At 35.7% G+C, this 62,396-nt stretch overlaps 4 protein-coding genes across 6 annotated transcripts; 3 read left to right on the top strand and 1 right to left on the bottom strand.

Annotated features, from left to right (window-relative positions):
• Window positions 1-1,950: 1,950 nt before the first annotated feature.
• LOC123530116 (actin-related protein 2/3 complex subunit 4) lies at window positions 1,951-20,036 on the bottom strand. 2 transcript variants are annotated; one of them, XM_045310823.2, is made up of 6 exons: window positions 20,014-20,036; window positions 11,478-11,596; window positions 10,931-11,042; window positions 10,083-10,178; window positions 6,883-7,067; window positions 1,951-5,486 (listed from the first exon to the last, which is right to left on the bottom strand). In XM_045310823.2, the coding sequence occupies exons 1-5, from the start codon at window positions 20,014-20,016 to the stop codon at window positions 6,891-6,893; spliced, it is 507 nt and encodes a 168-aa protein (XP_045166758.1). In that variant the 5' UTR covers window positions 20,017-20,036; the 3' UTR covers window positions 1,951-5,486; window positions 6,883-6,890. The 2 variants fall into 2 exon arrangements, with proteins under 2 accessions (XP_045166758.1, XP_045166756.1); XM_045310821.2 differs by having other exon boundaries at window positions 19,915-20,017.
• A 154-nt stretch (window positions 20,037-20,190) lies between these two features.
• On the top strand, window positions 20,191-27,427 carry LOC123528455 (uncharacterized). Of its 2 annotated transcripts, XM_053521047.1 has the most exons (6): window positions 20,191-20,445; window positions 21,776-22,000; window positions 22,833-23,020; window positions 23,304-23,378; window positions 24,082-24,150; window positions 24,873-27,427. In XM_053521047.1, the coding sequence occupies exons 2-6, from the start codon at window positions 21,783-21,785 to the stop codon at window positions 24,881-24,883; spliced, it is 561 nt and encodes a 186-aa protein (XP_053377022.1). In that variant the 5' UTR covers window positions 20,191-20,445; window positions 21,776-21,782; the 3' UTR covers window positions 24,884-27,427. The 2 variants fall into 2 exon arrangements, with proteins under 2 accessions (XP_053377022.1, XP_053377021.1); XM_053521046.1 differs by having other exon boundaries at window positions 24,082-27,427.
• LOC123530114 (uncharacterized) lies at window positions 24,884-40,568 on the top strand. Its single transcript, XM_045310820.2, has 15 exons — window positions 24,884-24,902; window positions 27,506-27,667; window positions 27,837-28,001; window positions 28,429-28,643; window positions 29,175-29,333; window positions 30,242-30,518; window positions 31,908-32,145; window positions 32,507-32,817; window positions 33,132-33,356; window positions 33,858-34,076; window positions 34,304-34,591; window positions 35,042-35,136; window positions 35,529-35,776; window positions 36,465-36,713; window positions 37,673-40,568. Exons 4-15 carry the CDS (start codon window positions 28,479-28,481, stop codon window positions 38,274-38,276), a joined length of 3,078 nt encoding a protein of 1,025 aa, XP_045166755.2. The 5' UTR covers window positions 24,884-24,902; window positions 27,506-27,667; window positions 27,837-28,001; window positions 28,429-28,478; the 3' UTR covers window positions 38,277-40,568.
• A 107-nt stretch (window positions 40,569-40,675) lies between these two features.
• Window positions 40,676-42,341, top strand: LOC128547652 (uncharacterized). The gene is made up of 2 exons (XM_053520698.1): window positions 40,676-40,781; window positions 41,759-42,341. Exons 1-2 carry the CDS (start codon window positions 40,726-40,728, stop codon window positions 42,339-42,341), a joined length of 639 nt encoding a protein of 212 aa, XP_053376673.1. The 5' UTR covers window positions 40,676-40,725.
• The last annotated feature ends 20,055 nt before the right edge of the window (window positions 42,342-62,396 follow it).

The following is a 62,396-nucleotide window of genomic DNA, read 5'->3' as shown; positions in this document are numbered from 1 at the left end:
CTGGACAATTGGGTCCTAAAGGCCCCGTATCGCTCACCTGACCTAGCTCTTACCCCAGATAACCCAGTACCTAATTTGGCCTAGATTTCACAGAGACAAACATTTTGACCATGTTTTATGTAAATAAAGTAGATTAGTAACCAACTTTGACCTACTGGCATAGTTTTTGACCTTTGGTACCCCACCTCTGAACTTTATCTAAATTTCATAAAGACAACGATGATAAAGTTGAAAATGTCGCCTATAAAATGTTACAGTTATAAATTCATCCTAGGTTTTAAACAGACTCATGAAGATCAAGTAGAAAAGGTGGCCTCTAGAGTGTTAACAAGGTTTTTGTGCCCCCCCCCCATGAGTGGTGGGGGGCATGTAGATTTGGTCTTGTCCATGTGTGTGCGTCTGTCCTTACGTCCGAAGTTCATGATGCGCCTAGCTCAAAAAGTATTTGATATAAATTGATGAAACCTTGCATGAGTCTTTATCATGATATGAACTTGCGCACCTCCTATTTTTCGTCTGGCTCCGCCCCCTATTTTTAGAGTTATGGCCCCTGAAATAGTCAAAAATGCACATATTCACCTTGTTACACGCCTAGCTCAAAAAGTATTTGATATAGATTCATGAAACCTTGCAGGAGTCTTAATCATGATATAAACTTGAGCACCTCTTTTTTTTCATTTTGGTCTGCCCCCTATATTTAGTGTTATGGCCCCTGAAATAGGCAAAAATGCCCATTTTCACCTTGTGACGCACCTAGCTCAAAAGGTATTTCATATAAATTGATTAAACCTTGTAAGAGTCTTTGTCATTATATGAACCTGCGCATCTCCTATTTTTTGTCTGGCTCTGCCCCCTATTTTCAGAGTTATGGCCCCTAAAATAGTCAAAAATGCACATTTTCACCTTTTGACGCACCTAGCTCAAAAAGTATTTAATATAAATGGTTGAAAACTTGCATAAGTCTTTATCATGATGTAAACTTGCACACCTCATTTTTTGGCCGGCTCCGTCCCCTATTTTTACAGTTATGGCCCCTGAAATAGTAAAAAAATGCACATTTTCACCTAATTATATGCCTAGCTCAAAAAGTATTTAATGTAAATTCATGAAACCTTGCTCGAGTCTTTATCATGATGTGACCTTTCACACTTGGCATTCTTCTTGAGAATCTTTGCGCTTATTACAGAGTTATGGCCCTTGAAATAGCCAAAATAGTTTACTTTTTGTTTGTGATGCTCATAGCTCAAAAATATATGGCCTAGAATAATGAATCCTTTTCATAAAATGTTTGTTTAGGCTAAACCCCATTAACACTGCAAACATTTGAATTATTGCCCCTTATTTGTGACAAATATACCAATGGGGGGCACACCCTGTGTCCTATGGACACATTCTAGTTCTATATGAACTCGTGACCTAGTTTAACATCTCGGGTAACTCAGTTTTGAACATGACTAAGATTTCAAACAGACAAACATTTTGACAGGGTATTATAAGTAGTAAATGTTGTCTCTAGCCTCTGAGCAATGTTTTTCTTTGATTTGACCTGGTAACCCAGTTTAAGACCTTGGACAACTAAGTTTTGACAATGTTTTATAAAGGTGAGGTAGAAAAGTTTGCAAGATTTCCTATTAATTGAGTCAATAAAAAGGAAATCTTTGACCTAGTTTTTCACCCCAGATGACCCAGTAAAGAACTTGTCCAAGATTTCATTGAAAGTAATATTCTGACCAAGTTTCATTAAGATTGGGCTAAGGTTGTGACCTCTAGAGTGTTAACAATCTAATTGCTGACAATGCACGACGACGAATACAACAGATGACAGACACAGGGTGATCACAATAGCTCCCCTCAGATGAGCTGAAAAAAGTTCAGGTGAGCTAAAAACGTAGAATCTCTACCCTAAAACATTTAACAGTCTCTAACAAAAATAAAGGAAATGAAGACAAATCACTTTTTAAAAACAATATATTTATTATTATCATATGCATAGCAATTATTGTTCATGTATAAATATTACATGTATTTTCAACTAGCACAATTTTTACAATTAGAAGTATCATACAACAGAACTTGATAACATGATTACACATAGAGTAACAAAGAAAATAGGAGGCATGTCAAAGGATTAAAGTCTCAAGGTCTGACGTCCAACTGCTTATGCTGTGCTTTAACAGACGACGGCAGAATGACTGAAAAATGGCAGCAAATTTAGTGTTTAGAGTTCAATTCATATACATGTAATTTATTATTGACCCTGTCTGGTGCTTAGATGTGAAACATGAAAATCTCCATGGTGTCTCTTTTCTATGTCATGCCATTCGCTCCCTTAAATCCCTGCATATGCATCTAAACATCTTACCTCCCTGCTTAATCCTTCAAAATGATTTTCACAATTTATATTTTGTCATGTACTCAGCTAAACCATCAAGAGATATAAAACTTCTATCTAAAAACTGACTACTGTGAATTATTTTACGTCTTAAACTAAAAAATTTGAAGGGAGAGGAACAGATTCTACTTGTGCATTTAAGTACTGATGAATGCTAAATTCAAAATTGTATTGTAAACTATCTACTGAAATTATCATCTACTAGACATTTCTGGAATGACTTGCTGGTCAATAGGGGAAACTATTTACGCTTGTCCTTCAAAACTCGGACAATAGTTTTGACTATCAAATGGCCAAGCTATTCAGTAAATGTATAAAAAAATTCACTGGTAGAATTCACCACAATTTCGGTAAGTCAACATTCTTCATATCTTTCATGAAAGTAATATTTGCAACACCTTATAATACAGGAAAAGCAATGTTTCATTCAATCATTCAAAATCTTGTTCAGGGATATACAAATGCCATGTCTGGAGTCAAAATTGGTTCTGGTAACTTTCTTAGGCTAGCTCGGTTTTCAAAGTCTACAAGAATGGAAATTAGTGATCTACATGTAGTTTTGAATGAAATGTCCGACGTCAGACCAATGAATTTCAGATATTGCATATTTATAAAATATTATCAGTAACATAAAACTCATTATATTTCACAATGCACCAAATGTTACACAAGTTCAAATATGCCCAGGCATTTAAAACGGGATATAGATGTATAGGTATTTAAGCCTATTTTCTAAGGTTCCTATAGGTACAAATTATACTAAGTTAAGAGCAAATCTCGGTTAAAAAAAGCTCTTATATAGTGTATAATGATAAATAAGTTGGAATGTTAAAAGCCTCTATTCTGTATAGATGAAATGCAAGGCTTCTATCACACGAGAATCTACTAATGAATTATTGTGCATTTTGTCACATAGACAAATGTAATGGGTGACCTTTTTCTTCAAATGAGTCTTAAGTAAGAAAGTAACCTTACCCATTTGGCTCATCGGGATGACTTATTTTATGATCTGGTATTTTATAGCTGTCATACCTCACTGCGACAGTTAAAAGTTATCACACTGTCCCGAAACGTCCTATTATTTGGTCTAGACCAAGTAAGATAGTAAAGAAACAGGAAGGAACTGTTAGTGTGAACATCAATATAAAGATATATGTAACCTTTTATAACCTAAAAATAATAAGTAACTGAACAAAATATACTTTACACAGAGCAGTGCTCAATCTTTCACCAAAATTGTTTCTTCAAAGTTTCTAAAAGAACATCCTGTTTTACAGAAGTGTGGTTACATGCCAGCAATACAATAATTATGTAGTGTAAATTTTTAAAAATTTCAACTTGCATTGAGCCATGTAATCATAGATCTGTAACAATACATTAACAAATGCAATCTTATGTACTGAGCCCACATTCATCAACATAGAAACATAGACTTCAAAATGTAAAATTTTCTTTTTCCCTGTAATACTTCAAATAGCACATATAGCTATGAAACTTTGCATAAATGTGCATTCTGTAGATATAGATAGCTCTGCAAATTTTGTAAGCATGCATGTTACAAAGATATGGAATGTTGAATATTTGTTGCTTTTATGTAAAGGTTCAGACCTGCTGATAAATTGGGACCCAGTATAACATGCAGGCTTTGTCTAACAATCAGCATTCACAAAATAACATTTTTTTTTTAATGACAGCGTCTTTCCCCAAATGTTCTTGTATACTTGAGTCAATACTATGCAACTTGGAAGAAAGGATTTTTCTAAGCAAGTATACATTCTGCCAATCCTATTCACATTTGTAACTGTTATATAAAGATTATATTTAACTTTTAAAATGCACTTTTAGCTCTTCAATAAATTACTGTATAACTGTTTACATTATAAACTGTGTCTATGGACTGCCATGAAGATTGTAAGAAACTAATCAAAATATTACACAATCATAATCAACATATCCAAAATGTATATGCGAAAACCTTTGACCTTTATGATTTACAATTTGTATATCAACAGGTAAATGCCTCCATTAAATATGTTTAGCTACAAGCACATAATATAAGATTTCAGGCACATATCCTATAAGTTCAGGTTTTCCTGGAACAGAACAAAGGAGTACATTGCACTTCTATTGCTGATTTGTTCAATAACATACTTCATCTGATAAAATGCCCTCCCTCAAAATAACACACAGACACCCCACCAACATTCAGACAAACTAACATAGGCAATTTTTACAGTTAGGTATGCACTTAAAACCCTTAACCTGCTAAATATCTGTAATAACCTTTCAATTTGGACAGTATCATTAACTGCTTAAAGGGGTGCATACCAAAAGGATGCCGACTGAATGATGAACAGTGCAGATCAAGATCTGCACTGTTTGCAAAGGCAGACTCAGTTGTGTTCAGCATGATAAGGGTTAAAACTTTAATGCTTGAAATCATTTGCATTTACAAAAAATAAAATTTTACACATTTCAGCTCTAATATTTCACTTAAAGAAGGCTAATTTTAAATACTGCAAACAAGAATGTATTTTTGTGTATTTAACAAATAATACCTTGGAATCACTGTTAACAGCATTTAAAACATTTGGATACACTCACAGAAATACACAGTGTATTTTCTAAATAGTGAAATGTGGGCGACTATATTTTCAAATACAAATAATAGAATTTCAACCTTCACAAGTTTCAACAGCACATTAAATTTTATTATTTTTCCCAAAAGAAATGATTTTATACATTTGCTAGACATCCAATAACCCAAAAAAAATTTCATAAAATATTTCTGATGAATTATAAACAGGTTAAAAGGTAAGAAAACTGCAATAGAGGACCAGTTTCAAAACTGTAGCATCTGATTGGTTGTTTCTGTGCACAAATTTGAAACTGACCAATGGCATCAAGGCACTCTGAGACTGGTCTTCAAACTGAGTTTTAAAACCATGGACCAGCACAGAACAACTGTATGGTAATGTTTTTCCATTTTAGAGCATTCAGCAACAACTGAGCATACATGACTGTAATGTATTGTATGAGCAGAACTTTTCAAAGTCTTTGATGGTACATGAAGTTCCCCTAAATACAATAATTTCTGAAATAGAAAAAGACAAAATATTTTTCAGATTATATCTTTTTAAAGAAAGAATATCATAAGGTGATCTATATAATATTAATGTAACAAATGTTTCATGAATGTTTCCAATGATTGTTCGTATTGTTGTTTCAGAAATTGTGCTCATTGTAAATTGAAACAAGTTTTAACACAACCCGATTCACTTTCCTGTTAAACAAAGAAGGCTGAAAACTGTGTGTTATTATACAACAATTCATTTTTCTGACGTCACAAATATTACGTCATAGTGTTAAACAGCATACTGACGCGCTGGAAAAGAAATCAACAGAAAACATGCCATGAAACATGCAAATATTTAATGAATGTCGTCAAGGATGTACTTCAGAATCCTTGGTAACCTGTTAGAATTTAAATAATATATATCATTTAGTGATTTGCTTTGCCCTTGTGAAATAATTCCTTCACATCCGAAATCCAAACAATGATTTTATTCAGCGACAAATTACTAAATGAGACATATTTTTCTTAACTAAAATTGCTGTCAAACATGGCTTAATACACCAATATAATAGATGTTTCATGTTTGTTCATAGGACACAGGTGCCCACTTTCCTGTCACTGCATAAGGTTTCATGACACTTGGTAAAATACAAATTATGTTTTAAGATATCTGCAACTAGAACTTTAAAGCACTTCCTGTGTATTTTTTAACTAAGTCAAGGACTATAACTCTGTTTTTGCTTAGAGAAATCACAAACAGAACACCCGTTGCACAAAACATCTCCAATGCTTCACAACTCTAGATCTTACACTTTTGAAATACATGCGACACAAACTATGCTTGCTTTAGTACAAGATTTAGCACACAAAAAGGAGGATGATTCGTTTTCGTTTTGGTTTTAACGCCGTTTTTCAACAGTATTTCAGTCATGTAACGGCGGGCAGTTAACCTAACCAGAGTTCCTGGATTCTGTACCAGTACAAACCTGTTGTCCGCAAGTAACTGCCAACTTCCCCACATGAATTATCAGAGGTGGAGGACTAATGATTTCAGACACAATGTCGTTTATCAAATAGTCACGGAGAACATACGCCCCGCCCGAGGATCGAACTCGCGACCCCGCGATCCGTAGACCAACGCTCTTACCTACTGAGCTAAGCGGGCGGGCTAAAAGGAGGATGAACGTTGTGCCACTGACACTGAAGACAATAGGCATCTTCCTCCAGAAATACCAAGTCACTGTGTAATGGATGAATGCCATAGCCATTATACTTTCTTAGTGACAAGAAACAAGATATATATCAGAAAGACACCTTTGCATACATTTTTTTAATGGGCATACAACTAGCCCTACACCGGGTTTCTTGCTTAAATTTAACTTTTCAACACAAGATAAAACACTTTTATACTTACAATATAGGTTAAAATCGTTTCAAGAACTCCTCTGCACTAAGACGAGCACGTGAATTTACTGCTAGTTTCATGTCATTGATTTCTTTGTCTATTTCTTCCATAAAATGAATGATGAAGTCAACTAGCTTGTGTTTGAACATTTGCTCTGTGTGGAAATTTGTGATCAGGAAACTAATATCATAACCCTGAAATAAATGAGACCATATTCAAATAAATGTTAACAACAAAAGCTGTCACTAATGGTGACAAATGCCCCCACAATGCCTTGACCTTTGACCTGGTGACCCTAAAGTCAATAGGGGTCGTGTACTCAATAAGTACTATCAGCATGTGAAGTCTGAAGGTCCTGGGTGCAGTGGTTCGCGAGTAAAGTGCCTTCATGCAAAAAGTCAACGTTGTGACGAACAAACAAACTAACGAACAAACTAACGAACGGACGGACAGTTGAAAACTAATATGCCTCCCTTTGGGGGTCATAAAAAAATCAAGAGAATCATCATGGTCGCTGGTATAGTCGTAAAAGTTTTACAGCATGGAATACAGGTTTGCTATTCAGTTATCCATGAATCATTTTCTGTCTAATTACTTTGGATGTATATCTGCAGTGTCAAAGCAGGATTCAGTGTTGATCTACATACACAACTTATATATTTATATATTTAGTAATGTTAAAATATATCTGAGGAGAATTTTCTACATTTGAAGTTACCAGTAAATATCTAAAGATGAAATATTTTAGTGAAAGATAGACACTGGATATCTGTAAATAAGATAGACACTGGATATCTGTAAATAAAAGACGTCAAAGTCTCAAACATTGTTTACTGAACGGTCTGGATATCTGTAAATAAAAGACGTCAAAGTCTCAAACATTGTTTACTGAACGGTCTGGATATCTGTAAATAAAAGACGTCAAAGTCTCAAACATTGTTTACTGAACGGTCTGGATATCTGTAAATAAAAGACATCAAAGTCTCAAACATTGTTTACTGAACGGTCTGAATTCAGAAAATGTCACACTCTTAACATTTTAAACGAATGGTTCTACATTACAATATTAAATATATATTTCAGCTTATTACAAGACTAAATTTCATGAAATAGTTTCATTATTGTGTACAATTTTCTACTGCAGTTAAAAAGAGACCTTTTATGTGGATTCAGATGAAACCAGAAGATGCTTTTGCAGAAAATGACAGGTCTCCCTGCAAATCATAGTCATTGGCAAGAAGTCAATAGGGGACAGAAGCCAAAGTCAAAGTGGTCACCCTAATGGTTGGCTAAACGATTGAAATGCAATAGCTATATGGACTGGTTTTCACTGTTCAGGTTCCATGGTGGGAGGGGGTTGTTGGTCAAAGGTCAAGCTCACAGGGCCCTGAGGTATGAAATCTGTTTCTGATTATACCTTGAGAGCCATGTGACCTAGAACTTTGTCACTTCCTAGGATGATTGGTCTTATTGAGTAGTACAAAAAGGGTCATAATTCTGACAAGATGCTTATCAGAGTTAAGGTTCTTGGCCTACTTAGTCATCTAATGATCATAAACAAGTATGCAAAGTTTCAAGGCTGTGGCCCTTACAGTTTTTGAGAAAAGGTGGACCTAAACAAAAAATTGAGCTAATGCTGACACCGATGATCTATTGAAAACAATACCGCATAGATTTTCTTCAAAAATCAGATGAGCTAAAAACATTTTATGATCCTACAGCCCACATAAATGATCCAATTTAGTTAATACTCTCACAAATTAAACTTTGTAGCAAGACCTACAAACTGACCTAATGTAGATGATCTTTACATTCATTATAACCATCACCTGCAAACTTAAACCCAAAGCCAATAAAGATTCATTACTAGTGTCAAACTGGAAACCTGTTAGTTTGTTACATGTTGACTTCAAAATATTAACTGAAGTAACTACTAACAGAATAAAATTATCGTAAATACTTTAGTTGATAATAGGCAAGTGGGTTTTATCAAAGAAAGAAACATAGATGAAATACAAAACTTGTATATAATGTAATGGAGTATGCAGAAAAAAAGATAAGCATGGATTTTAAATATTTGTTGACTTTGAAAAAGCTTTTGCTATATCAAATCATAATTTTATTGAAACAACACTGAATCTTTTTAATTTTGGTTCAAATTTGAAAAAAAAATTGGTAAATTTTCTCTGTAAAAAAACATTATATACTGTATAATGGTTCTTGTCTAATTCCTTTAATATCAAACAAGGAGTTTGGCAAGGCTGGCTGTCCTTTGTCTTCTTATAAATTATTTCAGCTTTTGTTTGGGGACTAATTTTATCAAACTTTGTGCTTCCAACTGGTTTAAGTGGTTATTTTCGAAGAAGTAGTTAAAAGAATCAATGACATCTTGTCTATGTCGTTCCAAATTATTTTGTAAAACTCAACACCTATACTATCTGATTCTGGACTTCAATATTTTTAACGTCTTTAATCACTCTGTTTTGATACTTAGGTTTCTTCATAACAGTTATATGTTGAGCTACTTTTATGTCGTTTTGTTTAAAATACGTTACTGACTTACTGTTGTTATGAAAAAAGCAAGAAAAATAAATCTACTTGTCTGTCTATGTAAGATAGTGTTTTCCAAACTTTAGGGGACATTACTGATAACAATCCTCACTGTCCATTGGGTTGGCAAAATGCCTTCTTACACAGGTAGACATACAAGATCCTTACAATCTTCTTTGTACATCTTGTAAATTAATATCATGAATCTATGACCCTCTTATCTGTAAATCTTGTAATTCATTATGAATCTACTGAACATCTTACCTGTAAACATTGTCAATCTACTGACCATCTTACCTGTAAACGTTGTCAATCTACTGACCATCTTACCTGTAAACGTTGTCAATCTACTGACCATCTTACCTGTAAACATTGTCAATCTACTGACCATCATACCTGTAAACATTGTCAATCTACTGACCATCTTACCTGTAAACATTGTCAATCTACTGACCATCTTACCTGTAAACATTGTCAATATACTGACCATCTTACCTGTAAACACTGTCAATCTACTGACCATCTTACTGTAAACATTGTCAATCTACTGACCATCTTACCTGTAAACATTGTCAATCTACTGACCATCTTACCTGTAAACATTGTTAATCTACTGACCATCTTACCTGTAAACATTGTAAATCTACTGATTATCTTACCTCTACTGGTTTTCTCCTTAGCACTACAAAGTTTTCAGCCCTCATCATCATAAACCGCATAAACTTGTGACATAATATCTTTTCTATTTCATCACTCTGAAACATTACAGTATAAAGACTGTAGATTTACATGTATGTTAATGGTAAGCTTTAATAAGTGTGATATGGATGGTACATGTAGACAATAGAAGAGGAACATTCTTTGAGTTCTGATGAAAAATTAAGAATCAATCATAAACTGGTAGTTAAGATTCTGATTCAGTTAGTTGTCCAGGGTAGACAGTGTACAAAAATATTATTTTTGTCGAAAACTAATGATAAAAGATTACTTTAAAGTTCAATTTACCTGTAAACAACAATCCTGACACATTTAGTAAATAATAAAAGTAGGATAAACAAGTGTTTCTATTGATTTCCAGCAATGCCCTTGACCCGACCCATACCTGTACTACCATACATTTGGAAATATTCGTGTTTTATTTTTCACAATCACTGCAACACATAACTTAAAAACCTTCTGCTTACGATCATTATCACAAACAGCATATATTATACAGCTATGAAGTGCAAATTCTTAATAAAGCAAAAAGCATTGAACATTTCTCTCGAGTCGAGAAATAGATATTACCCAGTTTATTGTACTAACCCTATATATTTTACTTAAAATATTAATATTATAAAAGTTAATCTCTTTTAAATAACATGTTTCTTAATGTACTGTAGGTAAAGCTATGTTTGCAACAAAATATATTTGACAGAATGCTGTGTCAATGATATGTCATATTGGACAGACTGTCAGGTCTATGAAAAGGTTTACCATGAAAATTTTACCTTCCCAGAATTCTCACCTGTTTTACACCTATGCTTATTCGTAATGAGTTGATTGAACCTTCTATTAAAACTCGTTCTTGCTTATTTCGGCTTATTACTACTGGGGTCAAAAGAAGTTCTTTACTGCTTCTGAAAATAAGTGATTCAAAGCATTCATTAAATAGTAAATCAAACTATACATAATACAAGCAAATTAACAGATGCTGGATTTTTCTTTTCACCCAATTATTATGCCTCAAATAACTGCAGTAAAACATGATAAGAGATACTTAATAAAGGTAAAAAAGACAAATCAATTCACTTTTGGAAACTTGAAAGTATCATTACATTTTTATATCACTTTATGATGACTTGAATATTTTTTAAATGTTAAACCTAAAAATCTTTATTCTGCTTTTTATTTCCTTGCTGTTGACATGTAAACTATACAATTTGTAACTTTACAAGTATTTCCTTGTTCGGTGAATACAAAACAAATAGATTATTTTCAAATAGGAAGTTATCTAATAATACAGCAGATAAGGCATTTTTGAAGATAAAATATGAAAAAAAAAGCTCACTTACTTTACTTCTACTTCTGGTTTATTATGTCGTTCTACGTTCTGTGAATTGAAATTTTGCAGACACATGGCTGCCTCCAGTGTGTGCCTAATGGCAGTTAGATAAGGTTTTAATGTGGCAGACTGAAAAAAAAAACAAGCATTTTTTTCACTTGAGTAATTGTCAGACATAAGTTTGAATCAAATCCATAATTTAGAAATAACTGAGATAGAGTGAAAGTGCATCAAAACTTTCAACCTAAAATTCTAAGTAAAAAGGGGGAATAATTCATAAAATATTGGTGCAAGAGTTATGGCCCTTGTGTCATATGATGCGAGTGATGATGAGGAATAACTATTTTAAGTCTGAAACAAATCCATCAAGTAACTAGAGACGCTTTTGAGAAAAACGAATGTCTCCCACAACTGCCCCTATGAAAAATGCAATGACGTAATCCGATCCAGGTGCGTAGCACAGTCGTAAAAAGTAGTTACCATTTTCTTTCTAACACTGTTGATACAAGTATGTCATGTTAGAATTGAAATAACAAGTTCCCAAGTGTAGTTTATGCTAGAATAACCCAAGCTTTTCGTGATATTCTTAAGCATAAGAACTCAATGGCTATTCATTCTTTGTGAAAATTTTTGATGTGTTTGTCCCACATGTTGTAACTTACACTTTTTGCATGTGATAACATTTTCAGACATGCAGTTAAGATTTTGATTAACATCGTAAGTTTTTAAATTCTGAGAGCTTGTAAACTGTGCAGATTCAGTGATATTAGCGCAATGAGTGTGTTGTGTTCTATTGCATACAAGAACACCACCATTTACATCCGAAGACATCAGACTACTGTTAACCAGGATATCACTAAGATTTGTAGGTCGCTTGTAGGCAATAATTGGTTTGCATTTGGCCAGGTCGCGTACACTGCTTTTCTCAGATATCCCCATATATTTATTAAGGATATGACCAATGTTTGGTAGGGATGGGTTGTATACACAAACAAAGGGGATAATATCATCTGTATTCTGCCTGTGATTGGTCATGGCTTCTTCGGCTGACAATACTGATGCCTTAGCTAAAGCATCATCAAGGATATGACTTGGATAATTACGATTTTGGAAATACATTCACAATTTCTCCAATTCATTTGTGAACAAATCATCATTAGAAGTGAGACGCCTGTACCGCTTAGCTTGGCTAAACAGGATCCCTTTCTTGCATGAAAGATGGTGACAGGATGAAAATTCAATGTACTGATGTGTATTGGTTGGTTTTTCATGAACAAAAAAATCAAAATTACTATCTACTGTTCTACCAATATTAACATCAAGAAATGTAGCTGTATCTTTAGAATAACTGTGGGTGAATTTTATTTTGGGAGGACATCATTTAAACTGTCAATAAATTTAAGTAGGTCTACTTCACTGTGACAGTGTTCCCATATAAAGACAAGAAGCTGCGTTCAATAAACGCTTGATGCCCCCAGTGGCAGCCTTGTTGATAGATTTTGCACCTAAGTCCAAAACGAGGTCAAGGTCAAACTGAGGTCAGGTGATGTTTGAAGATGAGGAATGGTCACAGGTTACATTTGCTTTAGTATCAAGTCATTCTAGTAAGAGGTATTATGCTAGACGAAACGGTCCCATTTGGTTAACCAAGAGATGGCCCATATAAAGCAACCCAAGTCCAAAATGAGGTCAAGGTCAAACTAAGGTCAGGTGATGTCTGAAGATGAGGAATGGTCACAGGTTACATCTGCATTAGTATCAAGTCATTCTAGTAAGGGGTATTATGCTAGACGAAACGGTCCCATTTGGTTAACCTCGTACGGACAGATGAACGAACAAACAAACAGATGGACAGGACAATCACTATATGCCTCCCGCATCAGTAGATGCTGGGGGCATAAAAATGTCATCAAGGAAGCGTAACCAGAGCAATGGCTTAACAGTAGTATTAGCTAGGAAACTGCTTTCCAGTTCACCCATAGAAAGAGAAGCATAAGTACTCTGATGAAGTCCAATGGAAGAAACATGTTGTTTTAAAGTAAAAAGTATGTATCTGGAGTTAGTCCTTCATTTTATCTATTAAGTAAAAGAGTACTAATTCATGAAAAATTTGTACCAGAGTTATGCACCTTGTGTCATATGATGTGGATGATTAGGTGGAACAACTATTTTAAGTTTGAATCAAATCCATTCAGTAATAACTGAGACTGCGTGAAAGTGAATCAAAACTTTAACCTGAAATTCTAAGAGAAAAGGGGAGATAATTCATGAAATATTGGTGCCAGAGTTATGGCTCTTGTGTCATATGATGTGAGTGATGATGTTGAACAACTATTTTAAGTTTGAATCAAATCCATTTAGTAATAAGGCCTAAAAAAAAAAATTCTTTGTTTCCGGTAACATGCTCTAAAAAATTAGGGTAGGTAGGTAGGAAAATATTTTTTTTTGATTTTTTTTTATTAAGGGAGACTTTTTTGAAATTATTTTTGTGTCAAAAAATGAATACAAATAGGGGGGGTTATGCCTTTAGAGCATCAATAAGTTGATTTCTAACATCACTTACCATGTTTAAAGCATGAAAAGTGCAGTTTTTCAACTTATTGTCAAAAATGTTGAAAAAATTATTCTCCAAGGCAATAAAAACATTTAGGGTTGGGCCAAAAATTTAGGGTAGGTCGGGATACCGGAAACAAACAATTTTTTTTTTACGCCTAACTAAGATAGAGTGAAAGTGCATCAAAACTTCAACCTGAAATTCTAAGTGAAAGTGGGGGATAAATCATTAAATATTGGTACCACAGTTATGGACCTTGTGTCATATGATGAAGGAGATGACGTGAAACAACTATTTTTAGTTTGAACCAAATTCATTTGGTAATACATTTTTGTAGTGAGATAGTGAAAGTCCATCAAAACTTTAACCTGAAATCCTAATTCAAAAAGGGCGATAATTCATGAAATATTTGTGTGCGAGTTATGGCCCTTGTGCCAGATGATATGGGTGATGATGAGGAACAATTATTTTAAGTTTAAAGCAAATCCATCAAGTAAATACAGAGAAAAGGAGAAACAAGAGGGCCATAAAGGCCCTGTATCGCTCACCTGACCTATTGACCTAAAGCTCATCAAGATTAACATTCTGACCAAGTTTTATTAAGATATGGTCATAAATGTGGCCTCTAAAGTGATAACTAGCTTTTCCTTTGATTTGACCCAGTGAATAAGTTTCTGAACCCAAATGACCCCGATTCGAACTTGGCCTAAAGATCAACAAGATTAACATTCTGACTAAGTTTCATGAAGATATAGTCGTAAATGTGGCCTCTAGAATGTTAACAAGCTTTTCCTTTGATTTGACCTAGTGACCTAGCTTTTGACCCCAGATGACACAATATCGAACTCATCCAAGATTTTATTGAGGGTAACATTCTGACCAAGTTTCATTAAGATTATGCCAAAGTTGTGACCTCTAGAGTGTTTCCAAGCTTTTCCTTTGATTTTACCTGGTGACCTAGGTTTTGACCCTAGTTGACCCAATATCAAAATTGTCCAAGATTTTATTGACGGTAACATCCTGACCAAGTTTCATCAAGATTGGGCCAAACTTGTGACCTCTAGAGTGTTAACAAGCTTTTCCTTTGATTTGACCTGGTGATCTAGTTTTTGACCCCAGATATCTAAATAACGAACTCGTCCAAGATTTTATTGAGAGTAACATTCTGAACAAGTTTCATTAAGATTGGACAAAATTGTGACCTTTAGAGTGTTAACAGTCAAATAGTTGTTGATGATGCCGACGACGGACGGACGATGGACACAGGGCAATCACAAAAGCTCACCTTTGAGCACTTCGTGCTCAGGTGAGCCAAAAAGAGAAAGTGTAAAAAAGACTTTAATCAAGGTGGGGACGCTGAAATACGTCAACACCGACATGAGTAGGATAGCTCCCCTGGTCCCATATACATCATATAATCGAGCAAAAAGCAATTAATATTTACTATAACCACTTTCTATACCACTAGTTGGAATTCCACCAAACTGCACTGGAGTGATAAGTGACAAGCTCATTTATTATAAGTATATTGTTGAAATGAAACTAACTTGAAAATGCCCTGTTGTATTTTGGTGAGAAAATCATCTGCACAGTTTTTGACTCAAACATATAAACCGGGTTTCTGCTTAACCACTACACTCCTCCTCAGTTTAATTCTGAAGGTTTAAACCTTACTGCCACAGAGTCAGGCATCAACTGTTCAGCTTCCAACAGAGTATAGCCTCTGCAAGTACCTCATGCTCTGTATAATCGGCCACTTAGTCTTCATTTATTGTGCAGTGTTCGCGTTTTCTGAAAATTTCACCGAGTCCTCCCAAAAATGTCCCAGCCAAATATGATCGAGTCTATGGTTTTGTGGCTACAATTTTGACAATTGTCCATGTTTTACAATAAATAAATCCTTATTTAAGGATAACATGGCGTAATAGCCATATTTCATATCTTGTAACTGGATGGTAATATTTAAATGAAATTTGGTCACTTTAAAGACATTAAAAACTTTTCACCGAGAGATTTTTTAAAATTTTATCATCTTTTGGGGAGATAATCGGTATTGAAGTTAACATTGATGCCTATGGGAAATATATAATTTCTTTGATTATGAGAATCTGAACTTGAGTTTCGAGAAAATTTTGCGGTAGAAAGCTGCATTATATGATTCTGATACAAATATCAAAAAGAAATCTAAAATTCCCCGTAGGGAAAAGGAGAAAATCAATTTTTTCTAGTTTTCAGGGAAGATAACTCATGAAAAAAACCAAAATAATCAGGGGAGGTAATCTAAAGGAAATTTTTGAGAACTTCTGTCACTGTATAACTTGTCAATATGCACCTTATTTCTATCGTTTGACATTTTCAAAACTTACATTATCAAGTTGTATGTATGCTTTTGGTGAATTTGAGGCCTATTACACCATGTTATCCTTAACTTCATATTAAAATGTCAAGTTATTGGTTTTATACAGCGTGTAAACACACGGTAAACGTTGATTGTGTACAGTACATACAAAGGTTCAAATCACCAGATAATTCGTAATTTTGGATATTATTTGAAATTTTTTACTTAAGTCAACATATCAATGAGGAATTGAATCCCCTTTTGATACATTTTTTGTACATGTAAGTTTTATTTGAATTTATGGCCAATTCGTGAACTAATTGGCATTTAAACCTATACAGGGTTTTTTTTCGGCCGTTTTTATAGCCGTTATTCGGCTATAATCCCAATGCCAAAAAGTATGTATTTTTGATTTTTTCCCAAAATGAGTGCAAAAATTCCCAATCTACATTCTGAAAAAAATTTCATCAAAATTGCACAAAAAATGACCAAATTATGGACAATTTTGTAATGGAAGTATGTTAATGAGGTTCTACAATGTGAAACAAGTGTATAAGAAAGTGCTTAAACACATCCTTACTATATCCTATGGGACTAAATATTTCCCAATTTGGAACATTTACGCGTCAAAATTCCCAATTTTAGGGGTATAGGCTATGTTCCCAAATTAGCCAGAAAAAACCCTGCTATAGCATGTAAAGCGTCGGCAGTGATGAAAATAGCATCGGAAATTGCTTCAACTATATATATATTTTGGTCTTTCAAGTGTTTGACGTGAGTGGGGATATTGCCCATATGAAAAAATTATTTCAGTATTTCTTTAGTCCAACTAATTTGACGCGATCCTAGGAAATATTGATCAGGTCGGCGTGACGTCACTTCCTAGCAACCGATAAATCCGAGATACAGCAAGGTGAAAGTATCACGTAGCAACCCGTAGCGATTAAACTAGCGGTACGGGTCGCGATGTTGTTTTCCAATAAAGTAGATCATAATACTTTTTTATTTCATAATTTTTATTATTCCCTGTCCATTTATAATATATTCCTGAAAGATTTTTCTAGTTTTACTGGAAATTATTGATTTATTAGCATGTCAATACCGGTCTGGTAGAAGTGACATCTGTTGTGTATTGTCAGTTTTTCGTCCATTCGGCGATGTTGTTTTTTAATAAAATTGATTACAATGCAGTTTTATTTGGGTTTTTTTTCATTCCCTGTCCATTTATAACATATTCATTTTAAGTTTTTTTTTCTAATTTTACTGGAAATTATCGATTTATTAGCGTGTCAAAAGTGACATGTTACGTACTGCCAGTTCTTCGGCCCGTGGACGGATGTCAAGATTCCATTTGAATACTGTGTACTGCCAATTTCAGAATAGCGCGCCGTTTCAGTGTTTGCATCATACACATTTAGTCACTGACTGATATCGATTTTCTTATCGTGAGTGGCTAATTTTGTAACCGTCATTTACATAAACTCCGCCCAAGACGCGAGCCAAGTTAAACTGAAAAGCCTGTGATAAATGTATTTATGGTTTTTAAAATGGATGATATTACAGTTTTTAGTCGTATCTCAGACTCGGTTTCAAAACAAACATTTTTGTACGTGCTCTCAAACGGATTACATTATGTCTGTAAAACTGAACTTAATTAACGTCGCATTCTCCCGATCATTTCACGTATACATTATAAGTATTTTTTTCCCGTCACCGATGTACATCGATTTCCTTGTGGCAAGTCGATAAAAAATAATGTGTATTTTTATCGCTTGGTCAGGGATCTAAGTTTACATTAGTAAATCATAGTCTGATGGGCATCACTTTTCACATTAAAAATTATATATTTAGTTTAAACATAAATACCCTGTTTACATACATGACTCAAGTTATAAAGGTAATAGCTCTAAGGATTTCTGTGTGTTTGGTTATCCAGCAACATGCGATTCTGACATGCTTGAATTAACTGGAATCTTTTTTTTTTCGTACATTGAACATGTATTTAGGTCCTACTTATCAACGATTAAACTTCCGATCATGTAGCCGTTGTACATGAAGTTAAAAACCTTAAGTGCTGGGCTTCTTCATTTCGCTTTAATAGCAAATTGAAACTTGATTCGGGATTCATGACTAAGTAAGTCTCCTTGCCAAGAAACTTGCTCACGACGGAAATTTATTTTCTTGGGTTTAACGCCAGATTTCAACAGTTCTTCTTTGATGTCGGGTGGTTAGTTTACTTAATTAAGCATCGCTCCTGGGAAGAACCAGTACTAGACTCTCGTCTCCATAAGAAACTGCAAACTTTCTCACATAAAGAAATATGGTCGGTAGGAAGGCTCGAACCCGTGCCCCCACCCCAGTCAGTGAGAGGTTACAGTGATTTCAAGACAACGACTAACCACTCGACTATGGGAGCAGTCAACCGATGGATGGGTACTACAATTCGGTTTCTAGAAATCACACGACAGATGACGGAATTCTATGAAATAATGTATATTTTTTCATATCGAAAACTTTTCCAATGAAATTCTAATCGATGTCGATCCTTTGCTTTGGTATTTTACAGATTATGTCGTAAATACAAAATAGATTCTATATAACTTACGTGTCTCAAAAGATTTTTTTATTTAAAACTGTGATAGTAAATATGCACCTCTATGTTCACAGCGTTTGTAAAAGGCGATCTTGCTTATACTTTGCCTGTCACAAATACTAGTTTTTAACGATCGTACCATCTGACCATGGCATTTAATCAGAATCACATGTGCTTTTGTTTGTTTAAAATCATAACTATAATTTTCCTATCGTAAGCTTGTCTGACTTCGACAATTCTCGGCGTCAAACTTGGAAAGATCGAAATAGACAGCATCAAGGCAACCTAAATTAACCCACTTGAAACCTGGAAGACTGGATGTGGAAATCAGACTCGGAGGTATAATTATAGTGAGCACATCACTTTATATTTTTTACCGACAATCGGTTTACATCGCATCGTAGGAAAGGAAATACTTATTAGCTTTTATTAAAAAATGGCTGCGTGTTTGTCTGCACCATTTACAGTCCAAAGGTTTCTCTCTCTCAAATGATCAAATATAAAACAATCTGAACGTCGAAATTATTTTGACTAAATATTCTTAGGATCCATCAAATTAGTTGGACTAACAAACAGCATGCTGTGCATAACCTAGATACAAGATACAAATTTTTATTTATAGTTGGGTTGCAAACATAATAACATTAGCTGGCCACTGTAAACCACATTTTCAAAATTTTGGTAAGAAAATGATATGCCCAGTGTAGGACTGGAACCTACAACCCCCTGCTTGCAAAGGACTAGAGTTAGAGAGCTTGGAGCCTCGAATCTACAATCGCTTCAATTATATAACAGCACAATACAGTGATTTATCATTAACATGACAAATTTCACACTCGCGGCTGACCCATGTAGTTTCGTACAGATCCGCGGAACTACTTCCGCATATGAAATCAACCAGTTCTGCAAATGTCAATGGGTTTGGTTTTAAATTATTAAAACAGAACTATGGAGAAACATACCAGAAACCTAAATATTTTGAATGGGAAGAAAATAAAATTATTAAACTCTGCAAAGCGCAAAAGAAAGTATGAAATATCCACAAAATGACAAACACCCACCATCTTTTCGTTCTATACAGGAAGTAATCATTAAAGCGCCACCTGTTGAGCGTGAAGAACCAATCACAGTAGCTTATAAATTAAATAATATTTTGAGCACTCAAAGTATCAGTTCCCGTGATAGCTCTCAACATAATGAATTAAACTGTATTTCATCATCCAATGAAACGCGTGAAATCATAGTTCTCAACTATGTTTCCAGACTATGATTTGACCAATGAAAAGCCTCCATTCTTTCATGCTGTGAATAGATTCAGAGGCTGAAGTATCCGCCATTTTGAAAGTGTCATTCGAAAGTTCAAAGATATTTTGCAGTTATTACTGAGATATCAGTGCTTATTTGTGTGTTTATCACTCTGTTATCCTGTGTTGTTACACATATTGACGATTTGTTGTGCATTTGTGAGATCAAACGAGTGTTATACCTTGAAGGTGAGTGTGTCATGTGTGTTTTGTTTACCTGGAAAACCTAAAGTTAGTGCATCGGTGACGGTGGTTATTTATTTTCAGGAATGTGTCATACAGTACTTTAGCCCAACGTGGCAGTTTATTATTAGGCCATTTATTTATCAGCTGTCTTATGTATCACTTTGACATCTAATTAACCACCTGTTATCATACAGGTATCATATATTATAACTATCAGATGTTCATTGTGTAGAATGAATAGGTGATGATTAGCCTCAGGATAGCTACTAATTTTTCTACATTTCCAGTAGTGTTTTTGATGTATAGTTTCGATTTCATTTTATAACGTACGTAAATAACACGACAAGCAAACATTAAAGATATGTTGTCTGTCTGCATGTCCGGAAATAAAATGAATGATATAAAAATTATACATATGAACGAAGTCTGTGCTACAGGAACTCAGAAAATCAGATGAATTCATTTATCACTATCAGTAATATTAAAAAAAAATTAGAGTAACACTTCCAGGCTTGGTGAATAAACAATTACATTGACGAGCTGTTTCATCATAAATCATCATCGAGATAATCATCAAGCTGCCTTAGATTTGAGAGGCCCTGGTTTGATTCTCCAACGAGACTTAATAAAAACTTTATCCTCTATATCCTAAAGTCTTTAATACCCAAAGAACTGTAATGCTTTTATCATTTTAACAGGGGGTGATAAAACAATTAATTCAAAGTCAATTTAACCTGCAGCACTAGAAAAAATCTGTAGGTAAAATTTGACACACAGCTAGTTCATATGCATCCGTCGGTAAACTTTGAATCTGCTTTGTTATAAACTAATAACTTAATGAAACAACTTTTAATTAAATTACCATCAATAAATACTGGCATTACACATTGTTTTATTTGAAATCTGACCGTGAGAATGTTTTTGTCTAAATTCATTCTTGGTAATGAAGAAGATTTGACAGTGTCGTGTTGTGTTGCAAAAGTTTACGTTTAAAGCGTGGACAGATCATTTGGTGCTTTCAGAAAAACAATATATGTTCAATGGATGTGTAAAATGGGTTATTGGTATCTAATTATCGCCTTTTAGCCATTTCCACTTGTAAAATCTTAGAAAGATATTGTTACTTTATTGTGCGGAAAACTGTATTCGGAATTTAGACTCGAAGAAGGTCGGGCTATATATTAAAATATGAAAATTTTGAAATATTCAACTCCGACATCTAATTTTAGAACTATATGTAAGTACCGCAGCTATTAATTCAGTAATTAAGATTTTTGCCACCAATTCTTTATTATTAATTTGGTAGTTATATTATATATATATCTCGTTGTAGTGTCATCATGTTCCCAACTTTTCGGAGAGATTCGAAGGGAAGTGTCATCCTCACAGACACCAAGGCTGCTGCACTGGTGAAGTCGGAGAAGCGGCAGTGGGCAAAACCAGAGAAATATGAGGAGGCGAAGTGTGCCGCTCGTCGCCAGTGTAGGGAGGCAGGTGGGGATGAAAACCAGCCAAAACAATGGATGGGGTTTCTCCGAATGCAGTGGGGTTCATTCAGGTAAGATATGGCGATATAATTAATTCACAGATAAGTAAGAAGCAGAGTATAATAAATTCATTCTGCAGATTTTTGCTTTTCCTTAGCAGGTGTTAAATATGAGCCGTGCCATGAGAAAACCAACGTAGTGTGTTTGCGACCAGCATGGATCCAGACCAGCCTGCGCATCTGCGCAGTCTGGTCAGGATCCATGCTGTTCGCAAACGGTTTCTCCAATTCCAATAGGCTTTAAAAGCGCGGATGCGCAGGCTGGTCTGGATCCATGCTGGTCGCAAACCCACTATGTTGGTTTTCTCATGGCACGGCTCAATTATTATAATTTTATTATTATTTTATCATGCAGTACTTAATCCTGTATAAGTTTACTTTATTTACCTTTCTTTTGGATCACAAGACAAAGTCAGTGAAGTAAGATTTACGATAACAATATCAAGGCTTATTTGACAGTCAAATGTTAAATCTAGTTGAAGAGTTGTTCATGCTATTGTACTGTCAAACATTAAGCTTTAAAACTTTTTGGTCATGGTAAAGCGACCTCATATTCCCAGAACTTCATGTCATAATTATAATTTACTTTTTGCACTTACATTCTTTGGGTATAACTTTTAGCAAAACCTGAGGGAAAGCTGCAAATTATAATCCTGCTTGCTTTTCCATGAAAGCTGAAAGATTTTCCCTTTTCACAGACGATATTGAAGTTATTGACATCTGTTTTGATAGTTTTTCAAACATTTGTGCAGATTTTTCACATTTTCACTTGCAGCTGTGGCACTTAATTTTTTTCTCCAGACAACTTTCCTCTACATAATTTTGTCAAATTTTTGTTTTGCAGAGGAGAAACATACCGCTGGCTGCTTGAAAACACGCCAGGTTACTATGGCTGGTTGGTGAATAAACTTAAACAAGATCAGATACCCTCTTCTGACCATCTTTTCATGTTTAAGATGACATTGATTAAGTACATCGCCATGTTTCCAGAAGGGGGTGAAATTGTTGAGTTGAAAGTTAAGAAAAAAGCAGGTAAATATATATATATATATATATATCAGTTATGAGTTTTTTTATTAAAATGCTTGTCTGATTATTTTTAGTTCTGTACGTTAACCATAGATTATCCTTTTGAGAAGTGATATCAAAGGAAATAAAATAAAAATCCTTTTGAGAAGTATATTAAATGAAATATGAAATAAAATAAACAAGCAAAACAATAAATGCAGTTTACATTGCTTAGAAAGTTTTTGAACTGATATATTTTGGTGCTTCGAAATGGGAAAAGGACCTTCATTCTTCCTATATTTTTCAGCCGACACTTCAAGGAAGAATATCAAACAGCCACAGTCAACCACATGTAGTACTTCACTGAAAGAAGTCGAGCTAGGTAAGATACTTTATATGTTTTTTTTTTTTTTTTTTTTTTTGCATACAACTTTTATAATCTCAGGTTATCAATGAACATGTTTTACCTCTTTATATAGGAGGAACTTCTTATGACATGGTGCACACATTATAACATCAGTTAATACCCCAGTCAAACATAAGGTGCGGATAGCTACATCTAGCCATGGATAGAAACATATTAATCCGTATCGATCTGTACCTGAATCGTACCTTAAAGTACCAATCCGTATTAATCAAGTACGAAACGATACGGCTTACTTCGTTTCTGTCCTTAGTTAGATGTAGCTATCCTTGCCGTATGTGTAACTGGGGTATTAGCAATAGGCATATCAGAAGATGTTTGTGTACCACCAACATCCACAACATAAACGAAACATCATGGAGACGATACCGTATTGCTTTCTTCGTGAACTTCTCTGGTTAACAAACATCTTCTGAAATAACATGATCTGATAGGTGCCATGTGAATTTCCATGTCTAACTAACAACTTCTGAAATAACATGATCTGATAGGGGCCTATGTTGGATGAATTGCCTTAATTCAGTGTTTGTTGTTCAATATGGAGTCAAATTGTCTTCTTAATCTTTTATTTCTGTTACAGTATTAGTTTCTGATGGTCTGGAGTTTGATGCAAAAATAGGTTAAAGTCATTTGAACTGACAACTACATTTTTTACTTACAGGTGAAATGGACAGTGCTGCAGATGAGGAGCTGGTGGCTTGTCTGGAAAGGTACGAAGGCAGTGCTGAAGGTAATTTTGCGTTTTGAATGTTGAAAATTACATTCTGCCTTAAAAACATAACCTAAACTCTGCGGGTTCACCATATAATGTGGTTCAACAACAAATTGTAAATCTGTTAGGTTTGTTAATGGCATTTTGAGGTATGTTTCCTTGGAATGCCTGAGATTAAATTTAATTTGTAGTACACAGCTATTTGGCTATCTGGACAAAGTTCCAAGGTGTGTAATATGATTGTTGTCCGAGGGCCATCTGTTACGTTGAAGCTCTATGTTTGCTTGTAAGTGCAGAGTTTGAGGATACATATGAGTGATCTATGAAAAAAATGTATTTATTTCAGGTCAACTATATTTGGTACAGCTGTAAGGAGGAAATAAAAAAATTCATAGTTTCCACAAACCAGGTGACCACATTAATGTCCGTTGACTTTTTTCGCACTGCAAACCATGTTTCAGTTAAACTTTATATGTAAATCACAATAGGCAGATCAGATTGTTGCAAATAATGGAATTTGATGGTTCCTAATATTAAAGTATTTACAAAACAAGCTTTAAGATCTGGTTCAAGTGACAATCATACACCAACCTGCCTTCTTTTATATGTTTGCGGAAACGTAGTATCTTTTTTATTTGGCCTAGTTTTTAATTGTTACCTGTTGGAACCTCCAACATATGTGCGTCTTCTTTGCGTATTTGAATGTAATATATTGCTGATATAAACATTGAATTTAGCAGATATCCACTAAATTATTTGGAAGATTGATGGTAAGTATGATCAGACAAGCTCATTCTCAGCATTTTGTCAAAGTATTGTCAAAAGAGATATAACTGTTGCAATGTACACAAACAGATGTTTTTGTTGTTAATCTTTTTTTTTTCTTTTTTTTTCTATTTTTTTTAATTTGATAATTCAGGACATCCAATACTTGTAGAAAATGAAGGAATGAGTTACTGTCTCAACTGTGGTACCAGTTAATCTTGCTGGGATAACATTTATTGCACACTATTTAGGATATCAAATGATATCCTGCTTTTAATCATTATTGAATTTGAACATATTTCTCACTGAGAAATACTATAAATGTTGTCCGGTGTGAATAACGATACCACAGTTTTTAAATTGTATAGCACAAAGGGTGATTAGTCACATTTACCGTAACCTTATTTAAGTAGCCAGTCATGTCTTTCTGTTTACACTCGAGATACTCTCTGTTGTCTTGCTAGATACTTTCCTTTGCTTCCTTTGCTTTCTAGTGTCTTCATTTTTGCTTAAAATGCATATAAGCATTATTGTTCTGCATTAAAGTAATCTGGAGTGCTCACAAAGTCAAAGTTATTTTTGTTTTAACATAGTCTTCAGGTTTTTAGGGGGCATTTGTCACAAACAGTGACAGCTCTTGTTTTTGGTAGTGGTGATATATATGTGAACATACATATATATTAAGGGAGAGAGAGAGAGAGAGAGAGAGAGAGAGAGAGCTGTAGCTTTGGTGGTAGACTGTCTAGGTGATGGGTAGTGTTACAGACATTTATATAGGTGTATTTGTTTAAGAAGAGACTGTTAAAAGACTGTAAAAGGATACTAAGTATGTGTGATCCAAATGGAGACAGAAAACATGCATCATTTACATGCAATTTATTTATGAGTAGTTCCATAAGTTTCTTTCGTGGGTTGTAGGACTAGGTGAAGCTTGGAATTTCTGGCCTCGAGGGTAACTGTTGAGGCCATAACGAGGCCCCTACAGAGTTATCGCCTAAACAGATACCCGAGAGGGCGATATTCCCATCTGCACCTATAACCAGTAACAGAATCTTTTTCTTGCATACCAGTTTCAAAAATTAATAATAACATTAAATCAATCCAACGGCTTTCTTTTTAGAACTATTTCTTATAGCAGCCTATTTAAATAAAGCGCAGGAAAACAACATTTTTTAACATGTTAGAGGTCATGATATTTCAACGACAAATAACTGTGTTTAGGTCAGGTTTTGTTTTATCAGTTGCAACGTAACATTACAAATATTTGACAAAATAATATGTTTTGAATTAAGAAGTATACTATCAGAGCAAATTAATTAGTAAAAATATTTATTATTCTTTCTAAATATAAATCACTTCATATATCTTCTACATTTATGTTGTTCATAGTATATCATTTACAGCATGAGAGTTTACTGGATGTAAGATGGAATTTTCCATTAATGGTAACAATACTGAAAATCTACGCCTGGTTTGCAAGAAATTTGAATGAATAATCTTCCTTGACAAAACCCTTGACTGCAAATCAAATAACTTGCCTATATCCCTGGGTTGGAGCCGGACACGGGGGCGTGGAATTCTTATATAAGGAAGCCATCCAGTTGGTTTACTTAAGGTTGGTGGTTCTAACCAGGTGCCCGCTGGTGATGAAATAATGCATTGGGGGTCGGCCTCCACAATCAAAACTGGAAAGTCACCATATGACTAATAATTGTCGGTGCACCGTTAAACCCAACAAAATAAATATATGAATACATATCAAATGCCTCTAACAGATGTGTTCTTTCCAGATGTGTTCTTTCCCTCTTTACTTATAGATGTATATGTGTAAATGTTGTCACCAGTGTGTTTGGTGTTTTCCTTTATTTGCTTTCTCACAGATATAAGCTTCCTTACAAGTTTAGTTATTTGCCAACTTGTGAAACTGGGTGATATTACTAATCTTTGTTTAATTTTTGTTTGTTTTATACTTAAAATCTTGATTTATTGAAATATCAATTTATTGCATATTCAATTAATTTAGTACAAAGTACCTTTTTTACCCATTTTATTAATTATGAAATAGAATTAATAAGCCTAATATACAGATTTATTGTGTTTTGATGATGTATATCTCAATAATCAGCTGTTTTGAGGGTTTTTTTTCTGTTCTTTTAGGGCTTTTATGTTACACATGTTTCTCGATATACTTTAGGTTGGTACTGGTTTTGATTTTAATTTCCCTCTGGTTTTAAAATCATATGTCAGACTAAAACAGTTGAACATAGATTAATGTTATCTGGAATTTAGGCCAACCCTTTATTATTAATTAAAAGTTTTTAGCATGTCAAAAGATGTCCATTTGCTTTGATCTGTTATTCAGCCATCTGATGACGGCCCTAGTTGTTCAGCTTGCAACAAAGTTGACTCGACTGAGAATAACTATACTGACAATTGCTTAATATATATGGGATGGGCTAAAGCGCCTTAAATCACCAAACCGAAATCAGAGATGCCGAATTGAAAAAAATCAAACCAAGAGAAAATGTACTGGTACATAGAATAGTACACATGGTTCACTCCTATTGTTTTTCCAGGTTAAATTACATTTGTTATAACATTATTACAGCATCTGGTGAAACTGGGCAGGTTGTGACCCAGGTGGATTTGTCTATAGATTCTCTTGGATCTACCCAGGAACATATCCCAGAACCAACCCAGGGACCTACACCAGAACCAGCACAGGGACCTTCATTTCCAGACCAAACACACCAGCAGCGCTCTTCACAAGGTATTTTGTTAATCGAACATTGTTTCACCTAAATACTACTTTTTTCTTTTTTGTGATAGATAATGAACAATTTCCTATTTCATTGTTTATAGTTATATTAAATTGCATTTGTTTGCTTTATAATACGCCTTAATTTCCAATTTATCTGATTTATTTTCTGTGATTTCAGGGAATGTCATACCACTGACCAAGAAGTGGAAGAAGACAATTCCGGCTGTGGATCAAGGCTGGATATCGAAGACCTTCTTCCACTATGCAACCAGAGGTCCACAGTTCGACTTCAGCAGAGTTACAAAGCTGTGGTATGATCCTCCTCAACCTAGCATATCCAGAGGTAATCAGTTGTTCATGAATATAAGGATTTTAAGGCCTGAGGCTGACGTGGAATGTTAGCCACATTTTGGTTCACCCATTATCAGGGCTGGCTGAGTCATGTCTCCTTGATTGTAGAGAATTACTTGTATTGGTTTATTTGGGTGCAATAGTAGTATTATCTAATGTGACATAGTTGGCTTTGTGTACTTAAGTAAATATTTTAGTAGATATTTTTAGTACCGGAATATCATTATGATGTGTCTCAATTTTTCGCAAGATACCATTTCTGTGATATACTGCTGTATATTGGTATAAAGTATTTAAAGTGATAAAATGTTACTGTATACATACAGTTGCTAACTATGCAAATCATTCAAGTTCAAATCAAGTTACATTAAAGCATTTACATTTTTGATAATATTGTTCATGTTATACTTGTACTTCAGGTGTACTGAACAAACAGGAGTGCTTCTTTGGTCATCGGCTGTTTCTTTGGATGCCACGTCACCTGTTTCAGTACCATTTCATCTGTCCCCACTCTGGTTGTCAAGGTACCTTAGTGAACAACGGAGTTCACCAGAAGACACGCATGGTTCTCGACATCCACGACTATTACATTATAGCAGGAGAAGACTATGAATGCAACAAATGCAAAAGAAGGGTTAGTTAAATTACTGCTTCTGGGATATATAATTATCATAAGACTACAAATATTAAACGAATAGTAACGCAAAGAGCTCTAGCTTTAGGAAATATATTTAATGCTTTCTGATAATTCATAATGAAATATCAGTGAAATGAAATTGCTGTGTAACTGTTTCAAAACAGTGAAAAACACCACTCTGAATGTTTACTGGTTTAGATTCAATACAGTAAATGATAAAGACTGTAAATGCATGCCGGGCTCAAAATTGTGAAATAATGCCATTACTTTTAAATTGTTGCTGTGCCACTTATAAAAATATCATTTTCTATGACCCAGTATGAAATGAAATGGATCTAGGTCTTATGCCAAAATCAACAGATATCCTCTGTCCTATATGGTGATTCAAAATTTCAGACCATGTCCGACATTGACTTACAGATGTAATGTATCCCAAATGAAATTAGTTACTTAACATAGTGTAAGGGAGACTTGCGTTTCTCTCCAGAAAAAGTTCTTGTTATGAATAAACAACATTCTATATAACAGGTTATTAGTTGGAGTCAGAGTGTTTTAGATCAACTTGACTTGACAGAACGCAGCAAGTTTCCCTGTATTCTGACAGATAGGTATGCCTGCGATCTGAAGGTTGTCAGGATGATGCGACAGAGAACACTAGGAAACAGCAGCAGCTTAGTCTGCAAACAGGTACAACAATATTCATGTTTCCAATTGTAAGCTGAATTGAAACTTAATATTGTCCTCAGGGTTATAAAACTAGTTGATAGCATCAGCTCTGATCTGCACTTCAGGCAAATTATGCTCCCATTGGAACTTAGAAAATCCTGGTTAAGGTTTTGCATGCAAGTCCATACAGATATTACCAAAAGGCATATAGATTTGAAACTTACTTTGTCCTTTTCTAGATCAATTACCAACCTCACTGTGTCAAGTTCCGTATCTCTGACATGTATTTAGGGCAAATTATTCCCCCATTTAGACTTAGAACATTCTGGTTGAAGTTTTAAATGCAAGTTACTATCTCCAGAACTAATGCAGATATGGAATTGAAACTTAAAATATTTCTTCGGGGTTATAAAACTAGTTGATAGTGCATCAAGTCCCATAACTCTGATATGCAGTTTGGTCAAAATTATTTCCCCTTTCGAAATTAAAACTCTTGATATTTAACATTTTGGGTAATATTTTCTTGCTTCAGTGACAATATTTCAAATAGTCGAGCTAGCTTGGCTGTCTTACGGACAGCTCTTGTTTAAATGGTCTTAAACTCAATCTTTTCGAATATGTTATTAAGGCAAATTCTGTCATATTGACAATGAGACATTATGAGGAAAATAAATTAATGTGTGCGCTTTATTTTATTTTTTAATTATTGATTCATATTTACACACAGAATACCACATGGACAAAATCTTGCTATTAAACACACTATTCTTGTGACCTTAATAAGTTATATATATACAGATGAGAACTACCACGTATAGGCTATACTCTTATGGTTTAAACACTGGTGCCTGTTTGAACAGAACTATATCATCAACCTTGTATTATGGCCATTATTTTGTCTGTTTATAACATTTGATGATATTTCACAGATTGCTGAGAATCATGGGGAGAGCTACTTAGATAAGTGTCGGCAGTATGCCACCAAATTTATGGCCTTTAAGAAATCTGCAGCCAAGGGCTTGGTAACCATCCCAGCATTCGTAGAGCCACCACCAGTTATGGAAATTCCAAGACACCGCTGGTTCATGAAAGTGTACCAGCTGGACGTCATTTCAAGACTGGACTACGAGCTGGCAGAGTTGACATCGGTTACTGGTGACATTCTTAAGATAGACTCTACCAAGAAAATTACAAACAAGCTCGCAGGTAAGCTACAGATTTTGTTTTGCCACTTTTACATTTGTAATTTTTCAATTATTATAAGAATGATAATGGTTGTGTGGTTATGAGCTTAAAGAACAAATGCAAACGTATAGAACGTTCCATTCAACCATAAAGGCTGAGTTGATGTTTCAATACATACCCTTACAGAAGCAAGCCTCTGTGGCGTACATGCTGCGTATTTGCTGTGTATATGCCGCGAACACAGTAGTACGCCAGAGGAGTACATTTTACATACACCGCATGCCGCGTACATGCCGCGTACTATTTCGACGAGTACACAGCATGTACGCAGGAGGTCACTAGTACACTTCAAGTACGCAGCACAGACTCTGAAAATTTAAGGAGTACACTGCATGTACGCAGGAGGGACTTGTACAAGAAAATAGTACACTGCATGTACACCGCAGATACTTCGAAATTTATAACACTTATATTTAGTTGCATTAAAGTTGTTTCCCCTTGACGCAGTTACGCCATTTTCTTCAGATGTTTACCAAATTACATGCTACAAAAATTGATTTATTTCATTGAAAAGTGGATGAAGAAAAGCATACTAATTTATTTGATAACATCAATCTACATTATTTTGGTAAGGGTAAATACTTATTGATGCATGTCACTTATCTTTTTTCTGTTTTTTTCTGTCCAAATGATCAGCATTTGCATAAGAAAGTTGGTGGGGTAAGGAATTTACATTATCACAGCAGTTTCGCCACAAGAGTACACAGCATGTACGCCGCAGGACTCGGGCCAGAGATACACAGAATGTACGCCGCAGGAGTACACAGCATGTACGCCACAGGAGTACACAGCATGTACGCCGCAGGGGTAGTACACCGCAGGCTCATTTGCATGTGAAAAGTGTATGTGCTGCGTACATGCTGCGTACTATTTCCCGCATAATAAATTCCTCCAGCGTACATCCTGTGTACTATGTAGTCCACAGCATGTACGCAGCAAGTAGTACGCGGCAGAGCTCATTTGCATGTCAAAAGTGTACTACAAACGTACTATCGGTGTATGTGCGGTGTATATCCTGCGTACTATTTAAAGCCCTTGATTTCAGTACACATCATGTACGCATCATATACGCTGTATGTACACAGCAAGAGTACACAGCAGGCCTTTTTCTTCTGTAAGGGTATTGCCAAAATCTAAATACTAAATAAAGCACCTACTTCAGAACATAAAGCTAAATCCTGAATAAGGTAGAAATCAGTTATTTCAAGTTTAAAATCATATATAATAAAAAAAACTATCAAAACTACTCAGGCATAAGATTTTCATACAGTTGCTTGGGATAGTACTTTGTTTTGCAGTCAGCGTTCATCTGGGTTCTGTCATTTACTACGTCATAATTTTATATTTCAGGATCAAGTAGAGGCACAGCAATGTGGGCCACAAACATGGGTAATGAGCATGGTCAGGTGCTCATGTCTGTGCTTACAGAAGGTGAGGGTGAAGGATTGAAGAAAATGCTGGATGGCATTGTGTCCAGATACAGAAATGCTGGCGTCCCCCCACCAAAAGTGCTGTACACTGACAGAGATTGCTGTGGCCGGCAGTGTGTAAAAAAGTTCTTTGATGCCTGGCCATTCCTTCATGTCAAGTAAGTAGTCTATAACACATTGTTAGTTGCTTTTGATGAATCTCCCACGTTTACACAGTCAGTTGACAGTTACTGGCATAAATACATGCATGTGCACTTAGCGCTTGTTAACTGCTCGTCCAGAAGAAGTGTAAGTAGGTTAACTGACTGCTTTAATACAAATAAATTACTTTTGACTACAGCAAAAATTCCTAACAAACAAACTGTTGCATAGGGTTATTTGATAAAATAAAACCTAACAGTGTAATGGAGGAGAAGGAAGTCCAGAAAAGTACCCGCACAGTTATTTATAGATTCCGAGTTAGAATTTTCAAAGTATAGTTTATTCAGAATATTTATGACTTAACTATTACCATTTCAGACTTGACTCCTGGCACTTCATGCGGCGGTTTCCAAATGGATGCACAACAGACAAACACCAACTCTATGGCCCCTTCATGGCGAGGCTAAGTCGTTGCATCTTCAAGATTGATGAAGATGACTATGCCCGTCTGATTAGGGCCAAGAGAGAAGAACTCATTCTTCAGGGTGTTCCACATCCGTCAGAAAATGATGTAATCCGACGGATCTCCCCGGATGAAGTGGGCCGCCACTGCAAGCGTGCAACCAGGGGCACCAAAGAAACAACAACACTAATTACTGAGTTGATAGCTTCATTGGATGGAGAAAGAGGTATTTATCATTTTTAGCTCGACTATTCGAAGAATAAGTAGAGCTATCCTACTCACCACGGCGTCGGCGTCACACCTTGGTTAAGTTTTTCGTACCAGTCCACATTTTGACAAAGTCTTTTAAGATAAAGCTTTGAAACTTTCAACACTTATTTTCCATCACCATGGCCAGTTATAGGCAAGAGTACATAACTCCATCAGAGATTTTGGCTGAATTATGGCCCCTTTCGACCTAGACATCTTGGTTAAGTTTTTCGTACCAGTTCATATTTAGACAATAATATATTATGAAAGTATTGCTTTTATATTTGGTAGGACTGGACACCTGTGGCGTACCACTTATTGATTCTGTCAAGATGTCAGACATCTGGTCCAAGCAGAGTCAACATGTTGCCTGTCTTCAGGACCCGCCAGGTGTCAGTCTCTACGTACAGGTGTCCACCTTGAAGAAAGGAGGAATAGAGCTGCCAGTCTACAAGTGTGCCAGAGGATCTACATCACTCGAAAATTTTCATCTACACATGGCCAGGTTCATTCCAGGTATGAAAATCTTGAATTGAAGCACTTGTGTATAATGTTGTCACAGTGTATCTGCTGTCAACAATGGCTTAGAAGTTTAATGTCAGACTACTAGAGTGAAGGTGGCTGGTTCGAGTCATGCTCAAGCAGTATTTGTCTCTCAGAAAAGTGTTTAGCATTGGTAAACAGATGCACCTTGTCTAGAGTGGGCTTCAAGAGTTTATAATCCAATTAAACAAATATATTGAGTAAACTTGTTGTGTATTATACTTTCAAAGCCTTTTTTAAATAATAAGTGACAAACATGAAGGTATTGGAAACATCAGTATCTGTTTTTGACAAGTTGACAGATCATAAAGTGGTCATATGAAAACGTGCAATATCTTACAGGTTTGAACTCTAAATTCCCTGGCAGATTTATTCTTTAGGCCATAGTGGGCTTGGTTTTGCATAATATTATCATATGTTATATGTGTCTTGATACATTACTGAGAAACTCAATCCTTACAAAAAATATTGCAGGAACGCTTGCGAAAGACACAAACTTTCAAGTCTACCTCCTGGATGGTATCTTTAGGTGGAATGCAGATAGGGCTGCAGAGGCTGTCAGTAGTCATAACCAAGCAGCTGTCTTGCCAAGGACATACAGTGGCCCCTTGAAGAACCAGACCAATATCCTCTGGCAGGAACTTTGTGGGAAGCCATTCTTCCCAAATTTCAAGCCACCTGGGAACTATACAGGTATGTGTAAATGATTAAAATGACCCTATCTAAGGCAATTTTATATAAAAGGAAACAAGAATGTTACTTTGAACAGTATTTATGTCTAGGCTTACCATGCTTCATTGTACAGCATGCTGCAAAAGCTGCTCTTACAAAAGGAGCAGTGCATATATAATGCAGTATATTGTAATATATTGTAAATATATTATAATTGTATGATTACTACTAATACGTTTTCTGTATAGGTGAGCTGGTCGGTGTCCAGTACCTGTATAATCAGACTGGCCAGGAATTCCCGGCTTTAGCCCAGACCATACAACAGCTGGAGGATGATGAGGACATGAGTCAGCCAGAGGCAGACAATCAAGAGGATGAAGGGTTCGTTGAAATGCCTCAGATAACCCCCCCAGAAGCAATGGGTGAGCTACCTGAGGAAACTGCCCCAACGCCTCCCTCAGAAACTGCCCCACAGCCCATCCTCCACATCCCTAGTGAAGCTGAATACCGGCAAATGGCAATGGACACTGTTGAAGGTAATTTGTTGTTATGTTGGGTTTGACTACATTTTTCAACATTTATTCAGTTACATACAGCGTTCAGTTTGCAGAACCAGTACTGTTCCCTGTTACTCAGCAAACAATTGATTACTTAAGTCTGAGTTCAAGGTTGAGTAAAACAGACTTTGGGTGCATTATCTTCAGTTAAAATGTCACAGAATATCATATGCCTAAACATGATTATAATTTATTAGTGGTTAATTTACCATTATTGACAATTTATGGACAATTTATTACCAGATAAGTTTTATCCGGGACTAGTTTCAATATGGCTGTAATATTTTAAATTTACAGTTGTTTCTGTCCAGTTTCATCCAAATAAATGCCGTCTTTTAACCACTTTTCGATGAAAAACTGTACTGTTCAGGCATATATATGCATTTGTCTATGCATGACTTTTGATTCAATACAATATCTTCTTTTCAGGTTTGGAACCACCTGTGGACCCTACCACTCTAGCCTCCAATGTTCATGTGGCTCCCTCCTTGGAAGATTCAACCCCTGGAGATCAGAGCAGTGATGTATGTGTTCTTTAAATTTTGTTACCATAATTTTTAGAATATTAAGTCAGTGTCCATATCATGTTTGAAAGTTGAAATAGTTTATTGTGTGTTTCTGTAGTTGTTCTGAAAAACTGAAAAAGATTGTTTAACTGTCACTCTCAATGATCGCTGAAAGCAGTGGTTTCATAAAATTGTTTATTAAATCAGTAAATATTCATAATCAAAAATAAATAGAAACACTTATTATGTTTTGCCAGCTTTAAAGTCACTTATACCCACAAAAAGACTATGATACTACGTAAATGATCAAATTCACGTGAATCCATAAAGTTGATTCCAATATCAACTAGATGATCATTTGCTATCAAATTGATATAGATATCTGTATTTCACTTGTATCCGTATTGCAGGTCCTTGGACCAGACAATGTTCCAGGCTATGATAAAGTGCTGAACCTTGCCAAGTTTCTTGTTGAGCTGCGGGATGAGAGAGCTCTCCGTGAGGACAAGGTTCAGCAGCTGATCAACCTGTGGGAACAGTTGTCTGACTTTGACAAGAAAAGGACAAACTTTCCAAGGAGGTACACAAAGAAGCCGTGGTCTGGGAAGTTTGGCGGAAGAGGGAAAAATGTGGCTCCAGGGGTTGAGAGCATCACAAAGTAAGTAGAAACATATTGTGATGTAAGCCTTTAAGAAAGTTTAAATGGCAGTGGTCATTAAAGGCAAAACAAAATGTCTGTGGGTACCAGTCTAAATAGGTTATGCATTGCAAGGATTGAAGGTTGGGTTGGTATCAGTCTTTTTACATTTTGGTCAAGTCAAGTCTAACATGGAAATACATTGGAAATTACTGGCATGCCTTCAAGAAAGTGTCTGCATCGTCAATACAATTTCTAAATGTACCATCAATGGATAAAGCACCTTTTCGACAGATTATCTAGTTCATGACGATTCACTACCTAGGCAGGTAGCCCATGACACTACATTGCTTGGAACCGAACTATTAACTACCTTTAAAAAAAAATTCTGTTAAATATTATGGATTCACAGAAAACAATTGGTGCTAGATTTTACAGTCACAGGAAGTGTGTGTGCGTGTGGTGGGGGATATGGCTAGGTAGGACCAGATTGCCTATTGTTATGTGACTGGCATTACATTAGATTTCTGACTAAGTTGTTATAACAAAACAAATCTGCTGATGTTAAATCCTAAAAAATGACAGAAGATTCTTTCATTAGTAATTGTTGATTACCGGGTAGTACTGAATTATTTTAATTTTGCACATAAAATGTAATACATTGTCAATTTTAATTACACTGTCTTTTTTATCATTTCCACTTCCTCAGAGTTCTCCTAGGACCAAATCAGAGTCCAGCCCAGTGGCCCAACTGCAACAGGTATACAGAGGCTACCTGTGAGCTGTTGCTTAGGATTTTTCCGGGAGACCAGAAACGTGAGGGGCGTATTTGGACCAGATGGCGTCTTGTCCTCAGGGCTTTTCACAACATCAGACAGGTTGTTGTGAAATCCCAAAAGGCCATGCAGATGACAGATATACAATTACCTTTGTTAAATAAAAAGACTCTGCAGCAATGGTAAGTAATAATAAAATCACTTATGATCTGATGTGCCAGTTGTCCGTTAGATCTGGGGGAAATTTCTCGTTCAAAACCCGCAACAGGCGGACTGTTTATTATTGTTGTCTCGTCTCGTACCTTCCCTTATATAATGATTAGGAAAATTGTCTACTGCAACCATAATATAACCTTAATAACTGTTACAAATGGATGTTCAAACAAAAATCACTTGCATCAACACCTTTAAAAATAAAGGAGGCAAGGCACATTTTACAATATTGCTTTCAGCATTTGTGTTCAAAATTCTCCAACATAACCATTTACAGAATGACATAGAAATTATAACATTATGTATTTTGGACGGCTATAGATATTTATATTCTATACATATTAATACTGTTATTACTGTTCTGCTGAGGGGCCTCCGAGACTGAGTGGTTAAGGTCGCTGACTTCAAATCACTTGCCCCTCATCGATGTGGGTTCGAGCCACACTCGGGGCGTTGAATTCTTCATGTGAGGAAGCCATCCAGCTACGGAAGGTTGGTGGTTCTACCCAAGTGCCCGCTCGAGATGAAATAATGCACGGAGGGGCACCTGGAGTCTTCCTCCGCCATTAAAGCTGGAAATTTGCCATATGACCTAACATATGTTCGTGACAGGTTAAATAAAAAAAACCTGTTCTGCTGAAATGTTAGGACTAGGACTATTTTGGGGGGGCAGTTGTTTACTGGTTGCTTCACTTGCTTGTAGGCAGATTGCATTAAGAGAATCTGAACTGTATTGATTACTCAGCCCAAAAAATGGAATTTAAGCTCAATGAATTTTTATTTGTCCCAAATGTACAAAATTTCATAAACAACTTGGAATAGAAAAAACACAGTTTCATAGTTTCTGTGCCTGATGTAAAGTGATCAATGATATTTTTGTGCACTTTTTCATAAAATTACATAATATTGTCTAACATTGGTATTTCAGGTACAACAAGGAGGACAAGGAGCAGGAGCAAAAAGTCCTCTTGCAGGGCATAAACATGCCAAAGCCCCCAGTAACAGCAAGTGGCTTGCCAGAGGCCCGCCAGAAACCAGCAGTACTCCCTTCAAGTGAGGCACCAAGGTTTACTTTTAAAAACCCCTCCTGTACTGCTGGCCTGGCACGCAAGAGGACCAACAGTAAAAGAAAAACTCCTGTTCCAGAGCCATCTGACTCCAAGAAACCAGCACTGCAAACAATATTGCCAGCAACGCCTACAGTTATAAGATATCCTGTCATAATGGAGCAGCAACAGTTGATCGTACTTAATCCTGGACATCATAACTTACCATCATTTTCAACTTCAACACCTCCAACAACAACAACAACAACAATACCTTCAAAAACATCAAGACCCTACAAGACACCTTCTTTTATCAAATGCAGCAAATGTGGACATAATAGGAAAAATTCTGACACTCACAAATCGTTTATGTTCAATATCTTTTGTGCAAATTCTGAACCGACCACATTTGAAGAATGGAAAACCAAAACAAAACAAGAAATGGATGAAAAAAGAAAATTGAAAAAGCAACATCGCGATACTTGAGCTGCTCCATTGTGACAGGAAAAATTTTAAATTCTATATTTACTTTTATAGAAATTACGTTTTTAAACATTTGAACATTCTTTCGTACATTTTACAGTGCAAACTGTGACATTTGAACCTTCTTTCGTACATTTTACCAGTGGAAGAAACAGTGACATTTTAACATTCTTTCGTACATTTTACCAGTGCATAAAACTGGGAAATTTTAACCTTCTTTCATACAATTTACTAGTGGAAGAAACGGTGACATTTTAACATTCTTTTGTACATTTTACCAGTGCATAAAACTGGGACATTTTAACATTCTTTCGTAAATTTTACCAATGGAAGAAACAGTGACATTTTAACAGTCTTTCGTACATTTTACCAGTGCATAAAACTGTGACATTTGAACCTTCTTTCGTACAATTTACTAGTGGAAGAAACAGTGACATTTTAACATTCTTTTGTACATTTTACCAGTGCATAAAACTGGGACATTTTAACATTCTTTCGTAAATTTTACCAATGGAAGAAACAGTGACATTTTAACAGTCTTTCGTACATTTTACCAGTGCATAAAACTGTGACATTTGAACCTTCTTTCGTACATTTTACCAATGGAAGAAACAGTGACATTTTAACATTCTTTCGTATACTTTACCAGTGCATAAAACTGTGACATTTGAACCTTCTTTCGTATACTTTACCAGTGCATAAAACAGTGACATTTGATCATTCTTTCAGACATTTTAGCAGTGCAACAAAAACGGTGAAATTTTAACATTCTTTCGTACATTTTTCCAGCGCAAACAAAAAAATTTAATGCTGCCTTGTGTACTTTATTGTCCCATATTGCAAAGATTTTCGATGCTTATGTGACATATTGGCTACACAAGAAGGTTCCAAGCCCTTGTAAAAGCAGAGGAAAATTTTTATTTTGCAATAAATATTAAATTATGAATCTGTTATTCCGAAAGCTTTATCTGTTATCAACATTTAATTACTTGGATTAATAATTAAAATCATCCACAATTATATCATCATTTAACAGATTTTTCAATTTTTGTAGATGCAGAGATGCAGATGAAAAAAGAAGGATCAAATACAAGACTATGCAAGTTGAAGGAAATAACTCAATAGGATGGAGAGAACTCAAGGAGCTTGTTATAACAGAAAGTGACATATTTCTTGGTTTAAGGTGCTGATTGATATCAATTGTTAGCATCTTTGACTGGGGTAATGTAGCTTATCTGTAAAATCAACATGGAAAGACAAGCATAATTAGAAAGAACCTGTTTCTTCACTGGACTATGACATTTGCTGGAAAATTCTAGACCAATTACTAATTATGGACAACTGTCTTACATGACCTTGGATTGGCGTACTACCATGTCCGCACCAGGCACAAGATCACAGTTATTTACCCTTGGTTGACCACATTAAGGAAGTGGTTACTGGGCAAATAGTTCATCTGTTTGTTGGCGAATATTGGTGATTGGTGAAAAGAAATCAAGGGGAATCAGTAATGCTTTGACACAGACTTCAGTCATTAACAATAATATCAATATAAAGTCCAATATCCTCATCTACGTGGAGTATTTAAACACTCCAGTGACAAACTCCAACTACCTACGAATATGTACCCTATTTTCCTACCCGGCAATGAAAGAGTCGAGTATGCTGTCTCCTGTGATAGCTCTCGTTTATTTCATAGTTGCTCGGTACAGTCTTGTGGGCTATGGCCTTAGCTCAGTTGGTAGAGCGGAGGACTGTAGTGGAATTAAAACTGTCATCCTTAGGTCACTGGTTCGAATCCGGTTCGCGGGACAATTCATTTTTTTTTTCTGTTCGATTACACTCATGTCGCTCACGGGAATCCCGTGTAATGAGTTACATCGTAAATAAATAGGTAAAAACATGTGAGAATACTGTGATGGTCATTCTTTTTACAGTAAGAAAATGAACGATTTTAATACATCCACATGTGTGGCATTGGTCTGCTGATGTGTCAAGTGTGGTGTGTTGTGTATTGTGTGCTTGTCACCTTCCGCTTTCAGCCTCTACCGCTGGCTAGCCTTCTGGTGAACATGGAGCCGAGTGCGTATGTCTTCCCTGCCAGTACCAAAGAGCTATAAAAATAAAATCCTAAAGAATGACAGAAGATTTTTTCATTAGTAATTGTTGATTTTTCAGGTAGTACTGAAATTTTTTAATTTTGCACATAAAATGTAATCCATTGTCAATTTTAATTACACTGTCTTTTTTTATCATGTCCACTTCCTCAGAGTTCTCCTAGGACCAAATCAGAGTCCAGCCCAGTGGCCCAACTGTAACAGATATACAGAGGCTACTTGTGAGCTGTTGCTTAGCCTTAGGATTTTTCCGGGAGACCAGAAACGTGAGGGGCGTATTTGTCCTCAGGGCTTTTCACAACATCAGACAGGTTGTTGTGAAATCCCAAAAGGCCATGCAGATGACAGATATACAATTACCTTTGTTAAATAAAAAGACTCTGCAGCAATGGTAAGTAATAATCAAATCACTTATGATCTGATGTGCCAGTTGTCCGTTAGGTCTGGGGGAAATTTTCCGTTCAAAACCCGCAACAACCGGACTGTTTATAATTGTTGTCTCGTCTCGTACCTTCCCTTATATAATGATTAGGAAAATTGTCCACTGCAACCATAATATAACCTTAATAACTGTTACAAATGGATGTTTAAACAAAAATCAATTACATCTACCCCCCGTAAAAAAAATTGGAGACAAACCACATTTTACAATATTACTTTCAGCATTTGTGTTGGAAATTCTCCGACATAATCATTTACAGAATCACATAGAAATTATAACATTATGTATTTTGGACAGCTATAGATATTTACATTCTATACATATTAATACTGTTATTACTGTTCTGCTGAGGGGCCTCCGAGGCTGACGGTGGTTAAGGTCGCTGACTTCAAATCACTTGCCCCTCATCGATGTGGGTTCGAGCCTCACTCGGGGCGTTGAATTCTTCATGTGAGGAAGCCATCCAGCTGGGTTTACGGAAGGTTGGTGGTTCTACCCAGGTGCCCGCTCGAGATGAAATAATGCACGGAGGGGCACCTGGAGTCTTCCTCCGCCATTAAAGCTGGAAATTCGCCATATGACCTATCATGTGTCGGTGACAGTTTAAATCCAAAAAAAAAAAAACATGTTCTGCTGAAATGTTAGGACTAGGACTATTTTGTGGGGGGGCAGTTGTTTACTGGTTGCTTCACTTGCTTGTACGCAGATTGCATTAAGAGAATCTGAACTGTATTGATTACTCAGCCCGAAAAATGGAATTAAAGCTCAATGAATTGTCATTTGTCCCAAATGTACAACATTTCATAGACAGCTTGGAATAGAAAAAAGCAGTTTCATAGTTTCTGTGCATGATGTAAAGTGATCAATGATTTTTTTGTGCACTTTTTCATAAAATTACATACTTTTGCGTAACATTGGTATTTCAGGTACAACAAGGAGGACAAGGAGCAGGAGCAAAAAGTCCTCTTGCAGGGCATAAACATGCCAAAGCCCCCAATGACAGCAAGTGGCTTGCCAGAGGCCCGCCAGAAACCAGCAGTACTCCCTTCAAGTGAGGCACCAAGGTTTACTTTTCAAAACCCCTCCTGTACTGCTGGCCTGGCACACAAGAGGACCAACTGTAAAAGGAAAACCCCTGTTCCAGAGCCATCTGACTCCAAGAAACCGGCACTGCAAACAATAAAGCCAGCAACGCCTACAATTATAAGATATCCTGTCATGATGGAGCAGCAACAGTTGATCGTCCTAAATCCTGGACATCATACCTTTCCATCATTTACAACTTCAACACCTCCAACAACAACATCAACAACACCTTCAAAAAAATCAAGACCCTACAAACCACCTTCGTTTATTAATTTTTATGCAGCAAATGTGGACTTAATAGGAAAAATTCTGACACTCACAAATCATTCATGTTCAACATCTTTTGTGCAAATTCTGAAACAACCACATTTGAAGAATGGAAAAACAAAACGAAACAAGAAATGGATGAAAAAAGAAAATTGAAGAAACAACATCGTGATACATGAACTGCTCCATTGTGACAGGACTTAAAGAGCAAAATTTTAAATTTTACATTTACATTTTTAAAACTTACATTTTTAAACATTTGACATTTGAACATTCTTTCGTACATTTAACCAGTGCATAAAACTGTGACATTTGAACCTTCTTTCGTACATTTTACCAGTGCATAAAACTGACATTTGAACCTTCTTTCGAACATTTTACCAGTGCATAAAACTGTGACATTTGAACCTTCTTTCGTACATTTTACCAGTGCATAAAACTGTGACATTTAAACCTTCTTTCGTACATTTTACCAGTGCATAAAACTGTGACATTTGAACATTCTTTCGTACAATTTACTAATGGAAGAAACAGTGACATTTGAACATTCTTTCGTACATTTTACCAGTGCATAAAACTGTGACATTTAAACCTTCTTTCATACATTTTACCAGTGCATAAAACTGTGACATTTGAACCTTCTTTCGTACAATGTACTAGTGGAAGAAACAGTGACATTTGAACATTCTTTCGTACATTTTACTAGTGCATAAAACTGTGAGATTTGAACCTTCTTTCGTACATTTTACCACTGCATAAAACTGACATTTGAACCTTCTTTCGTACATTTTACCAGTGCATAAAGCAGTGACATTTAAACATTCTTTTGTATATTTTACCAGTGCATAAAACAGTGACATTTGAACCTTCTTTCATACATTTTATCAGTGCATAAAACTGTGACATTTGAACCTGCTTTCGTACATTTTACCAGTGCATAAAACTGTGACATTTGAACATTCTTTCGTACAATTTACCAGTGCATAAAACAGTGACATTTGAACAGTCTTTCAGACGTTTTACCAGTGCAACAAAAACAGTGAAATTTTAACATTTTTTCGGACATTTTTCCAGCGCAAATAAAAAAATTTTAATGCTGCCTTGTGTACTTTATTGTCCCATATTGCAAAGACTTTCGTTGCTAAAGTGACATAACGGCTACACAAGAAGGTTCCAAGCCCTTGTAAAAGCAGAGGAAACTTTTTATTTTGCAATAAATATTAAATTATGGATCTATTATTCTGAAAGCTTTATCTATTATCAACATTTAATTACTTGGATTAATAATTAAAATCATTCACAATTATATCATCATTTAACAGATTTTTCAATTTTTGTAGATGCAGATGAAAAAAGAAGGATCGAATGCAAGACTATGCAAGTTGAACGAAATAACTCAATAGGATGGAGAGAACTCAAGAAGCTTGTTATGACAGAAAGTGACATATTTCTTGGTTTAAGGTGCTGATTGATATCAATTGTTAGCATCTTTGACTGGGGTAATGTAGCTTATCTGTAAAATCAACATGGAAAGACAAGCATAATTAGAAAGAACCTGTTTCTTCACTGGACTATGACATTTGCTGGAAAATTCAAGACCAATGATTAATTTTTACCTTGTCTGTACAAAGTATGGACAACTGTCTTACATGACCTTGAGATATTTTAAGACTCACAAGCTTTTTAGTAAGCTCAAATATTGGACTTTTCAGTGCTATTTGGCTTATTTTTAACTAGGGAAGCCTTATATGAAGAAGTATAAATATCTCTGTTATTACTTAACAGGATCAAAAGAAATCAAGGGGAATCAGTAATACTTTGACATAGACTTCAGTCATTATCAACAATAATATCAATATAAAGTCCAATATCCTCATCTACGTGGAGTATTTAAACACTCCAGTGACAGCTCCAACTACCTAAGTTATGTACCCTATTTTCCTATCCAGCAATGGAAGAGTCGAGTATGCTGTCTCCTGTGATAGCTCTCGTTTATTTCATAGTTGCTCGGTACAGTCTTGTGGGCTATGACCTCCCAGAAAGAAACATAGAGTTGAAGACGTATTTCATCATCCAATGAAACGCGAGAAATCAAAGTTCTCAACTATGTTTCCAGACTATGATTTGACCAATGAAAAGCCTCCATTCTTTCAGGCTCTATGAAGAGGCTGAAGTATCCGCCATTTTGAAAGTGCCATTCGAAAGTTCGAAAGATATTTTGCAGTTATTACTGAGTTATCAGTGCTTATTTGTGTGTTTATTATCTCCGTTATCCTGTGTTGTTACACATATGGACGATTTGTTGTGCATTTGTGAGAACAAACGAGTGTTATACCTTGAAGGTGAGTGTGTTTTTTTTTACCTGGAAAAACAAAAGTTAGTGCATCGGTGGCGGTGGTTATTAGTTTTCAGGAATGTGCCATACAATATTTTAGCCCAACGTGGCAGTTTATTATTAGGCCATTTATTTATCAGCTGTCTTATGTACCACTTTGACATCTAACTAACCACCTATTATCATACAGGTACATGTATACATATTCAATAAATGATAAAAATAAATCAATATTCTAGGTGTCTTGGGGTGTCTTGGGGTGAAAAGACCTTCCGCTTATCATACAGGTATTCCTACAGGTATCATATATTATAAATCTATCTGATGTTCATTGTGTAGCAATGAATAGGTGATAATTAGCCTCAGGATAGCTACTAATTTTTCTACATTTCCAGTAGTGTTTTTGATGTATAGCTTCGATTTTCATTTTATAACATACATAAATAACACAACAAGCAAACATTAAAGATGTATTGTCTGTCTGCATATCCGAAAATAAAATCAATGATATAAAAATTTATACAATGTAGAGCGTAAGGTAGGGGGTACTTATATACTTCCTTGCTATTCACTACCATATGACCGAAGTCTGTGCTACAGGAACTCAGAAAATCAGATTAATTCATTTATCAGTAATATTTAAAAAAAAATAGAGTAACACTTGCAGGCGTGGTGAATAAACATTGACGAGCTGTTTCATCATAAATCACCGAGATCATCATCAATCTGCCTTAGATTTGAGAGGCCCTGGTTTGATTCTCCAACGAGACTAAATAAAAACTTTATCCTCTATATCCTAAAGTCTGTAATACCCAAAGAACTGTATGCATTCACCATTTTAACAGGGGGTGATAAAACAATGAATTCCAAGTCATTTATCAGAAAAATATAAATCCTTTGACCTGTTGACTTGGTACGAAATGTTTTATTTTAAGTACAAACAACAGGAAGTCAGTTTACTGTTTAAGTAAATGTAAAATAGAAATCTTGATTATGTTGACTCCTGTTCTAATTTTAAAGAAGTTTCAGAGTGTAAGTTGATTTTTTTTAAACTGCTCTCGTGCTTTGTAGGTATATCATATGAAATGAAACTGCTGAGACAATTCACTGAGTGAACTGGTAGTTCAATAACATTAAATTTGCACAGGGTACCTTTTAAAATTTGTATGTTTTAACATGTCCCTGTGTCAAGTTTAATTGAATGACAACTGTTTGCATAGCAAAAATTTCAGTCCTGTTTTATTAAAGTGTAATGTAGGAAAAGTCTCAAACATTGTCAACTGTATACTGCCGAAATACTCTAGCAATTATGGCTGGCAGGAAACAGTGTCGTAGTAAAAAAATATTTCATTATTGCAAAGATAAAAAGCTGTGTGATATATTGGTTTACCGTAATTAAAACTGCACCAAAATTTATCACTTTGCCAACATTATACAGATTCTTCTAGCATAATTTATATGAATTTTTATTTGAACAATACAACACAAAAAAATATACAGAATCAATTATACATGCTTAGGCAAAAACAAATGTCACAGGGTGAGAAAAATATGCAGCCAGCCTGAGACTTGAACCCTGGGCCTTAGAGTACAGGTCTGATGCTCTACCGACTGAGCTTATCGGCCGCCTACACATTTACTTGGGTATAGCAATAGGCATACCAGAAGATGTTTGTGTACCACCAACATCCACAACATAAGCGAAACATCATGGAGACGATACCGTATTGCTTTCTTCATGAACTTCTCTGGTTAACAAACAACTTCTGAAATAACATGATCTGATAGGTGCCATGTGAAATTCCCTGTCTAACAAACAACTTCTGAAATAACATGATCTGATAGGGCCTATGTTGGATGAATTGCCCTTAATTCAGTTTTGGTTGTTAAAATATGGAGTCAAATTGTCTTCTTAATCTTATTTCTGTTACAGTTTAGTTTCTGATAGTCTGGAGTTTTGATGCAAAAATAGGTTAAAGTCATTTAAACTGACAACTACATTTTTACTTACAGGTGAAATCGACAGTCCCTGCAGATGAGGAGCTGGTGGCTTGTCTGGAAAGATACGAAGGCAGTGTTGAAGGTAATTGTGCGTTTTGAATGTTGAAAATTACATTTTGCCTTAAAAACATAAGCTAAACTCTGCGGGTTCACCATATTATGGGTTCAACAACAAATTGTAAACTGTTATGTTAATGGCATTTTGAGGTAGTTTCCCTTGGAAGGGCCTGAGTTTAAAATTTTAAATTTTTGAAGTACGCTTGTTGCAAAAAGTTTGAAAAAAGTTCAAAGGTGTGTAATATGATTGTTGTCCGAGGGCCATCTGTTACGCGAACTCAAATTTTTTGCTTGTAAGTCTGAGTTTGAGTATACATATGAGTGATCTTTTGAAAAAAATGTATTTATTTCGGGTCAACAAAATTTAGTACAGCTGTAAGGAGGAAATAAAAAAATTCATAGTTTCCACAAAGCAGGTGACCACATTAATGTCCGTTGACATTTTTCGCACTGCAATCCATGTTTCAGTTAAACTATATATCGTGGGCTGAGCGCGAAACTATTGTAACTGTATATAAATAAAGAACAAGATACAATAGTTTCGCGCTCAGCCCTCGATATGTAAATCACACTAGGCAAATCAGTTTGTTGCAAATAATTTAAATTTTGATGGTTCCTAATATTAAAATTTTTAAACAAACAAGTTTTAAAAGATCTGGTTCAAGTGACAATCATACACCAACCTGCCTTCTTTTATATGTTTGGCGGAAACATAGTATTTTTTTTATTTGGCCTAGTTTAAATTGTTACCTGTTGGAACCTCCACAATGCGTATTCTTTGCGTATTGAATGTAAATATTGCTGATATAAACATTGAATTTAGCAGTTTATCCACTAAATTTTTTGGGAAGATTGATGGTAAGTATGATCAGACAAGCTCATTCCAGCATTTTGTCAAAGTATTGTCAAAAGAGATATAACTGTTGCAATGTACACAAATAGATGTTTTTGTTGTTAATCTTTCTTTTTTTTTTTGATAATTCAGGACATCCAATACTTGTAGAAAATGAAGGAATGAGTTACTGTCTCAACTGTGGTACCAGTTAATCTGCGGGATAACATTTATTGCACACTATTTAGGATTCAAATGAAAATCCTGCTTTTAATCATTATTGAGAAAAAACTATAAATTTTTGTCTGGTGTGAACAACGATACCACAGTTTTTAAATTGTATAGTACAAAGGGTGATTAGTCACATTTACCATAACCTTATTCAATAGCCATTCATGTCTTTCTGTTACACTTGAGATACTCTCTGTTGTCTTGCTAGATACTTTCCTTTTTTCCTTTGCTTTCTAGTGTTTTCTTTTGCTTAAAATGCATATAAGCATTATTGTTTTTGCATTAAAGTAATCTGGAGTGCTCACAAAGTCAAAGTTATTTCTGTTTTAACATAGTCTTCAGGTTTTTAGTGGGCATTTGTCACAAACAGTGACAGCTCTTGTTTTTGGTAGTGGTGATATATATGTGTACATATATATATATATTTAGAGAGAGAGAGAGAGAGAGAGAGAGAGATCTGTAGCTTTGGTGGTAGACTGTCTAGGTGATGGGTAGTGTTACAGACATTTATATAGGTGTATTTGTTTAAGAAGATACTGTTAAAAGACTGTAAAGGGATACTAAGTATGTGTGATCCAAATGGAGACAGAAAAACATGCATCATTTACATGCAATTTATTTATGAGTAGTTCCATAAGTTTCTTTCGTGGGTTGTAGGACTAGGTGAAGCTTGGAATTTCTGGCCTCGAGAGTAACTGTTGAGGCGGTAACGAGGCCCCTGCAGAGTTATCGCCTAAACAGATACCCGAGAGCCGGATATTCCCATCTGCACATATAACCAGTAACAGAATCTTTTTCTTGCATACCAGTTTCAAAAATTAATAATAACATTAAATCAATCCAACGGCTTTCTTTTTAGAACTATTTCTTATAGCAGCCTATTTAAACAAAGCGCAGGAAACCAACATTTTTTAACATGTTAGAGGTCATGATATTTCAACGACAAATAACTATGTTTAGGTCAGGTTTTGTTTTATCAGTTGTAGCGTAACATTACGAATTTTTGATAAAATAACATGTTTTGAATTAAGAAGTATACTATCAGGAACAAATTAATTAGTAAAAATATTTATTTTCTTTCTAAATATAAATCACTTCATTTATCTTCTACATTTATGTTGTTCATAGTATGTCATTTACAGCATGAGAGTTTACGGGATGTAAGATGGAATTTTCCATTAATGGTAAAAATACTGAAAATCTCCGCCTGGTTTGCAAGAAATTAGAATGAATAATCTTCCTTGACAAAACCCTTGACTGCAAATCAAATAACTTGCCTATATCCCTGGGTTCGAGCCGGACTCGGGGGCGTGGAATTCTTATGTAAGGAAGCCATCCAGTTGGCTTACGGAAGGTCGGTGGTTCTAACCAGGTGCCCGCTTGTGATGAAATAATGCATTGGGGGTCGTCCTCCACAATCAAAACTGGAAATCACCATATGACTAATAATTGTGTCGGTGCAACCCGTTAAACCCAACAAAAAAAAATTTTAGAATATATATCAAATGCCTCTAACAGATGTGTTTTTTTCCCCTTTCTTTACTTAAGATGTATATGTGTAAATTTTGTCCCCAAAGTTTTTGTTTGGTGTTTTCCTTTTTTTGCTTTCTCACAATATAAGCTTCCTTACAAGTTTAGCTATTTGCCAACTTGTGAAACGGGGTGATATATTACTAATCTTTGTTTAATTTTGTTGTTTTTATATTTTAAATTTTGTTTTATGAAATATCAATTTATTGCATATTCAATTAAATTTAGTACAAAGTACCTTTTTTACCCATTTTATTAATTATGAAATAGAATTAATAAGCCTAATATACAGATTTATTGTGTTTTGATGATGTATATCTCAATAATCAGCTGGGTTTTTTTTCTGTTTTTTTTTGTAGGGTTGCAATGTTACACATGTTTCTCGATATACTTTAGGATGCTACTGGTTTTGATTTTGATTTCCCTCTGGTTTTAAAATCATATGTCAGGCTAAAACAGTTGAACACAGATTAATGTTATGTGGAATTTAAGCTAACCCTTTATTATTAATTAAAAGTTTTTGGCATGTCAAAAGATGTCCATTTGGTTTGATCTGTTATTCAGCCATCTGATGACGGCCCTAGTTGTTCAGCTTGCAACAAAGTTGACTCGACTGAGAATAACTATACTGACAATTGCTTAATATATATGGGATGGGCTAAAGCGTCTTAAATCACCAAACCGAAATCAGAGATGCCGAATTGAAAAAAATCAAACCAAGAGAAAACGTACTGGTACATAGAATAGTACACATGGTTCACTGATGCACTCCTATTGTTTTTCCAGGTTAAATTACATTTGTTATAACATTATTACAGCATCTGGTGAAAACTGGGCGGGTTTGTGACCCGGGTGGATTTGTCTATAGATTCTCTTGGATCTACCCAGGAACATATCCCAGAACCAACCCGGGACCTACACCAGAACCAGCACAGGGCCTTCATTTCCAGACCAAACACACCAGCAGCGCTCTTCACAAGGTATTTGTTAATCGAACATTGTTTCACCTCAATACTACTTTTTTTCTTTTTTGTGATAGATAATGAACAATTTCCTATTTCTTTGTTCATAGTTATATTAAATTGCATTTGTTTGCTTAATAAAACCCCTTTAAATTTTCCCTTTTAAACTGATTTATTTTCTGTGATTTCAGGGGATGTATAACCACTGACCAAGAAGTGGAAGAAGACAATTCCGGCTGTGGATCAAGGCTGGATATCAAAGACCTTCTTCCACTATGCAACCAGGGGCCACATTCGACTTCAACAGAGTTACAAAGCTGGGGTATGATCCTCCTCAACCTAGAAATACCCAGAGGTAATCAGTTGTCATGAATATAAGGATTTTAAGGCCTGAGGCTGACGTGGAATGTTAGCCACTTTTTGGTTCACCCATTATCAGGGCGGCTGAGTCATGTCTCCTTGATGTAAGAATTACTTGTATCGGTTTATTTGGGTGCAATAGTAGTATTATCTAATGTGACATAGTTGGTTTTTGTGAAACTTAAGTAAATATTTTAGTAGATATTTTTAGTACCGGTATATCATTATGATGTGTCTTAATTTTTCGCAAGATACCATTTCTGTGATATACTGCTGTATATTGGTATAAAGTGTTTAAAGTGATAAAATGTAGATGTGAAAAACATACGTTGCTAACTATGAAAATCATTCAAGTTCAAATCAAGTTACATTAAAGCTTTTACATTTTTGATAATATGTTCATGTTATACTTGTACTTCAGGTGTACTGAACAAACAGGAGTGCTTCTTTGGTCATCGGCTGTTTCTTTGGATGCACGTCACCTGTTCAGTACCATTTTCATCGTCCCCACTCTGGTTGTCAAGGTACCTTAGTGAACAACGGAGTTCCCCCAGAAGAAAACGCATGGTTCTCGACAATCCACGACTATTACATTATAGCGAGAAGACTGTGAATGCAACAAGTGCAAAAGAAGGGTTAAATAACTGCTTCTGGGATATATAATTATCATAAGACAACAAATATTAAACGAATAGTAACGCAAAGAGCCTAGCTTTAGGAAATATATTTAATGCTTTCTGATAATTCATAATAAAATATCGTGAAATGAAATTGCTGTGAACTGTTTCAAAACAGTGAAAAACACCACTCTGAATGTTTACGGGTTAGATTCAATACAGTAAATGATAAAGACTGTAAGTGCAAGCCGGGCTAAAAATTTGTGAAATAATGCCATACTTTTAAATTGTTGCCGTGCCACTTATAAAAATATCATTTCTATGACCCAGTATGAAATGAAATGGATCTAGGTTTTATGCCAAAATCAACAGATATCCTCTGTCCTATATGGTGATTCAAAATTTCAGACCATGTCCGACTTTGACTTACAGATGTAATGTATCCCAAATGAAATTAATTACTTAACATAGTGTAAGGGAGACTTGCGTTTCTCTCCAGAAAAAGTTCTTGTTATGAATAAACAACATTCTATATAACAGGTTATTAGTTGGAGTCAGAGTGTTTTAGATCAACTTGACTTGACAAACCCCAGCAAGTTTCCTGTATTCTGACAGCCAGGAAATGCCTGCGATCTGAAGGTTTGTCAGGATGATGCGACAGAGAACACTAGGAAACAGCAGCAGCTTAGTCTGCAAACAGGTACAACAATATTCATGTTTCCAATTGTAAGCTTCCAAGTCTTCGTTAACAGGTTACAGGTTTTTAGCCCGACTATTGAAAGAATAGTCTAGCTATTCTACTCACCTTAGCATTGGCGACGGCATCACATCTTGGTTAAGTTTTTGCATGCAAGTAATTACAGCTATCATTTAAAGACATATGGCTTTGAAACTTATCTTTTCATTTTCTAGATCAATAACCAACCTCACTGGGTCAAGTTTCGTAACTCTAACATGTATTTTGAGCAAATTATGCCCCCTTTTGGACTTAGAAAATTCTGGTTAAAGTTTTAAATGAAATTTAAACTATCTCCAAAACTAATGCAGATATTGAATTGAAAACTTAATATGTGTCCTCAGGTTATAAAACTATTGATAGCATCAGCTCTGATCTGCACTTCGGGCCCATATTATGCTCCCTTTGGAACTTAGAAAATCCTGGTTAAGGTTTTGCATGCAAGTCCATACAGATATTACCAAAGGCAATAGATTTGAAACTTACTTTGTCCTTTTCTAGATCAATTCCCAAAAACCTCACGGGGTCAAGTTCCATATCTCTGACATGTATTTTGGGCAAATTATTCCCCCATTTAGACTTAGAACATTCTGGTTGAAGTTTTAAATGCAAGTAACTATCTCCAGAACTAATGCAGATATGAAATTGAAACTTAACATATTTCTTCGGGGTTATAAAACTAATTTATAGTGCATCAATCCCTTAACTCTGATATGCAGTTTGGTCAAAATTATTTCCCCTTTCGAACTTAAAACCCCTTGATATTTAACATTTTGGGTAAAAATTTTTCTTGCTCAGTGACAATATTTCAAATAGTCGAGCTAGCTTGGTTGTCTTACGGACAGCTCTTGTTTAAATGGTTTTAAACTCAATCTTTTCGAATAGGGTTTATTAAGGCAAATTCTGTCAATTGACAATGAGACATTATGAGAAAAAAAAAACTAATGTGTGCGCTTATTTTATTATTGAATTATTGTTTCATATTTACACACAGAATACCACATGGACAAAATTTTGCTATTAAACACACTATTCTTGTGACCTTAATAAGTTATATATAAAACAGATGAGAACTACCACCTATAGGCATACTGATATGGTTTAAACACTGTGCCTGTTTGAACAGAACTAAAATCATCAACCTTGTTTTATGGCCTTTATTTTGTCTGTTTATAACATTTGATGATATTTTACAGATTGGGGCGAGAATCAGGGGAGAGCTACTTAGAAAAAGTGTCGGCAGTATCCACCAAATTTATGGCCTTTAAGAAATCTGCAGCCAAGGGCTTGGGTAACCATCCCAGCATTCGTAGAGCCACCACCAGTTATGGAAATTCCAAGACACCGCTGGTTCATGAAAGTGAACCAGCGGGACTCTTTTCAAGACTGGACTAGAGCTGGCAGAGTTGACATCGGTTACTGGGGACATTCTTAAGATAGACTCTACCAAGAAAATTACAAACAAGCTCGCAGGTAAGCTACAGATATCGTTTTGCCACTTTTACATTTGTAATTTTTCAATTATTATAAGAATGATAATGGTTGTGTGGTTATGAGCTTAAAGAACAAATGCAAACGTAAAGAACGTTCCATTCAACCATAAAGGGTGAGTTGATGTTTCAATACATATTGCCAAAATCTAAATACTAAATAAAGCACCTAGATCAGAACATAAAGCTAAATCCTGAATAAGGTAGAAATCAGTTATTTCAAGTTTAAAATCATATATAATAAAAAAACCCTACAAAACTACTCAAGCATAAGATTTTTCATACAGTTGCTTGGGATAGTACTTTGTTTTGCAGTCAGCGTTCATCTGGGTTCTGTCATTTACTACGTCAAAAATTTTATATTTCAGGATCAAGTAGAGGCACAGCAATTTTGGGGGCCCCAAAAATGGGTAATGAGCATGGTCAGATGCTCATGTCAGTGCTTACAGAAGGTAAAAAAAAATGCTGTACCGACAGAGATTGCTGTGGCCGGCAGTGTGTAAAAAGTTCTTTGATGCCGGCCATTTCCCTTTATGTCAAGTAAGTAAATCCTATAACACATTGTTTGTTGCTTTATGAAGCTCCCACGTTTACACAGTAATTGACAGTTACTGGCATAAATACATGCATGTGCACTTAGCGCTTGTTTAAATGCTCGTCCAAAGAAGTGTAAGTAGGTTAACTGACTGCTTTTAAAACAAATAAATAAATATTACTACAGCAAAAATTCCTAACAAACAAACTGTTGCATAGGGTTAACTGATAAAATAAAACCTAACAGTGTTAATGGGGGGAGAAGAAGTCCAGAAAAGACCCGCACAGTTTTTCATAGATTCCGAGTTAGAATTTTCAAAGTATAGTTTATTCAGAATATTTTTGACTTAACTATTACCATTTCAGACTTGACTCCTGGCACTTCAGCGGCGGTTTCCAAATGGATGCACAACAGACAAACACCAACTCTATGGCCCCTTCATGGCGAGGCTAAGTCGTTTGCATCTTCAGATTGATGAAGATGACATATGCCCGTCTGATTAGGGCCAAGAGAGAAGAACTCATTCTTCAGGGTGTTTCCCCATCCGTCAAAAATGATGTAATCCTACGGATCTCCCCGGGTGAAGTGGGCCGCCCTCTGCAAGCGTGCAACCAGGGCACCAAAGAAACAACAACACTAATTACTGAGTTTTATAGCTTCATTGGATGAAAAGAGGTATTTATCATTTTAGCTCGACTATTCGAAGAATAAGTAGAGCTATCCTACTCCCACGGCGTCGGCGTCACACCTTGGTTAAGTTTTCGTACCATCCACATTTTGACAAAGTCTTTTAAGATAAAGCTTTGAAACTTTTAACACTTATTTTCCATCACCATGGCCAGTTATAGGCAAGAGTACATAACTCCATCAGGGATTTTGGCTGAATTATGGCCCCTTTCGACTTAGACATCTTGGTTAAGTTTTTCGTACCAGTTCATATTTAGACAATAATATATTATGAAAGTATTCTTTTATATTTTGTAGGACTGGACACCTGTCGTACCACTTATTGATTGTCAAGATGTCAGAAAATCTGGTCCAAGCAGAGTCAACATGTTGCCTGTCTTCAGGGCCCCCCAAGTGTCAGTCTCTACGTACAGGTGTCTACCGTGAAGAAAGGAGGAATAGAGCTGCCAGCTACAAGTGTGCCAGAGGATCTACATCCAAATCGAAAATTTTCATCTACACATGGCCAGGTCATTCCAGGTATGAAAATCTTGAAATTGAAGCACTTGTGTATAATGTTGTCACAGTGTAAACTGCTGTCAACAAGGCTTAGAAGTTTAATGTCAGACTACTAGAGTGAAGGTGGCTGGTTCGAGTCATGCTCAAACAGTATTTGTCTCTAGAAAAGTGTTTAGCAATGGTAAACAGATGCACCTTGGCTAGAGTGGGCTTCAAGAGTTTAAAATCCAATTAAACAAATATACTGAGTAAACTTGTTGGTATTTTACTTTCAAAGCCTTTTAAGTAATAAGTGACAAACAGAAGGTATTGGAAACATCAGTATCTGTTTTGACAAGTTGACAGATCATAAAGTGGTCATATGAAAAAAGTGAAAAATATTACAGGTTTGAACTCTAAATTCCCGGCAGATTTATTCTTTAGGCCATATTGGGCTTGGTTTTGCATAATATTTTCATATTAATATGTGTCTTGATACATTACTGAGAAACCAATCCTTACAAAAAATAAATTGCAGGAACGCTTGCGAAAGACACAAACTTTCAAGTCTACCTCCTGGATGGTACTTTAGGTGGAATGCAGATAGGGCTGCAGAGGCTGTCAGTAGTCATAACCAAGCAGCTGTCTTTCCAAGGACATACGTGGCCCCTTTAAAAAACCAAACCAATATCCCTGGCAGGAAACTTTGTGGGAAGCCATTCTCCCAAATTTCAAGCCACCTGGGAACTATACAGGTATGTGTAAATGATTAAAATGACCCTATCTAAGGCAATTTTATATAAAAAGGGAAAAAAGAGTGTTACTTTTAACAGTATTATGTCTAGGCTTACCATGCTTTATTGTACAGCATGCTGCAAAAGCTGCTCTTACAAAAGGAGCATGCATATATAATGCAGTATACTGTAATATATTTTAAATATATTATAATTGTATGATTACTACTAATATGTTTTCTGTATAGGTGAGCTGGTCGGTGTCCCTACCTGTATAATCAGACTGGCCAGGAATTCCCGGCTTTTGCCCAGACCAGACCCAAAAGCTGGAGGATGATGAGGACATGAGTCAGCCAGAGGCAGACAATCAAGAGGGTGAAGGGTTCGTTGAAATGCCTCAGATAACCCCCCAGAAGCAATGGGTGAGCTACCTGAGGAACTGCCCCGACGCCTCCTCAGAAACTGCCCCACAACCCATCCCCACATCCCTAGTGAAGCTGAATACCGGCAAATGGGAATGGGCACTGTTAAAGGGAATTTGTTGTATGTTGGGTTTGACTACATTTTTCAACATTTATTCAAATTACATACAGCGTTCAGTTTGCAGAACCAGTACTGTTCCCGTTACTCAGCAAACAATTGATTACTTAGTCTGAGTTTCAAGTTGAGTTTAAAAAAGACTTTGGGTGCATTATCCTTCAGTTAAAATGTCACAGAAATCAATATTAACATGATTATAATTTATTAGTGGTTAATTTACCATAAATAGCCAAATTTATGGACAATTTATTTCCAGATAATTTTATCCGGGACTAGATCAATATAGCTGTAATAATTTTTAAAATTTTCAGTTTTTCGTCCAGTTTCATCCAAATAAATGCCCCTCTTTAACCACTTTTCGATGAAAAACTGTACTGTTCAGGCAAAATATGCATTTGTCTAATGCCCGACTTTGATTCAAATACAATATCTTCTTTTTCAGGTTTGGAACCACCTGTGGACCCTACCACGCTAGCCTCCAATGTTCCTGTGGCTCCCTCCTTGGAAGATTTAACCCTGCAGATCAGAAGCAGTGATGTATGTGTTCTTTAAATTTTGTTACCATAATTTTTAGAATATTAAGTCAGTGTCCATATCATGTTTGAAAGTTGAAATAGTTTATTGTGTGTTTCTGTAGTTTTTTCTGAAAAACTGAAAAAGATTGTTTAACTGTCACTCTCGAAGATCGCTGAAAGCAGTGGTTTCATAAAATTGTTTATTAAATCATAAATTATTCATAATCAAAAGATATGTAGAAACACTTATTATGTTTTGCCAGCTTTTAAAATCACTTATACCCACAAAAAGACTATGATACTACGTAAATGATCAAATACACGTGAATCCATAAAGTTGATTCCATATCAACTAGATGATTATTTGCAATCAAATTGATATAGATATCTGTATTTCACTTTTATCCGTAAATTTCAGGGCCTTGGACCAGACAATGTTCCAGGCTATGATAAAATGCTGAACCTTGCCAAGTTCCTGTTGAGCTGGGGACGAGAGAGCTCCCGTTTAGGACAAGGTTCAGCAGCTGATCAAACCCGTGGGAACAGTGTCTGACTTTGACAAGAAAAGGACAAACTTTCCAAGGAGGTACACAAAGAAGCCGTGGTCTGGGAAGTTTGGGGGAAGGGGAAAAAGTGGCTCCAGGGGTGAGAGCATCAACAAAGTAAGTAGGAACATATTTGGTGAGTAAGCCTTTAGAAAGTTTAAATGGCAGTGGTCATAAAGGCAAAAAAAAATGTCTGTGGGACCAGTCTAAAAAGGTTATGCATTGCAAGGAATGAAGGTTGGGTTGGTATCAGTCTTTTTACATTTGGTCAAGTCAAGTCTAACATGGAAATACATTGGAAAATTACTGGCAAGCCTTCAAGAAAGTGCTGCATCGTCAATACAAATTTTTAAATGTACCAACAATGGGTAAAGCTCCTTTTCGACAGATAAACTAGTTCATGACGATTCACTACCTAGCAGGTAGCCCATGACACACATTGCTTGGAACCAAACTATTAACTACCTTGAAAAATAAAAAACTGTTAAATATTATGGATTCACGAAAACAATTGGTGCTAGATTACAGTCACAGGAAGTGTGGGGTGCGTGTGGGTGGGGATATGGCTAGGGAGGACCAGATTGCCTATTTTTATGTGACGGGATTACATTAGATTTCTGACTAAGTTGTTATAACAAAACAAATCTGCTGATTGTTTAAAACCTAAAAAATGACAGAAATTCTTTCATTAGTAATTGTTGATTACGGGGGAGTACTGAATTATTATAATTTGCAAAATAAAAAAGTAATACATTGTCAATTTTAATTACAAATGTCTTTTTTTTTATCATTTCCCCTTCCTCAGAGTTCTCCTAGAACCAAATCAGAGTCAGCCCAGTGGCCAACGCAACAGGTACACAGAGGGTACCCGTGAGCTGTTGCTAGGATTTTTTCCGGGAGACCAGAAACGTGAGGGCGTATTTGGACCCGATGGGGTCTTGTCCTCGGGGCTTTTCACAACATCAGACAGGTTGTTGTGAAATCCCAAAAGGCCATGCAGATGACAGATATACAATTACCTTTGTTAAATAAAAAGACTCTGCCCGCAATGTAAGTAATAAAAAATCACTTATGATCTGATGTGCCAGTTGTCCGTTAGGTCTGGGGAAAATTTCTCGTTCAAAACCCGCAACAACCGGACTGTTTATTATTGTTGTCTCGTCTCGTACCTTCCCTTATATAATGATTAGGAAAATTGTCTACTGCAACCATAATATAACCTTAATAACTGTTACAAATGGATTTTTAAACAAAAATCACTTACATCAAAACCTTTAAAAAAATAGAGGCAAGGCACATTGTACAATATTGCTTTCAGCATTTATGTTGGAAATTCTCCAACATAACCATTTACAGAATGACATAGAAATTATAACATTATGTATTTTGGACATCTATAGATATTTATATTCTATACATATTAATACTGTTATTTCTGTTCTGCTGAAGGGCCTCCGAGACTGAGTGGTTAAGGTCGCTGACTTCAAATCACTTGCCCCTCATCGATTTGGGGGTTTGAGCCACACTCGGGGCGTTGAATTCTTCATGTGAGAAGCCATCCAGCTGGTTTACGGAAGGTTGGTGGTTTCACCCAGGGGCCCGCTCGAGATGAAATAATGCACGGGGGGGCACCTGGGGTCTTCCTCCGCCATTAAAGCTGGAAATTTGCCATATGCCCCAACATATGTTGGGGACAGGTTAAATAAAAAACCTGTTCGCTGAAATGTTTGGGCTAGGACTAAATTTGGGGGGGGGGGGGGGGGGGGGGGGGGGCAGTTGTTTACTGGTTGCTTCACTTGCTTGTAGGCAGATTGCATTAAGAGAATCTGAACTGTATTGATTACTCAGCCCAAAAAATGGAATTTAAGCTCAATGAATTTTTATTTGTCCCAAATGTACAAAATTTCATAGACAGCTTGGAATAGAAAAAACGCAGTTTCATAGTTTCTGTGCATGATGTAAAGTGATCAATGATTTTTTTGTGCACTTTTTCATAAAATTACATAATATTGTGTAACATTGGTATTTCAGGTACAACAAGGAGGACAAGGAGCAGGAGCAAAAAGTCCTCTTGCATGGCATAAACATGCCAAAGCCCCCATAACAGCAAGTGGCTTGCCAGAGGCCCGCCAGAAACCAGCAGACTCCCTTCAAGTGAGGCACCAAGGTTACTTTTCAAAACCCCTCCTGTACTGCTGGCCTGCACACAAGGGACCAACTGTAAAAGGAAAACCCCTGTTCCAGAGCCATCTGACTCCAAGAAACCGGCACTGCAAACAATAAAGCCCCTAACGCCTACAATTATAAGATATCCTGTCATGATGGAGCGCAACAGTTGATCGTCCTAAATCCTGGACATCAATACCTTTCCACCCTTTACAACTTCAACACCTCCCAAAAACAACATCAACAACACCTTAAAAAAAAAAACAAGACCCTACAAACCACCTTCGTTTTTTTAAATGCAGCAAATGTGGACTTAATAGGAAAAATTTTGACACTCACAAATCATTCATGTTCAACATCTTTTGCGCAAATTCTGAAACAACCACATTTGAAGAATGGGAAAAAAAACAACAAGAAATGGATAAAAAAAGAAAATTGAAAATAAACATCGCGATACTTGAACTGCTCCATTGTGACAGGACTTAAAGAGATAAATTTTACATTTACATTTTTAAACATTTGAACACTTGAACATTCTTTCGTACATTAACCAGTGCCTAAAATTGCATTTGAACCTTCTTTCGTACATTTTACCAGTGCCCTAAAACTGACATTTGAACCTCTTTCGAACATTTTAACCAGTGCATAAAACTGTTTACATTTAAAAACCTTCTTTCTTACATTTTACCAGTGCATAAAACTTTGACATTTAAACCTTCTTTCGTACATTTTACCAGTGCATAAAACTGTGACATTTGAACCTTCTTTCGTACAATTTACTAGTGGAAGAAACAGTGACATTTGAACATTCTTTCGTACATTTTACCAGTGCATAAAACTAACATTTGAACCTTCTTTCATACATTTTACCAGTGCATAAAACTGTGACATTTGAACCTGCTTTCGTACAATTTACTAGTGGAAGAAAAGGTGACATTTGAACATTCTTTCGTACATTTTACTAGTGCATAAAACTGTGAGATTTGAATCTTCTTTCGTACATTTTACCAGTGCATAAAACTGTGACATTTGAACCTTCTTTCGTACATTTTACCAGTGCATAAAACTGTGACATTTGAACCTTCTTTCGTACCTTTTACCAGTGCATAAAACTGTGACATTTGAACCTTCTTTCGTACATTTTAGCGGTGCATAAAACTGACATTTGAACCTTCTTTCGTACAATTTACCAGTGCATAAAGCAGTGACATTTCAACATTCTTTTGTATATTTTACCAGTGCATAAAACAGTGACATTTGAACCTTCTTTCGTACATTTTACCAGTGCATAAAACTGAGACATTTGAACCTTCTTTCGTATATTTTACCAGTGCATAAAACTTTGGCATTTGAACATTCTTTCGTACAATTTACCAGTGCATAAAACAGTGACATTTGAACATTCTTTCAGACATTTTACCAGTGCAACAAAAAACAGTGAAATTTTAACATTCTTTCGGACATTTTTCCAGCGCAAACAATTTTTTTTTTAATGCTGCCTTGTGTACTTTATTGTCCCATATTGCAAAGACTTTCGATGCTTATGTGACATATTGGCTACACAAGAAGGTTCCAAGCCCTTGTAAAAGCAGAGGAAACTTTTTATTTTGCAATAAATTATGGATCTATTATTCTGAAAGCTTTATCTATTATCAACATTTAATTACTTGGATTAATAACAGTGACATATTTCTTGGTTTAAGGTGCTGATTGATATCAATTGTTAGCATCTTTGACTGGGGTAATGTAGCTTATCTGTAAAATCAACATCGAAAGACAAGCATAATTAGAAAGAACCTGTTTCCTCACTGGACTATGGCATTTGCTGGAAAATTCAAGACCAATGACTAATTTTTACCTTGTCTGTACAAAGTATGGACGACTGTCTTACATGACCTTGGACTGGCGTCCTACCATGTCCGCACCTGGCACAAGATCACAGTTATTTACCCTTGGTTGACCACATTAAGGAAGTGGTTACTGGGCAAATAGTTCCTCTGTTTGTTGGGGAATATTGGTGATTTTTGAGTGAAAGACCTGTGATTACTGGCATAATTGAATAGAGGAGATATGAAATTCTAAGTACAAGTACAATACTTTGATAGAACGATTGTCATAAAGTCAGTTGTCAATATATTTCTTACTTTTCATTCTACATTGCTGTAATTCTGACAGTGAATGTCTGGTAGATGTAGAAAGTTCACAAGTTCTATGTTTGAAACCGGTGTGCAGAAAACAATGGTATTATACAAATGCCACGATGAGATATTTTAAGACTCACAAGCTTTTTAGTAAGCTCAAATATTGGACTTTTCTGTGCTATTTGGCTTATTTTTAACTAGGGAAGCCTTATATGAAGAAGTATAAATATCTCTGTTGTTACTTTACAGGATCGAAAGAAATCAAGGGGAATCAGTAATACTTTGACATAGACTTCAGTCATTATCAACAATAATATCAATATAAAGTCCAATATCCTCATCTACGTTGAGTATTTAAACACTCCAGGGACAGCTCCAACTACCTAAGATATGTACCATATTTCCCTATCCAGCAATGAAAGAGTCGAGTATGCTGTCTCCTGTGATAGCTCTCGTTTATTTCATAGTTGCTCGGTACAGTCTTGTGGGCTATGGCCTCCCAGAAGACAGAACTGTATAGGTCTAGGAGGAGGTCTGCCCCAAGACATGCGGCATGCAAGGCCCACCGGTGCGTGGATATGTCCTGCTGCCCATGAACAGATCCCCTGTGATTCCAGGTTAGGTCTTTTTGCTGGAATATAAGGGAGAGGTAACCCCGGCATAAAACCTAAAGAGCTGAAGACATTTGTGCCAGGCCAGTTGGCGCTCTCTAACAAACCA

This window comes from Mercenaria mercenaria, chromosome 13, assembly GCF_021730395.1.
Source record: "Mercenaria mercenaria strain notata chromosome 13, MADL_Memer_1, whole genome shotgun sequence".
In the NCBI taxonomy this organism is placed as follows: Eukaryota; Metazoa; Mollusca; class Bivalvia; order Venerida; family Veneridae; genus Mercenaria; species Mercenaria mercenaria.
Note: the sequence above shows the minus strand (reverse complement) of the source record. Positions and strands in the feature narration are given on the sequence as shown.

Bases quoted from the DNA above. Each gene is read 5' to 3' on its own strand.
- LOC123528455 (XM_053521046.1), top strand. From the start codon at position 21,783: ATGTTCCCAACTTTTCGGAGAGATTCGAAGGGAAGTGTCATCCTCACA. The intron at 22,001-22,832 runs GTAAGATATGGC...TTTGTTTTGCAG, and splicing joins ATGCAGTGGGGTTCATTCAG to AGGAGAAACATACCGCTGGC. The intron at 23,379-24,081 runs GTAAGATACTTT...TTTTACTTACAG, and splicing joins ACTGAAAGAAGTCGAGCTAG to GTGAAATGGACAGTGCTGCA.
- LOC123530114 (XM_045310820.2), top strand. From the start codon at position 28,479: ATGCCACGTCACCTGTTTCAGTACCATTTCATCTGTCCCCACTCTGGT. The intron at 30,519-31,907 runs GTAAGCTACAGA...TTTATATTTCAG, and splicing joins AATTACAAACAAGCTCGCAG to GATCAAGTAGAGGCACAGCA. The intron at 36,714-37,672 runs GTAAGTAATAAT...TTGGTATTTCAG, and splicing joins AAAAAGACTCTGCAGCAATG to GTACAACAAGGAGGACAAGG.
- LOC128547652 (XM_053520698.1), top strand. From the start codon at position 40,726: ATGCAGATGACAGATATACAATTACCTTTGTTAAATAAAAAGACTCTG. The intron at 40,782-41,758 runs GTAAGTAATAAT...TTGGTATTTCAG, and splicing joins AAAAAGACTCTGCAGCAATG to GTACAACAAGGAGGACAAGG.
- LOC123530116 (XM_045310821.2), bottom strand. From the start codon at position 20,016: ATGGTGGGTGTTTGTCATTTTGTGGATATTTCATACTTTCTTTTGCGC. The intron at 11,597-19,914 runs GTATGTTTCTCC...TTTTTTTTTCAG, and splicing joins TCAAAATATTTAGGTTTCTG to TCTGCCACATTAAAACCTTA. The intron at 11,043-11,477 runs GTAAGTGAGCTT...ACTTATTTTCAG, and splicing joins AAACCAGAAGTAGAAGTAAA to AAGCAGTAAAGAACTTCTTT.